Genomic DNA, 72,089 nt, shown 5'->3' with positions numbered 1-72,089 from the left:
ATGTGTATTCATATATTTTAACATGCTTTTGAAGAATCTCAGCTTAAGTACATATTTCATGGAAGGTCATGAAAACAATAAATACACCAATCTGATTGATGATCAATTGGTCAATATTCCATGTTGATTAACCCAATCAATATCAAGTCATTAAATTTTATATACAATTTACAAGTGCTTACTGTGAACATATTCAACCCATTCAAAAACACTTTGCCGTGCTTGATAAAGCTCAAAACATCTAATTACAAAAAATATACCAGTAAAACAAAATTTCCCATCAACATTAGGTATATCATCACTCTAACACCTCTAATATACTCTGCTTAACTTCAGACTTAACATTTAGGCACTTCTGTCAAACAATGAGAGGAAACATATATATATATATAGATATATATCTCTAAACGATATAAATTTAACAAATAGAAAATTGCATACATTCTTATTTTACACTGGAATGTCCAGTTGAAACATTCAGTCATTTACAGTGTGTAATATCCAAAATAACCATGTTTGAAATAATATCACAGAACAGCCCCTTATAATTACAATTTTAAATTATAATTCCAATTTTTAATTATAATTCCAATTTTTAATTATAATTATAATTCCAGTTTTTAATTATAATTATAATTCCAATTTTTAATTATAATTATAATTAGTCATTTGCTGCTTAATAAGAACAAAATACATGTACCTGCCACTTTCTGCATGCAATATTTCAATTCAGCATTTTCATTTTGGATATGTCCATCTAGTTTTTACATTGCAATAAAAGTATGAATGTCATGACAAAATAAGATACGATTTTATAGGTCATGGATGGTAGTTTGGTCATGCAATATGTAGGCTCATCTTTATTCAGTACAATAATTGAGGTCAAGCACACCTGTAAATGTAGCCCGACAGTAGCAATACAACTGTACCAATTTAATTGGTGTTTTTGATAACAAAAAAAAAAGCATTTTTTTTTTTAATGTTCAAGTTTTTTTTATCATGTAAGATATGTTTGCAAAAAGATCCCTGAACTTCAGATGATTGGTTTAATAATTTTGTATGATAATTACTCAATTTTGAAATTCTCAACTGCCTTGTGATATAATTACACTGGAACTAGCTTTACACCTCTAACTCGGTTCAATCTCTTGTCAGTTAAAAATCTCAAAATTAGATATACAATCCTCACATTTTAAAATCTATATTTAACATTAGGGTTGTATTTCTGATGTGTCATTACAGATTTGACATGCTAAAATCAGAACATTTGAAAAAAATTAAAAACAAAAACATCTCGTGTCAAACAAATGTTAGTTTGCTATCATACAGACAGCATTAAGTGCATATTACATTACATATAATTCAACCGACATTCAATTTCATTTGCTCAACCTTTCTATTCAACCATTATTTTCTACCGAAATTGAGTGAAATTCACATTATTTCTGATTTTCAAAATGCACCTTTTAATATATGAAATATAAATTTATACAAATTAGAAAAACATGTATATCTATAAAACAAATTTAAATTTTTTTTGCCAGAGTTTTTAGTTTTTATCTTTTCAAAATAAAGCCTGTCCAGTCTTGGGCTCTACTGGCTAAAATAAGGGGGATACCATTCTATTATTGCACCAATAACTTTATTTTGAAAATTTGAAAGAAAAAAAAATTCAACATTACTATGTCGTTATCCCATCAAATTTATCCTGCAATAAGCCCTGGGGGCTAGCAAATAACAACAAGCTCAAACTCAGGGAGATGGGCTTGTAATAGGACAATGAAATTATATTTGTTGGTAGATAATCTGAGCAGCGATAGATACAGATGGGCTTATTACAAGACATGGGCTAATTGCTGGATAAATACATCAGCTCTGACAATAAAAAAAACAATTATACTATTTGTCAAAACAATGATCATACCAATATGGACTTAAGCATGGAAATAATGAATATTACACAAAAGAATGACAAAGTTGAAAATTCATTCACACAATTAAACACCCCATATGAGCTGATTGTTTCATAATTGTTTTTTGAGCTGGTCATGATCACGGAGTAATCTTCTCGACTGAGATCAATGTCAACGAGGGTAACTATGCACTGTACTTTCACTCAACTTCCTTTCTTGTTGAAGTAGAAAACTGCACCTATGGCTAAGAAACAGATTCCTGCGATGGCCCCGAGGGTCTTCAAGCTAACTGATGGCATGTACTTCAAGGCTGCAGCCTGAAAAAGAATCGCGGAAATCAAGATAATCTTATTTCTCATATAACTGTATACATAACTCATTAACTGTACATACGATAAAACTTGTATACCACAACCAATATGATATTTAGACTATTGACCAATGTGAAGTATTTTGGTTTGGTTTGTTTTTGTTTAACGTCCTATTAACAGCCAGAATCATTTAAGGACGTGCCAGGTTTTGGAGGTGGAGGAAAGCCGGAGTACCCAGAGAAAAACCACCGGCCTACAGTCAGTACCTGGCAACTACCCCACGTAGGTTTCGAACTCGCAACCCAGTGGTGGAGGGCTAGTGATAAAGTGTCGGTACACCTTAACCACTCGGCCACCGCGGCCCCGATGTGAAGTATACTAGCACTGACATATGTAGTGTCAGATGGTAAAAGCCACAAGGGATGTCACGTCACTCTCATGATCCTATTGACACCAAGTTCGAAAACCATGTGACGAGATGGAAAAAATAAAATAAAATCGAAGTATACAAGATGGTATGATGTATTGTAGTTGATCGTGAAATGACTACATATTTCAGTGCTAGTACACTTCCAATTGGTCATTAGTCTGATGAAGGTGACAGTGAAGTCATCGATAAGTCACACTCTTATATATCATATTGGCCATGTTATACAGCTTCTATATATGATGACCCTGGCTGTTAATAGGACGTTAAACAAAAAACAAACAAACCAAATCTATCATATCTATATCATCAACCTGAAGAAAATGTTCCAGAATATCATTAACTGTATCACTGCTACATCAGAGTGAATCCTCATGCAGGTTACAAGGAAATCTTTATACTACTGAGCTAATCAAAATGTAATTTTTGTGACATTTGGAGCAAATTTCACATCAAATATCAAATTATATGCTTCTGCCACACAGCCCACAAGGGAGATAACTCAATTGAATTGAAGAATTTGTGATTTGAAAAACTTATAGTACAGTGAAACTTGACTTCACCGACACACTGTGGGACCAAATCAATGTTGAATATGTCACTGATATGCAATGATAGTGGAGTATGTCCTCGTTCTAATGAATATGGTCGGATATTACAGGTTGTCGTTAAAGTCAGGTTTTGGTTTGTTTTTGTTTAACATCCTATTAACAGCCAGGGTCATTTAAGGACGGGCCAGGTTTTTGAGGTGGAGGAAAGCCGGAGTACCCGGAGAAAACCTACCGGCCTACAGTCAGTACCTGGCAACTGCCCCACGTAGGTTTTGAACTCGCAACCCAGAGGTGGAGGGCTAGTGTTAAAGTGTCGGGACACTTTAACCACTCCGCCACCGCGGCCCCATCGTTAAAGTCAGGTGTCAATAAAGTCAGGTTTGACTGTATGTACAAGAAAAGACTAACATCTGCATGTAAATCTATTTACTCAGATTTGGTATGGCATTCTATATTTAGAATGTCAATTCTATATTTAGAATGTCAACCTTAGATTGATATAAATAGATCAGGGAGATTACATTCAGTATTATGATATAGTAAAACCCGGATATGTGACCATCAAAGGGAGGCGGTATATAGTGTCGCATATAACAGGTGGTCTCTTAATCCAGGTTCAGATACAGGAATGAGAGCAGCTGAACATAAAAAAGTCTGAAATCCCAAATTATAGTTTGTTTTCAATGATGAAATATTATAATTAATATACAGCCAACATGAGAAAGTAGTCTAAAATAAGACTTTTATCTGGAAATTTTCATGCCTGCAGGTAATTATAACTGGTTGGTATTGGGAGGGGGAAAAACAGTCACATAGAAGAGGGAGTCGCTTTATTCAGGTGTTCACTAAGCTGGTTTTGACTATTTCTTTCCGATATCACCTACCCAGCCACCTTCCTGTGCTATCCATGAAGCTATCATCTCTTTGATGAAGCGGACGACATGGTTAATGATGAGTTTAAGGAAGTCTGCGAAGCGTGAAGCTCGTTCCCTGATACGCAGTACTTTCATGGCTATTCTGTACGCAAAACACAAGAGCGCCGAGACCCTGCCCCAGTTTATTCCTTCAGAAAACAATCTGAAAGTAACAAATTTGAAGATATTCAAGCATTTGTACGCAGAATTATATTGGTATGGCAAAAAAATGTTAACACAACACATTTCAACCATTTATTCATTGGTCTTTTTACTTTTAATATAGAAAATTGGCCAAATAATGAATATCAAAATTTTACTTTTACATATTCTTGGTTGATACATGTAGCATGGATAAACACTAAAAATGCTTGACAACAAAAATCCATATCAGAGTTTGGTCCAACAGTGCAATTAACAATATATATACATGCATAGCCAAATAAATTTAGTAGGATAAAAAATAATTAACCTGGACATTTAGTTTGCTTTTGTGATACAAAGATAAAATAGTCATCAAGTAAACCCTGGAATGGAAATTGCTTTGAAATTCATAAACATCCCATCACAATTTATCAAACAATCTATGACCCATCATAAAATAAATGGAAAGATCTATTCAAGCATTTACCAAATCCTTCAGAATTCTTGAAGAATTTCTGCTAACATACAAGAGTGAAATTCAGAATTCTGAGAGAATTTCTGCAAATATACCACAATGCTAGGGTCACCCTTCCTGATTATAACTCAGTTTTCTGACTGAATGGTGTGTCCTTAAAAAGATACAGTAAGGGAAACAACTCCCATAATGGCATCAGAAGCCCAAAGTTGATCAGATGTACAGGTTGCTGCCGCGGAGGAAAAGAAAAGGATTAGGGAATCACAACATCATCCGCGACTTAGAGTCAACGAGAGTCTGTTAGACCAAAATTAAAGACATATTATACATGAAAAGCCACCATGAATTGGCAGTGAACTTCTTGGCGTTTAACAAGTAATCCCATAGTTTTTCCATTTTCTTTCGTCAGGGGATGTTACTCAGAGGGTGAACGGTTGGTTCTATTTTTAGATGTTTATTATATACTTTACTTATGAATTTTTGACATAATTGAGCAGATTTGATGGAAATTAAATGAAGATAAACCCATAAGGGATTATGATGTTTAAATTGATAAAGTTTTAAATCTATTTAACAAAAATATAGAGAGGATTTCATTTCAATGTGTATCATCAGTCATTTTAATAGTAACTATTTGTAAATTATGTGCTCATATGTTCATATTTGAAAATAAAAATATAAAGACAAAAATTTCAATTTTTTACGATGGACACATGTAAATCCAAAGAAAAAGTCTATAAATCAAATGATATGCACCTGTATAAGTCATATATATCCCAACAATGAACCAAAACTCTGGACAGCCAGGCATGTCACATAACAAAAAATGGTGATTACATTAAATGAATATTTGGTCAATGTTGACTCATGGTATAACTTTCTTCAAAAAAAGTTTCTTACTTTCTTGCTACACCAGCGAACACCTCGTAAGCAGTATCCTCTGTGATATTCAGCTGGTTGATCATGTCACTAAATTCGTCAGCGTATCTTCGGTTGATGTCGTCACCGATTCTTGCTAATTGGCGCCCGACCTGAGAAGCTTGACTGAAATTGCAGATCATCTAAATTATAAACCATCTCCATTATCAACTTCTGATTTTGAATTAAAAAATTGTCTAATGATTAGACATGCAGAACTAGAAGGTAAAAGGAAAACTTTTTGAAAGATTATACTGTATTTAGTTTTTTAATGAAATCAAGAATCGATAAAATATCATCTATTCGATTTGGACAGATCTACATCTCCAAGAAGACCTACCGTAAATATTCGGGTATAGTGCGCACTCGCGTATAGTGCGCAGGTACGTTTTTGAGGTTCGTTTAAAAAAAAAAAAAAAATCAATATTCAACTGAGCGGTAGATGAATTCTGAAGCATAAGATGATAAGAATTTGTAACTTATGAAAGCTTATTTACTACCTTTAATTGGAATCATCGGTCAGATTTGACACATTGGATTGACAGGTTGTTTACATTATACCGCGACAGGCCTAGTCAGCTTGCAAATTGTAGTGGTCCCATCTACGCTGTTGTTCAAACAAAATGATTAATCCTACCCTCAATTACCTTGTGATTTTCACGCAGGTATGATCTCTTGTGGTATCTGTCCACGAACAAACAAAGCTAATTAAGCTCAATTATAACACGATTGACTAGTAAGCTGACTGCTACGTAATGTAACACAGGCCAACATTTTGTATACAGTACAGTACGGAAACAAGTCTGCTGTTGTCGTGGTGGTAATAACTTTTATAGCAATGAATTAACATGTGTAATGGATAAATCTACAGTGCAGACGATAAATAAGAGTACCCCGGTAGTTTTCACAGTCGGATCGTATTTTATATGGCCAGTTGGTCAGTGACTGCTGCACGAGATCAAGGCATTAGTGTTACCCTTGCCTAATTGCGCATGCGTGCTATACAGCTTCCGTAAATAAACAAGTTGAACGTTATCAGTTTCTGGCAGTACTCTGGATTTATAAGGTGATTAATTTAGAAGTATGAAATAACTAAGTACTGCTATATCATTTCAAGTTTTGTTTGATGTTAATTGAGATGTTATACATCGTTTTGGACCTGAATACGGGAACATGCTCAAGTGAGATCGTATGTGTACGGAACGTGTGGCTCACGATCGACTTAATTAGATATCCACGATAAATACACAATTTCAAGGAATTAAACATCAAGATAACTATTCATTTCTTTGATTATTTGTTAACTATTACTTTCTAAATGCTTTATATATGTTATATTTATATATAAGTATTAAATCAATCCTGCTGTGGAAGGAAACGATCACAAATCTCCGTCAAATTACATTCATTCTGACTGGGAAAAGGCTTGTACTTGCGTATAGTGCGCAGTGGTCTTTTTCACTTGTCAATTTTTGAAAAAAAGTGTGCACTATACGCGAATATTTACGGTACTCAGAGAAGATAAAGCTCTGATGAAGAACTGTTCACTTATATGTAAGACACTAAATATTGCATATTGGAAGATACTTTGCTACATCAATACCTCATGGGATCAGTGGTGAAATGAACCAGCTCTGGTATGGCTGGAGTCTGCTCCATAGTATCTGGATCTTCTTCCATCTGCTCCTGTTGATATCGTTGGTACATGAAATTGCGGATGACATCTTCTGCTTGGTTTACGACATTTTCCTCAGTATCTGGACGCACAGAAACATCTGATCCAGGTGATACTTGTCGGGATGTTGGAGAATCAGGGGAGTTCCATCTTCCTCCTCCTCCTCCCCCATCCCACGTTGCCATGATAACACTGTAACCAATTTCCATATTCATTTCAACATCATGTACATTTTAGAGTGCAAATATAAACAAAGATTTCAATATATAAAATATATTTATACCATACGTCCATTGCGAGTAAGTTAAGAGCCACAACAGCTCAATATCAGAGTAGCTTAACTGTGCAACCTGACCAGGCGAACATCTAGGTATAAAAAGTTATTGAAGTGCAATTGTATTTTTCATTACTCAAAGATGCTTAAAAAACTAAAGATCTTTAGTTTAGGCAAAACACTAAAAGACTTTATCAAAATTCCTATCCAAAGCTTTATCCTCCTACAGGATATGTTCAGTAAGCGAGGTAGACACGTTATACTACCCAGAATACTGTCTCAAAATTGCCCTTTAACTTAGTGATAAACCAAACAAAAGCTACACAAGGCAACTACAATAATAACGTCAATTCAAGTTAAGCAGGATTCAATTCAATCAATATCTTTATACAATAATAAATGTTATGTAGATGGGGGGAATTGTACAATGTACAATTCAAGGTTGGGGCTTTATTTTCTGTCTTGCATTTTTGATAGAAGGGACAGAGGGAGCCAACGCGAAACAATAAATCGCACCCCACTGCATAACGGAAGCGGATGACTTGCGCCAAGCTTCCGATCTGAAAGTCAATAGTTCCGATCTGAAAGTCAATAGTTATGCATTGGTTTCCCTATTCAATCATGCATCACTCGGATGGCATTTCGGTATACTCAGAGACACGGAGATAAATATATAACCCAAGCGAAACCACCCAAGCATGCATAAAAATATCCAAACATCGGAGATGCTGATCTCATTCACTGCACGACACTGCAACAGGAAAGTCAAACGAATTTCTACTTTTTCTGCCTTGACGTTCAATAATTAAATCAATTTGGTCACTTATTTTTCTCATACAAATACCTTATAATGAAGAATTTCCTTGAGGCTTGCACTTTATATATCTATGTCATGAGGATTCAGTTTTTTTCTATCTTGAACTCTATTTTATGCGTCATGATTGTCAAAAACAAAAAGCTACTTTGGAACTCTCCTCTATTAAAGGTAGAGAGGTAATAAGAAATTTACATTTTCAGAAATTGTATTAATACGAAACGAAATATACTCGCATTCTGTTATGTTAGTTTAAACAATATTTTATTCAATATTTACATGTCATATATATGATACATAATAATAAAAGGATTCAGAAAAAAGTATGAAAATACTTATTTAAATCTGTCTCCTTAAATAATAGATTGGCGGGTGACAACACTGTATAGCCATTTATTAGTCAAATAGTATAACTTAAAAACAAAACTATTGACGAGAGAGAGAGAGATAGAGGGGGAGAGAGAGGGGGGGGGGGAGAGAGAGAGAGAGAGAGAGAGAGAGAGAGAGAGAGAGAGAGAGAGAGATATATATATATATGTAATGGGACCTAGTGATACTATAGGTACTACATAAGCAAAATGACATAATAAAACATAGTAATATAATGTAAATATACAGCACTATAGTGACCTCTTGGGACTCGTAAAATGGCACTATTAATTTAAAAAACGTTTGGTTTTTAAAATATAAAGTTGGATGCAATGGAAAATATTTTCATTCTCTGTAATCGATAGATTTGGATCTCCGTATATGTCACGGTGGTCAAACTTTAATAGTCTGACCAACACCTGTACATGTAAAGTGTGTATAGATACTTGCGCTGTGTATCGTGTATAATGTTTGTACAAGTCCCTGTGTCATATAATGTCCTATGTACCTGTGTATATAGTTGTTATGGTGACGTATGAGAGGTGAGCGCAAGGATTGGTTGAGTGTGTCACTTTGACCCTGCATGACCCTATACCCGTGCACGTGGAAAACTTTACCTGGGCCTTGCCCAGGTGAGTGCAGCCACAACGGCTATAGACCCTGCACCAACATACACGTCTGGTATAAGCCTGTGTGCTTTACGGCCACAGTGCTTCTAGGTAAGTTTATTTAATTTAAAATAATAATATAAATACATATTTAATGTATTTTAGCTATTTGATATATAAAATACATTAAACTAATATATTTGCATTTTAAATATCTTGCCCTTAATATGTTAAAATATTTTACATATGACGTACACGTGGTCGGGCTCCATAGGGTCAAAGCTATTGTAAAAATAATGTATTATAATTGTTTATTGTAAAAGTGTAACTATGGAATAAAATAGAATATAATATAAACATATAAAATATACCTAAATGAATATTTAATGCGTTAAGTATTAAATAATGTAATTGTCGGCATCGTTTACACGTGTCCGTATGTATTTTAGGTATTGTTCTTTTTATTTCAGGTCACTGTCTCCGTGTGTGTGTCTGTGTTTATGTTAAATAAACTGTGCTTCATTTGAACATTGTTTGTGCATAATTGAAGAAATACCCACATATTATACTACTCGTGTGACATTGGCGCCCAACGTGAATTTCTTTTACGGAGGCAGTGGCATCGTACGCCCACGTTTTACCACGTGGGTGATCACGTGATAACCGGATGACATGATCAGGGGAGATCACTCTGGAGCAACGACAACATGTGCTTCCGGTGATGGTGTTTGCTGTTCGTCAACTGTTTTCGTCTCGTTACTTCGTCATGACTGTGTGATTTATTGATTATCATAGTCCTGTCATCGTTTCTTCGTCGTCCATGGTTCGTTTCCTGCTGTCGCCGATGGATTAATTGTAACATTTTCTGTGTCGTCCAGTGCGGATCCGTTTCCAGTGACTGTTGACATTTTTCGTTCGCGTTTTATATGAACTGACTTTAAATTTAATTGCTAGATATCTTGTCATTTGAACATTTGTAACACTGTGATACTATTGATTATTCATTTATTATTCATTTGTTTCATGTATGATGTTTATTTTCAGGACGTTTATATCTTGTCAGTCTATAATTGTAGACATAAATCAAATCAGTGAATTTTAAACATTTATGGTAAAATATATTATTAAATGTAAATGTAAAAATAACGCCGATATTTCAATATATTTAAATATATCGCGTAAATCGGTTTATTTATTAAGGAATTTAAACATTTACAATATTTAAACATATATTTCTTAAGTTTAAACTTAACTGTGATACTTATTTACAAAACTATAAGATATTTATATCTTGCATGCTTGCTTCCCAGCTAACAATTCTGAACCACTAACCTTGCACACATTGCACTGCACTGTAGCGGAAGGGGAATACTAAGAAGGCTGAGAGTGGGAGGAAGATGCCAGAGATGGGTTTGTAAATGGTGTATCTGTCCTTTGTGTTTTATGTCAGCGCAGTGTATTTTATATTCTAATAACTTAGATATTGTCCCTACTCATACTATTTTTGTATGTTGTAGTTACAGTTACAGGTTTAGTATCATTTTGTATTCGTATACTCTGAAACCGCAATAGGTTATGAGTTGTAGTAAGCTCCAGAAATTTATTGATAAAGCTGTTCCTAATGTTACTATAAGGAAGAAACCTATACTTCTTACTAGTAGTAAGGGATTTTACCTGAAAAGGCATTTGGATTTGCTACAGCACTTAGACTGTAGTCTTGAGTTCCATTGCCAACCAGGTGGTCGCTTTATACATTTCCTTCGCTGGTTGGAAACTGAACTTCCAATTAGGGTTAGTTCATATCCAAATATTGTTTTATATGTGTGGTTAGGTACATGTGACCTCACAGTAAAGCAAGGGAAATTCATTAGTTTACGACATCAGACTTCTATATCTGCTAGTTCGGATTTGCAGTTTGAAATTAACAAGTTTATTTCCATAGTGTCCCAATTTCCTACTGTACAGTTATTATTTTTGGAAATCCCCTCATACTCTATACAAGAGTGGAATAAATCCAAGGGGCATCCAAACCCTGATTCATTCCAAACTCAAGATCTCATTCTAAATGAGAGAGTGTTGGAATTGAACAGCTTCCTGACAGAGGTCAATACTAGATCTCAAGTCTGTTCACCTCATCTTAGGTTAGACTTAGTTAGGTACAGGAAGTCGAGAAACCAGGATAAGTCCCGGATCTCATTGAATTTTAGTCTGTACAAGGATGGGATCCATCCTAGTCCTCTACTAGCTAGGTGTTGGATGAAAAGACTTGTTGTTTCAATTTGTACTTATTGTGTGTAAATATCATACATACAATTCTACATACTTGAGTTTACTGGTGATATACTTGTATGCAGTTGTCTTGTATTCCTCGTAGGTAGGGATTGTCCCAATCACTTGGATACTTGATATATTCACTGCTTAGTTCATTGTTTACATATATTAATTTGTAGTTTTTATATTTGTATTTAGTCTGAGATGGCAGACTCAAAGCCACCAGCAGGAACCTCCAACTTGGAGCAGGCAGACTATGACCTCATGGCTAGCCTTCTGCGCCAGAATAGTGACTATGTCCTATTTACCAAGATGGAGTATGATAGCATGCTGAGTGTAAGAGATCCTGGCTCTATCAAAACTCCTGCTGTGTCACAAGCTCCTGTTAATGTTAAATCTGCGAGCAGTGACAAAGGTATGGTAGGGGCCCAAGGTTCATTAAAATTTGATTTCGCTGGACTTGGGGATGGGGGGAATACCAGTACTCCTTTACCTCCTATATCTAATGATTCTCCATTTTCGGGTCTGGGGGGAGGATATGGGGTTCCTCTAACTCCATCGCTGAATAGGAATACACACCTTTTACCCCAGGTTCCGAAAATCTCCTCATTTTCAGGAGATGAGTCACCTCAACGTGGTGAAACCACATATGAGGGATGGCGATACGAGGTCAGGTGTCTAGCATCTGACAGCACCCTGTCCGAAGAGCTTGTTCTTCAGGCTATAAGGAAATCACTCAGGGGTATCGCTCGTCAGACTCTTATACCTTTAGGTCCTATGGCAACTTTGGATGAAGTTCTGAAAAAGTTGGACACCTTCTTTGGTAATGTAGCTTCTAATGAAGTTGTATTACAGCAGTTCTATTCTGCTACACAGAAAGAAGGTGAATCTGTCACCGCATTCGGGTGCAGACTAGAGGCACTGTTGCAGCTTGCCATAAACAGTGGACATGTAAGCCCTTCAGCCAGGGATGACATGATCCGATCCAAATTTTGGACTGGCTTGCGCTGCGACAGATTGAAAGGCCAGACGCGTCACAAGTATGACTCTATTAAGTCATACGACTTGCTGTTGAGGGAGGTTAGAGCGGTAGACCTAGAGCTCAACCCAGCACAGAAAGCGGCCAATAAGCCTACAAAGGCTAAAGCCCAACACAGCCCTATACAAGTTTCGGAGAGTGATAAAAAGCTTGACAAGCTCAGTGAGCAGGTAAGTGCCTTGATGAGCAAAATCAATTCTCTCGAAAAGAAACTTGAGGGTACTGGTAAGTCTGGGGCATACCAAAATAAAGGTAATGCTGGACGCGGCAATACTTACCAGAAACAAAAAAATGGTAATACCCAGAAGTCCTCAACAGGTAAGTCTGAGCCAAAAGAGTAACCTCCCCTGTTGTAGGGCAAATGGGGGGTGGTGAAGGTAGGAATGGCCCAAGTAACAATACCGCTACAGACAGTACCCTGTATGAACGAATGGTTGGTAGCTCAAATATTGACCAGATCATAATAGGGGGGAAGACACATTCTGCTCTCATTGATAGTGGCTCTATGATCACTTGCATTTCAGAGAATTGTTATAAATCTCTGAACCCCAGGCCTGTTCTGATGGATATCAAAGATTTTGATCTTCAGGTATTCGGAGCAGGTGGGTCCAAGTTACCATACTTGGGATATATTGAGGCAGATGTCAGTATTCCATTTCTGTCTGATTGCGTGATGTGTGTACCTATATTGGTAACACCGATGACCAACTATAACAGACAAGTTCCTGTTATTGTTGGCACAAATATTATACGTATGTGTAGGGATATACAACAGGCTAGCTCTGATTCTACTTTTCCAGATGCTTGGCAGTCTGCTGTTGACAGTTTGTGTGTCAATAATCCCATGGTGGTGAAATCTGCCAATACATACCCAGTGTCCATAGGTCCAAACCAGGTAAAGACTGTCCATGGGTTGGTACGCAAGGTGGGGAACTTTAGTACAGCTGTGACAGAACAGGACAGCTCACTGCAATCCGGGAACCTGGTGGTATGTCCAAGGGTAGTGTCGCTGGAATGCGCACCTGGTAGACTCAAACGTATACCAGTCCGGATCTGTAATCTCTCTACAGAGTCAATTACTATCTCTCCAAAATCACCTTTGTGTACTCTAACAGATGTAAAGGTAATGGACAGGTGGTCCCCAGAACCCTCTGACAAAGATGATACTGAATCCTCTAAGGATCAGGTGGAGGGGGAATGGTGGGACAAACTGGGGGTCTCAGTAAACAAGGACAACCTCTCTCCTGAACAGTTGGAGAGAGCATACCAGATACTGGGCAAGTGGCAGCATATTTTCTCCACATCCTCAAAGGATTTGGGAAAGACAGACTTGGTGCAACACGAGATAAAACTCTCAGACGATGTTCCATTTAAGGAACCATATCGTCGTATTCCACCAGGGATGTATGAGGAAGTGAGACAACATCTTAAGGAGATGATGGAGTCTGACGCTATCAGAGAGTCTCACAGTCCCTACTGTTCGAATGTGGTCCTCGTTCGAAAGAAAGATGGGTCCCTAAGATTTTGCATTGATTTGCGTAAACTCAATGGGAAAACCATTAAGGATGCCTACACCCTACCTAGGGTGGAGGAAACCTTGGACTCCTTAATTGGATCAAGATACTTCAGTAAGCTGGACCTGAGGTCTGGATACTGGCAAGTCGAGATCAAGGAGGAGGACAAGGCAAAGACAGCTTTTTCTGTCGGACCACTAGGTTTCTTTGAATGTAACCGCATGGCATTTGGTCTAACTAATGCGCCAGCAACTTTTCAAAGATTGATGCAAGCTTGTATGGGTGAAAGCCATCTTAAGGAATGTTTAATTTTCCTGGATGACATTCTCATATTTTCAGACACCTTTGAGGAACACCTCAAAAGACTGGAGGGTGTGTTTGAACGGCTTGAAAAACACGGCTTAAAGCTAAAGCCCTCCAAATGTGAATTCTTTAAGTCTCAAGTGTGCTATCTGGGGCACATTGTTTCTGAGGAAGGAATTCAAACTGACCCAGATAAACTTGCGGCGTTGAAGACATGGCCAGAACCTGTCAATGTCAAGACGCTACGCTCATTTCTAGGTTTCACAGGGTACTACAGGAGGTTCATTAAGGATTATGCAAAAATCATAAAACCTTTAAATGATCTTCTTGTTGGACACTGTACCCACAAAAATGTTAAGGGGCCAAAGAAAAAGATTCCCTGGGTATGGGGGGATAGTCAGCAGAAGGCTTTCGATACCATAGTCAGTCTTCTAGCTTCTCCACCTGTGTTAGCATATGCAGACTTCACCAAGCCTTTCATTGTTAACACAGATGCCTCTGTAGAAGGTTTAGGTGCTGTGCTGTACCAGAATCAAGGGGGCCATGAAAGGGTGATTGCGTTTGCCAGTCGAGGTTTACGTCCGAGTGAAAGAAACTACCCAGCTCATAAGTTGGAATTTCTTTGTCTCAAATGGGCACTCACTGACAAGTTCCATGATTACCTGTATGGCAACACTTTTGAGGTACGTACAGATAACAACCCTCTAACCTATGTGACGACCACAGCGAAGCTGGACGCAGCAGGTCATAGGTGGTTAGCCTCACTCTCAAACTATAACTTTAAATTAGTTTATAGAGCGGGCCGTCTCAATGGGGATGCTGACGGGTTGTCAAGACGACCGTATCAGCAAGAGGAAGTTTTCCCAGATGTAGTGAGAGCAGTTACCTGTGCTTCTTTGTCCACTAGAGAGGAGTTGCCTTTAGCAGAAACTGTTGTACTCTCAAATACATCATCCCTAGAACCGGAGAACAACACCCTAAATATAGGGAATGTAAAACTCTCTGGTGTGGATTGGGAAAAACAACAGTCCTTAGATAAACATCTTAGGAGGGTGATAGATTTTGTCAGGGAGGGGATTCGACCTGATAAAAAGATATTGAAACACGAACCTGAGGAGGTGTGTCAATATATGCGGGAGTGGCGGCTGTTGAGGCTACTTAAGGGTGTTCTGTATAGAAACACCACAGTAGATGGTGACCCTGTTCAACAGTTAGTCATTCCCAAGGCATATAGGGAGAAAGTCCTCAGGGGAGTGCATGAAGATGTCGGTCATCAGGGACGTGACCGTACAAACTGGTTGGCAAGGCGAAGGTTTTTCTGGCCAGGCCTTGATGCTGAGGTGAATAGTTGGGTTGAAAGCTGTGGTAGGTGTGTTCGTAGAAAAACCCCTACTGTCCCAAGTGCAGAGTTAGTCAATATCCAAAGTTCCCGTCCAATGGAGCTTCTCTGCATTGACTATTTGACCTTAGAAAGGTCAAAGGGGGGCTACGAAAACGTGCTTGTTATCACTGACCATTTCACCCGCTATGCCCAAGCAATTCCAACCAGGAACCAATTAGCGAGTACCACCGCCAGGGTGTTGTACGAACAATTTATGGTCCACTACAGCTTTCCTGCCCGTATTCATAGTGACCAGGGCAGGAATTTTGAAAGCAAAGTTATCAAAGAACTTTGCAAGATAGCTGGAGTGGAGAAAACCAGAACTACCCCTTACCATCCTATGGGCAATGGCATGGTCGAACGGTTCAACCAAACACTGTTGAAAATGTTAGGTACTATGGAGGAAGAACAAAAATCCAGTTGGAAATCCTATGTGGCTCCTCTTGTTCATGCATACAATGCAACAAAACATGAGACCACAGGATATTCTCCTCATTACTTAATGTTTGGTTGGCACCCGAGACTTGGTGTAGATGCATTTCTTGGCATCGATACCAGTTCTGAGACTGTAGGGAGTCGTCAGAATTATGCCCAGAAACTTAAGCGTCGGTTAGACTTTGCCTACAAAGCTGCCTCGGCTGAAAGTGAAAGGAAGGGTAAGCGGTACAAAGATAGGTATGATAGGGGGGTTAGAGAAGCTACCTTAGAAGTAGGAGACCGGGTTCTGATGAGGAACGTTGGTATATGTGGCAAGCAAAAGTTGGCAGATAAATGGGCTAAGGATCCCTACATTATCCTTAGTGTGCCAAATGTTGATATGCCTGTATACAAGATCCAGAAAGAGTCGGGAAAGGGACCTATAAAAACTGTACATAGGAACCTGCTCCTCCCTTTCATGTGGTTACCCAGAACAGCGGGTGCCCAGGAACCAAGGGAGACAACCCGAAATCATCAGAATGCCGGAATAGAGTTAGTTGAGAGTTCCTCCTCAACTACTGACTCTGATAGCTCAGATGAGGATGGGAGTCAAACACCCAGATATGTTATTCCTGCTAGGAGACCCAGACGCACTGTTGCTGAGTCGCGACAGCCAGTGCAACCACATACTGTTGGTTCAGGGGATTCTCCGAAACAGGGTAATAAGGGTGTGTGTCGAAATTCCAACACTGCAGGCAGTGAAGGTCAGACACAAGACTCGATACCAGCTGTAAGGCCCAGGCGAGTCTGTAAATCTCCTAACTTGTATGGGGAATGGCTCATGGGAACCTTGGTACCGTCCAATTCTGGAGCTGAAGTCTACGTCTAGATACTCAGAGCAGTGGGAGAATGTCGTGGTGGACAAAGTTTACTTCAAATTGTGAAATTAATATTTAATCTCTACAGCTACTTGTGTGTATTACCTTATGGTTTACCATTAAGTAAGTAGAAACTGTAGCATAATTGTAATTTACATTCAATTATAAAGTAAAAGATTAATATTCACATCAGGAAAGCTTTGTTCCACATGGCAGGGGAGAAAATCTCTAAGTAGTTATGGAATATATAATTATATTACCTTGGGACACTGGCCAAGGTGATAATTTCATTTTATACAGATGTTAATTTTAGATTTTTCATTCTATAGTGTTATATGAGCAGTTATCTTGTATTCCTCGTAGGTAGGGATTGCCCCAATCACTTGGATATTAGATAATTAGCTGCTCATTCTTTTATATTATTAGTAGATTCAACCATTGTGGTTGATATATTAGTTGAAATGCCAGGAGTCATTTTCCTTTGCAGGGGAGAATGTCACGGTGGTCAAACTTTAATAGTCTGACCAACACCTGTACATGTAAAGTGTGTATAAATACTTGCGCTGTGTATCGTGTATAATGTTTGTACAAGTCCCTGTGTCATATAATGTCCTATGTACCTGTGTATATAGTTGTTATGGTGACGTATGAGAGGTGAGCGCAAGGATTGGTTGAGTGTGTCACTTTGACCCTGCATGACCCTATACCCGTGCACGTGGAAAACTTTACCTGGGCCTTGCCCAGGTGAGTGCAGCCACAACGGCTATAGACCCTGCACCAACATACACGTCTGGTATAAGCCTGTGTGCTTTACGGCCACAGTGCTTCTAGGTAAGTTTATTTAATTTAAAATAATAATATAAATACATATTTAATGTATTTTAGCTATTTGATATATAAAATACATTAAACTAATATATTTGCATTTTAAATATCTTGCCCTTAATATGTTAAAATATTTTACATATGACGTACACGTGGTCGGGCTCCATAGGGTCAAAGCTATTGTAAAAATAATGTATTATAATTGTTTATTGTAAAAGTGTAACTATGGAATAAAATAGAATATAATATAAACATATAAAATATACCTAAATGAATATTTAATGCGTTAAGTATTGAATAATGTAATTGTCGGCATCGTTTACACGTGTCCGTATGTATTTTAGGTATTGTTCTTTTTATTTCAGGTCACTGTCTCCGTGTGTGTGTCTGTGTTTATGTTAAATAAACTGTGCTTCATTTGAACATTGTTTGTGCATAATTGAAGAAATACCCACATATTATACTACTCGTGTGACATATATGAGCATATCAAAAGTGTAGTCTATTGGTAGATCTACAAAACATTCGTTTCTTACAATGGTATAGTTTGGACAAGACAATAGACAATGTTATGTTGTCACTGAAACATGTTAAGGTCATTTATTACAATGGAATTCTATGATTTTATATATGCCTCAAAGGCTAATTAATTTCAGATGTCAAAGCTAATAATTTTTAGCAAAAAAGGCCCTTTATTCATGTGGAGTGACTTTGGTTTTTTCATGTGGACCAAAAATATTGAACATGCTATCCATTATTTCCCCCACCATGCCAGAGACCTACAATGTATTAATATGTGTCTGAGTATGTTACATATCAATTATAACAATTAATGTGTGTATTATTTAGTATTTTTAAGTGAACCTGTAATTGTTACAGCTAGATCGGCGTAGTTAGCCAATGTCGTATATTTATAATAATAACAAACTTGATTTTTACCGGGGATAAAAACCCGTTCAGCAAAGCTAATCTTTAATCTGATCTATTTTAAAAAAAACCACGATAGCCAGATACTGACCTGGTAATACATGCATATACCTAATGATGTACATGTATGTATACATGCGCAACAATCATCATGTATCGAAACGACTCTATTCTGCTACCCTTTGCCTAATAGTGGTCATATGTAATATGCCGTTGCGAGAGTCTATGTGCCCCCTCATCTCGACTTAGTACTGACCCACTGCGGTGTATCAAAATGTTGCTTTTTTAAAATCTGCCGCCTCGAAGGATTGCTCTACCTTTCCAATACTTTTGGGGTTTTCCAGTCGATCACATGTTAATTTTATTTTTTGTACGGGGTGTTATGTATATACAACAGCCTATTTATTGATCTGTGACCCCGACTGCTTTCTGATCGGTCTTCCATTGGTTGTGTAACGAAAAGTTATATAAACCATACTCTCAAACCCGAAGAAAATGTTTAGAAATTGATAGTTTCTCACCAAAACAAATGCTTCTATTCCATATAATAACTCGACGCCTGTTTTTTTTTTTTTTTTCAATGAATACAATTTGCCTTCTACTGTTTTGAAAGCATGCAATGTCATTCAGTCAAAAAATAAACTTTAATTTGTTAACCTTCTAGAGTCAAGGTATATTTCCATTTGCTCTGCATTAATTGTCACTATAATTTATTAAGTGTATTTATGACGTCACGGAAATTTTTGCTTCCGGATAATAAACTTGTCGGATCGGACAGACTTGTTGCATTTGATAGGTGAAAAAAGGGTCACATGTTAGTGACCCCATGAGACTATAGGGGGGTCAGTAATATTTCTTAGGGGAAACACTACGGCCCTTTATAACGTTGAAAATGGACCCACGTTGAAAATTGACCCGGGGTCAGTTTTCAGCGTTGAATATTGACCTGAATATGCCGTTGACAATTGAACCATCAGCGCATTCTTCACTCCGACCCGTGGAATGTTACAAATGGTTTACCATTTCGTAACTAAACCCGCCATGTCGGCTCGATTAATATGACCGCACATAATGTCAAGAGCAGTAGGTCAAAGTGCAAGGTCAAGCGATGAGTTATTCATTTATCGATTCACTTACGTGAAGCATGGTCAACATGTTTTCACTAGCCAACGAAGGAACTTTCGAATGTCGTGTAGCTCGACACATGACATTTAGATTTTGAATGTTGTGTGGCTCGGCACATGACATTCAGATTTTGAATGTTGTGTAACTCGACATATGACATTCAGATTTTGAATGTTGTGTAGCTCGACATATGACATTCAGATTTTGAATGTTGTGTAGCTCGACACATGACATTCAGATTTTGAATGTTGTGTAACTCGACATATGACATTCAGATTTTGAATGTTGTGTAGCTCGACATATGACATTCAGATTTTGAATGTTGTGTAGCTCGACACATGACATTCAGATTTTGAATGTTGTGTAGCTCGGCACATGACATTCAGATTTTGAATGTTGTGTAACTCGACATATGACATTCAGATTTTGAATGTTGTGTAGCTCGACATATGACATTCAGATTTTGAATGTTGTGTAGCTCGACACATGACATTCAGATTTTGAATGTTTTGCAGCTCGACATGACATTCAGATTTTGAATGTTGTGTCGCTAGACATATGAGATTCAGATTTTGAATGTTGTGTCGCTAGACATATGACATTCAGATTTTGAATGTTGTGTAGCTCGGCAAATGACATTCAGATTTTGAATGTCGTGTAGCTCGACACATGACATTCAGATTTTGAATGTTGTGTAGCTCGACACATGAGATTCAGATTTTGAATGTTGTGTAGCTCGACATATGACATTCAGATTTTGAATGTTAATTGTGTAGGTCGACATATGCCATTAAGATTTTGAATGTTGTGTAGCTCGACACATGACATTCAGATTTTGAATGTCGTGTAGCTCGACACATGACATTCAGATTTTGAATGTGTAGCTCGACATATGACATTCAGATTTTGAATGTTGTGTCGCTAGACATATGACATTCAGATTTTGAATGTTGTGTAGCTCGACATATGACATTCAGATTTTGAATGTTGCGTCGCTCGACATGACATTCAGATTTTGAATGTTGTGTACATCGACACATGACATTCAGATTTTGAATGTTGTGTAGCTCGACATATGACATTCAGATTTTGAATGTTGCGTCGCTCGACATGACATTCAGATTTTGAATGTTGTGTAGCTCGATATATGACATTCAGATTTTGAATGTTGTGTCGCTAGACATATGACATTCAGATTTTGAATGTTGTGTCGCTCGACACATGACATTCAGATTTTGAATGTTGTGTAGCTCGACACATGACATTCAGATTTTGAATGTTGTGTCGCTAGACATATGACATTCAGATTTTGAATGTTGTGTAGCTCGACACATGACATTCAGATTTTGAATGTTTTGCAGCTCGACATGACATTCAGATTTTGAATGTTGTGTCGCTAGACATATGAGATTCAGATTTTGAATGTTGTGTCGCTAGACATATGACATTCAGATTTTGAATGTTGTGTAGCTCGGCAAATGACATTCAGATTTTGAATGTCGTGTAGCTCGACACATGACATTCAGATTTTGAATGTTGTGTAGCTCGACACATGAGATTCAGATTTTGAATGTTGTTTCGCTCGACATATGACATTCAGATTTTGAATGTTAATTGTGTAGGTCGACATATGCCATTAAGATTTTGAATGTTGTGTCGCTAGACATATGACATTCAGATTTTGAATGTTGTGTAGCTCGACATATGACATTCAGATTTTGAATGTTGCGTCGCTCGACATGACATTCAGATTTTGAATGTTGTGTAGCTCGATATATGACATTCAGATTTTGAATGTTGTGTACATCGACACATGACATTCAGATTTTGAATGTTGTGTAGCTCGACATATGACATTCAGATTTTGAATGTTGCGTCGCTCGACATGACATTCAGATTTTGAATGTTGTGTAGTTCGATATATGACATTCAGATTTTGAATGTTGTGTCGCTAGACATATGACATTCAGATTTTGAATGTTGTGTCGCTCGACACATGACATTCAGATTTTGAATGTTGTGTAGCTCGACACATGACATTCAGATTTTGAATGTTGTGTCGCTAGACATATGACATTCAGATTTTGAATGTTGTGTAGCTCGACACATGACATTCAGATTTTGAATGTTTTGCAGCTCGACATGACATTCAGATTTTGAATGTTGTGTCGCTAGACATATGACATTCAGATTTTGAATGTTGTGTCGCTAGACATATGACATTCAGATTTTGAATGTTGTGTAGCTCGGCAAATGACATTCAGATTTTGAATGTCGTGTAGCTCGACACATGACATTCAGATTTTGAATGTTGTGTAGCTCGACACATGAGATTCAGATTTTGAATGTTGTTTCGCTCGACATATGACATTCAGATTTTGAATGTTAATTGTGTAGGTCGACATATGCCATTAAGATTTTGAATGTTGTGTAGCTCGACACATGACATTCAGATTTTGAATGTCGTGTAGCTCGACACATGACATTCAGATTTTGAATGTGTAGCTGGACATATGACATTCAGATTTTGAATGTTGTGTCGCTAGACATATGACATTCAGATTTTGAATGTTGTGTAGCTCGACATATGACATTCAGATTTTGAATGTTGCGTCGCTCGACATGACATTCAGATTTTGAATGTTGTGTAGCTCGATATATGACATTCAGATTTTGAATGTTGTGTACATCGACACATGACATTCAGATTTTGAATGTTGTGTAGCTCGACATATGACATTCAGATTTTGAATGTTGCGTCGCTCGACATGACATTCAGATTTTGAATGTTGTGTAGCTCGATATATGACATTCAGATTTTGAATGTTGTGTCGCTAGACATATGACATTCAGATTTTGAATGTTGTGTCGCTCGACACATGACATTCAGATTTTGAATGTTGTGTAGCTCGACACATGACATTAAGATTTTGAATGTTGTGTCGCTAGACATATGACATTCAGATTTTGAATGTTGTGTAGCTCGACACATGACATTCAGATTTTGAATGTTTTGCAGCTCGACATGACATTCAGATTTTGAATGTTGTGTCGCTAGACATATGAGATTCAGATTTTGAATGTTGTGTCGCTAGACATATGATATTCAGATTTTGAATGTTGTGCAGCTCGACATGACATTCAGATTTTGAATGTTGTGTCGCTAGACATATGACATTCAGATTTTGAATGTTGTGTCGCTCGACATGACATTCAGATTTTGAATGTTGTGTAGCTCGACACATGACATTCAGATTTTGAATGTTGTGTCGCTAGACATATGACATTCAGATTTTGAATGTTGTGTAGCTCGACATATGACATTCAGATTTTGAATGTTGTGTCGCTAGACATATGACATTCAGATTTTGAATGTTGTGTAGCTCGACACATGACATTCAGATTTTGAATGTTGTGTCGCTAGACATTCAACATTTCGTATTTTGTGACTTCATGTATGGGGGACATAAATGGCCACACTAAGGAGGTCCTTTCTGATCTGTCAGTGTTCTGGTATAACATTTCGTTAAATATGACTCCATGGTAACATGTCTCATAATCAATGTTGAAAACAGATCCCTACATGTATGAGCACTATATCTCCGGATCGATTCCATACTTTAATTGTGCCCGGTTTCAGAATAGACCAAAGAATATTCATTGCCGTTTTCTGATATCAAAACTATTTTCTAATATCAGATACATGTAACATGTCGTTTTTCGAGATCAGCATGTTTTGATGTAAAAACAACTTTTGAAAAGTTGTTTTTACATCAAAACATGTTGATCTCGAAAAACGACTACCTGATATGTCCAAATGGCATGTCAGGACACGACTGTGTGACGTCATTCGAATATTGCTGACGTGTACAATTGGGAGTCTGAGGATAAATCATATGGCTTCAAGGCCATAAACAACGAGAGTTTACCACAAACAATTACGAGAGCATCAAGATAGTGAAAATGACGTAATATCACGTGATTAGAATACGATTCTTCGGATTGTCCCTTCGTCCGGTGGTTGTGACGTCATATTTTGGAGGGAATGTCGTACTCAAACCACGTGATTTTACGTCTTCAAACAACCAAGCCCGAATATCCTATGGCCTGAGAGTGTGTTTAAACAATATCAAAATTATCGGTCGGAACAAAATATGTGGACGAACGGACAAGACATTATTTAATTTGATCCCAATGCCTACTCAGAAGAGGGCACTTACAGGGAGAGAGGCGATCAAAGAACCCACGCATTTTATATGTCAAATGAAGAAGATCGGCGAAGCTTGTGTTGAACAATTTTCAACATAAAATCCGTTCAGAATTGACCTTTTAAGCTGTCATTTTTCAACAACACGATCCATTTTCAACAGCATTCAGGGTTCATTTTCAACATTGAAAACAGACCCAGGGTCCATATTAAACGTTGAAAACTGACCTAGGGTATTTTTTTAACGGAGGTCCATTTTCTAACGTTAAACCGGAACTAAAAATATTTGAGCTCTGAAATTTACAATGACATTTGATGAAACCCAAATAAAAACAAGAATTACACTCGTGAAGCAATTACATGTAAATTTGATTTTAATCAATAAATCATTAATTTAATTATTACAGAGAGCTAAAGTATGGCTGCTACAATAGAATACAATAGTTTCCATCACTATGACTTTTCCACTGTATACAGACATGTACATTGGATCCAGAAAGGTAAGACACTACTTGTAGTTCAGATAAAGGAAGCTACAACGTTATCAATATGTTACAATTTGTTACTGTCCTGTGATGTTGAGACTTCCGGTTCCTTATGCGATGATTGATGGATATGGGCATTTTAGCAGCATGGTTGGGCGCCAAAATATATAAAAACGTGGGTAGGGGGTACACCTGAACGGTCACCCATCCAAGAGCTGACCACGCTCGATGTTGCTTAACTTCACAACACAGAAACGACACTCAACCGCACAGCCACAAAAGCTTAAGGCTATCGGACTATGCAGCTGAAATGCCCATATTCATGAACCATCACATTTGCTTTCGTATTTATTTACAATTTTATTTTTCATCTTGTAATATCAGGGTGAGGAAGAGCCACACAACCCTAACTCTGACTAAATGTCAAGAGTGATGTGCTCATCACAGGACAATGAAACAGATTAATTTCAAGAGTATGCTTAAATCAATGGCATAATTACTGGATAAATACCTTACTTCAATTCCTCCTTCCAAGCAAAAAAACAACAACATATAATATCATAACGTATGCTTTATATCTAGCATCTTTTTTCAAACCAAAAAACAACTGCAGACTGCAATTGTAAATATTTATGATAATTAAAAATTAACTTGCGTTTGAACCTATCACCATAAATTCTTCAATTTGGAGCAAACTTTTCAACAGGTACAAAAGTAAATTCATTCATAACAACAAATATTTGACATCAAATAACAGATAATTAATTGTAGAGATTGCAAAATGTCATCAAGTTTTGCTCGATACCTCAGTTGAATTACATATCACATCTTAATTTTGACTCTTTGATTGACTAGATCCGAAACACATATTTTTGAAAATCTGACTGAGGAAATGTATTTTATATAGTGGAAACCAGTGAATGGTTTCTTGACAATTTTCAATATCCATCAAAATTTGGTCTTAAGAATCATTGTTTTTAATCTTAGGACCTGATCATATGGACTTGGTACGAATTTCCAACCCATACTACATATAATATATATCGAATGTTCATATATATGGACCGGGTTAGAAATCCATGTCAAAACCCTGTGGTCCTGATTTGCGTTTTAACACCAAAATCTAACCAACAAAATTAGTTGCTATAGTCAGTAGTTGTACTTTCTGAGAAACTTGATCTTAAGGAAAATTTCCAAGCATAGATATCAATACCAACAACAAAGGAAAATTGTACAATCTAGCTAGTCTCACTTATGCTCCTGCGAAATACTAGTATACAACCTGACTCTATTATGAAATATATCAAAGTTGGAGTAAGACACACACTGGATATTTAAAATAGCCTAGCATACACACACTTCATTCAGAGAGTTTGTGAATGGTTTGAGCACAAATGTAAAATTGAAAATAAATTTTATACCTATAATAGTTATGAAGTAACCATGATGGAGCAAATATACTTATATCTTCCTTTCAATTAGAGCTTAATACATTGATCATACATACACACATATTGGTGAATGTTGGTGCATTAGTTTAACAAATATTCAACAATACATCTTTTGTTTAACTTTGAATATTGCGGGGAGTCGGGAGGGGGTGGTGCTTGCATGCAAAGGAGTAAAGTAACAGTGAATGTATTACGAACAGGTAAAAGTTTAATACAGAGTATTTTATTTAATTACTGACATGACTTACCGAGTATGCATCACCTTGGACACTGGTCCCTTGAGGTGTCATATGGTAAAGAGTTGGTGCATCTAGTAGGATACAACAATTACCCTTTGATGAGTTAAATTACGTCTTAATAACGAAACCGTTCAGGTATTATATTATACTTAGTGGAGGACATGGTTCCTTTCACAACACAGACAGCACGTTAGTGTCTTCTTCCAATAAATTTGTATTTTCTAATTACAAATTAACTTACAGGTACATGTACCCGTTTTGGACTAGGCGCCTACTCTGACAGTTTAGCCATATTTTTTAATACACATACAATGTGAGTGACATTGTCCAAGGACCTTTTGAAATTAAATTAAATTTAATTAGGTGGTCTCTTAATCCATAATAAATGCAGTTTTTGTGTTATTGACCACCCCTGAAGCATGAAGCAAGTTAAACTGAGCTTTTCTCTCTGTGTACTGGTTCATACCACATAATTATACATGTATTGTATGCCCAGGGTTTCTGCATTAAAAGGTCCATACAAATACATTTGTTATACAAGGTAAATGTATCATGCAATAATATAATTATGTGACATCTGTAATACAATGGCCTCTGATCAGGAAATCAGAAAATGGCTGGATATCTGATTATTTGAAACACAAGAAAAATATACTCTTTTATATCTATGTGATTGAAGGATTAAAATATTCCACCCTGTACGGTAAAAAAATGCAATAAAACCCTCGTTGGAGAACATTAGTACATTTAGATGGAGTATATCCCTTCGCAAATTTTTGCCACTCATACATAAAAGAGTCTGGTAAACTTTTGTCACTTTGGGGGTCAGAAATGAACTCTGCCCTAATGAGGATGTTCATTACTGGCAACTTAAGATGACCAAAGTCAACCCCAAATTATTTCATCTTTACCCTATTGGCCCTCTGATAAATGCTAAAGGGAAATTAATCCCTCATCGCAACAACAGGATGAGACAAATACATTTGTAGAGGTTATACAACGAATGGTTGTTTGATATGGAATTTATTTCACAAGAGTAAATTATTTTTTTAAAGTTACAAAAGATGCAAGCTTAAGCGAGTGTCTTTTGTAACTTTTGAAATTTAAGTGTGAAATAAATTCCATATCCAAAAATCACCAGTCGTGTGACCTGTTTCTACCACAATGATATTGGGTTGAATCAATGGGGAACGTCGCCAAGTCTAATTTCACATATGCAAATAAGATGCATAAGTGAGAAATAAATTCCATATCCAAAAATCATGAGTCGTGTGACCTGTTTCTACCACAATGATATTGGGTTGAATCAATGGGGAACGTCGCCAAGTCTAATTTCGCATATGCAAATAAGATGCATAAGTGAGAACGAGAACCCGGTGATGTGACATCATTCGATTATTGATGACGTTAATAACAATTGCAGTTTGGGTCAAAGTTCAAATTCTAGACCAATCAAAAGACCAGAAGTTTATAATCCACTAGTGGAATAAAACATATATATCTAATGGTCAGCATATTTATAGGATGGCATGATAGTGGAATAACACAGCGTGTTGTGGTAGAAATTTGATCTTTTACCACCTTGGGGGTGAAACAGAGAGAGGGAGCAGGAAGGTTCTTAATTTATCAAACACCAGAGCCCCACTCGATTTGCACTCTTCTTCTTCTAGAATATAACTTCCGGTCACTTGATTTGTAGCTCTTCTGCTTCTGGAAGATCTTCTTCCTCTTCCGTCTCGAAGCTGGAAGAATTATCTTCCAAGATGGCGACGACCAAGTGTGCGAGTGATGAGTTTCACTAGAGAAGGATTTATGGCACATACATACACGTTAGTGTCATAGTGCTTGAGAAAACTTAAAAAACTTGTTTGTTTTGGGTTATTTTCTTCCAGTTTACTGGATTTACATATAACAGAATGCGATCTTCTTAGAAGGCTTCTCTTCAGAGAACAGTGCAAATCGAGTGGGGCTCGGGCTTTTCGAGTGTTTGGCAGATATCCAGGCAGTATCTTACCCCAAGGATTGAGATCCCCCTGTTGCACCCCAAAGGGGTAAATTATTATTTTTCTCTTATCTTATGAACCTGATATTGAAGTTGCATCCATGCCAGAGAATGTTGACGTAAATTAATAGTCATTGTGATATCATTGTATTATTGCTGTGACATGAGGCCATACTCTTGTTGAGATTTGCAAAGAGCACCTGTTGTTTTTCTCAACACTTAGGTTAGATAAGAAACTGTCACACCAGTAAAATTGTAGACACCACTGTCTCGGCCAGCAATATGCTCAGGGGTGATTTATTTCGCTACAGACATTTTCTCCACGAACATCTCACAGCCGTCGTTTGAACTTTTCTGCAAAGTTGTGAATTATGATTGGACCACACAAGGGACCACATTATGACATGTAGGTTCTTACAGTTCCTCTGATGTCACAACGACAGATCGGACAATGTTGTACAGCGGGAGCGCATGTGACGCAGGCACAAAGGTGGCCACAGGGCAGAAATACCATTCCCACCTCCGCATCTAAACAGATCTTGCACGTCTTCTGGTCCTTCAGTGTCCGAATCTCTTCTGATAAATCTAAACATGTAAATATCAACAAATTGAGTAAATGATTGACCAGAAAATAAGAAAATAACAGTAACTTAATAATTTCATATAAATGGCTAGCCATCTGAGAAAAGATTTTTTTCTGTGTCATATATACTTTATGTAAATTTTGCATGAAAATTATCTTTATCGTGGGTTAGCCTATAAATACAAAATGTATGAATTGAAATCATGTTGATTTCGATGAGGAAAAACATGATTTGAGATTTGCAACTGTATTGATTAATTCATTGTCATCTGTAAAACTCAAATGTACATTTGTCAGAACACAGTAAGGTTGTCTACTACACTATATTAAACTGGTATGGAAACACATGTTCGAATGGAATCGAAACAAGGATGTTTTTTTCAATACATTACCTGGATCATCTGATTTTCCTGAATTTAGTCTTTCCTCATTTGAGCTGCTTGCCTCCTCACCTATAGAACAACATGTCACTTGAATTAATTGTATAGTCCGACAAGAATGACCTGTCGTGTTGAACTTTATTAGCATATTGATTAGGAGTCTATAGGTCATTTAGGGATAAATAGGTGCTTTGTATATATACATGTGTATCTGTTAGTTGTTTATAATGTAACAAACCTTATCATCAGCTGCATCATTTGTATATACTGGTCTAGATTTAGCAACAAAACTGTTAACATGTGAACAATTTATCACATTGTTAGTTGAATATGTTCAAACCATGCATCAAAAATAAATGATACAATCCCTGTGTTGTCAATATAAAATTGTAACAAAAATGAATGGTCCAAAACAGCACCCTGCTGGACACTAGTATTCTAAATAATCAATATGTTTTGTTAACACACCCATGCACAAATGGAACTTTGAATATTCCATGAAAAGGTCAATGCAACAGGTCATTCTGATTTGACTCTAATATACCTGATGTATATCAGCATGTAGTAAGGTCAAATCAAAGTTCATTCATCTTTTTGATTAAATATCACTGTAGACCTCTTGATTGTGCAACAAAATTCACTTTAAAACATTTAAACCCCTATCATGTGAACAAATCAAAATCTTTTAAAGTAGGTCAAAGGTCACGGTTAAGGTAAGCAGGTCAGCAAATGCATAGCATCAATGGAAAAGTCTTGTCAGAAGAAACACAAATGTCAATCTGACAGCCCCGTCTCGTACATTTAACATACAGTAGCCAATGTTAAGTTGTATAAAAGTAGGTCAAAGGTCGCGGTTACTGTCAGCAATTGTATACGAAAGGTCTTGTCAAAAGGAAAACATGTCAAATATGAAAGCCCATCTGGTATGATCAATAATGTCGAGGCCAAGGTTAAAGTCTTTAAAAAGTAGGTCAAAGGTCATGGTTAAGGTCAGCAGGTCTGCAAATGTATAAGAAAGATCTTGTCAGAAGGAAATCATGTCAAATATAAAAAGCCCTATCTGGTATGGTCAACAATGTCGAGGCCAAGGTTAAATTCTTTTAGAAGTCTGCAAGAAAAAAGCGATATTGAAGTGAATATTTTAATGACCTTGAAAGTAGATCATAGCATCTGACACAAGTTTTAATTAAGATCTATAAGTTTACAATCAACAACATACAAGTTGCCTCCACTGGTGTCTCCCGGGGTTCACTAGAGGGCGATTGAGAGCCTGAACGTCTGGCTTTGACGGCACTAAACTGTTCAGGATCATCAATAATTTCCAGGGCAGCGTTCATAAGGGCCTCAGCATTCGGGAAGTCATCACCTAAACGGAATCATGATAAAAATTATAATCATCTTTATATGCAATGACAAAATTTCAAATGGGACTGTTGAAAAAGAGCACAGTCAGACATCTGGCTGGAAGAAGCAGAACAACATACAAAAATGTACACTTCCCCGTCAACATGATCTAAACTGTACAAAATTCCTGGAAAAATGTTAACAGAAAAAACCGAAATGGACATTATGAATAAGATATACAATGTATGCCCAATTAAAATTCTTCTAAAGTTTCTACAAAAGTAAAACTGTCTCGGTATATTAGAAATACTTCAAATTTTATACAGATTGGCAAAACTGAGGGAGGAGATTCCAAAACAAGATAGAAATACTGAGAAAAAAAGGCAATAACTCCCATTTTTGAATCAAGTGGTACTAGACAGCGATCAATTTTACTGCAGTGAATACCCACCAATATCCTCCATTCTGTTCCTGATAGCTTGCATTACTACGTTTCTGTTCATCCCGGTGTCCAGCACAGCCCGGACCATAGGAAGCTCCATCCGCGCCTTGATCTCTCTTTCTTCTATAGGGAATCTCTGACCTGAAAGAAAATAGCCAGTGTATGTCTAATTATAAATGATAGTAAGGTCATGGAATTAATGTGAAGGTCAAAGGTCTTTAAGTTATAATTCCAATACCTAAGTAATATACATGTATAGTCATTATATACATACACACGGTGACATGTATATGTACATTTTTTATTGACAGCAAATAAAATCATTGAAACAGGCATGCTGAGTATTACCAAAGCAGTACATGTCCCTTATCGGCCCCCATTAAAAATAAAAATAGTGACCTTGACTCAAAAAACCCTGAAACTTGAAATTGTCCCAAGAATAGATATCATGGTCCTTAATCATTGCTTGAAATTTGATGAAAATCTTTCAATGTACAAGAAAATGGAAAGGAAACCTATAGTTTCCCCAATTTACTTGGCAGCGGATCCGGACTAATAAATAAAAAAAATATATAAAATTACCTGAAGGTCTCTTTCTCCCTCTGTTAACAATACTCTGTAAATAATTACAAAAACAGTAAGTTATATCATATATAAATTAATATATATAGATATATAATAAATTTACAAGAGGCCCAGAGGGCCTGTATCGCTCACCTGGTTTTATGAGATATGAAACAAGAATGATGCTTAGATATATTTGTCACTGGTATTGCTATATGTCAATATATCATAAGCATTTTATACGGGTACATGAACATTGCTTTTATTGAAATTCTAAAAATGTCAATTTAGCCAAATTGATCCCTTTTGGCCCCGCCCCTCAGCCCCCCGGGGAGTCAGCCCCAACATTTGTACTATTTTGAATCCCTACCCCAAGGGGATGCTATCAGGCAAATATGAGCGATATCCATTGCTTAGTTTCAGAGAAGAAGTTGTTTATATCAATTTAGCCAAATTGACCCCGTTTGGCCCCGCCCATCAGCCCCCTGGGGGGTCAGCCCAAACAGTTGTACTATTTTGAATCCCTACCCCAAGGGGATAATATCAGGTGAATATGAGCGATATCCATTGCTTAGTTTCAGAGAAGAAGTTGTTTATATCAATTAACCCAAATTGACACTGTTTGGCCCCGCCCCTCAGCCCCGGGGGGTCAGCCCAACCATTTGTACAATTTTGAATCCCTACCCCAAGGGGATGCTACCAGGTGAATATGAGCAATATCCATTGCTTAGTTTCAGAGAAGAAGTTGTTTATATCAATTCAGCCAAATTGACACTGTTTGGCCCCGCCCCTCAGCCCCGGGGGGTCAGCCCAACCATTTGTACAATTTTGAATCCCTACCCCAAGGGGATGCTACCTGGCGAATATGAGTGATATCCATTGCTTAGTTTCAGAGGAGAAGTCGTTTATATCAATTTAGCCAAATTGACCCCTTTTGGCCCCGCCCCTTAGACCCCTGGGGGGTCAGCTTCACCATTTGTACAATTTTGAGTCCCCACCCCATAGGGATGCTTTTGACCAATTTGGTCAAATTCTGATCTGTGGTTATGAAGAAGAAGTCAATTGCTGACGGATGGACGGACGACAGACGGACGACAGACGCCACGGTATGGCATAAGCTCACCGGTACCTTGGTCCTTCGTAACAACATCATTATCATATAGTGTGTATATGAATGGTAATGTCACAAATGCAAATCTTTACATCAACTTGCAGTTCAAGTTTTTAAAAGCCATATTTCTTTGCTTGGTATTTCGTCTTTACAGTTATGGTAATTTCATTGTAGCAGCTGGTGGCTACCTCACAAAGAAACATAAAGGGCACAATAACAAATACATTTGACGGTCTGGTTGTCTCAGCTTTCTGAGGTAGAGATCAAATCATGCATCTCAAATCAATGATGAGGCTTTTATGGTACCAGTCTTATTAGCTAGCAAACTGGAATATTTTACCACTAACCTTCTATACAAAAAAAATAATGATAAATTTAAATACCGTTGATTTCTTTTGTTAACAAGAGCACTGCAAAGACCTACACAATTAGAGCTGTGTATCGCAAGGTGGGTAGCGATACAGATTCGTATCGCGATACAGGGGTCATGATACGATATGTATCACGATACATGAGAAACTGTAGACCTATCAGATAACTGGTATTTCATCGTACAGTAGTCAAATTTTGTTTGTGGTATTTTCGGAATATTTGAGTTTTTGTCTACATTTGATACAAAACGCAAAGCGTTCTTGAATTTAGATAATTTTGATTTGAAAGAACTCCAACAGGCAGCTTTATAAGCTGCCAAAACGGCCTTGTCAACCATGTTGTTTACTACAAAACGTTGGTCAAGGGAGATAACTATAAATTTTCAAGTATCGTGATACAAATCAAGGATAGACAATGCATCGACGCACCACTCGATCTAATATATTCATGCATGGATGCATCGGCAAATCGCTACACCACACACAATGCACAGTACCTGTATCTCAAAAGTAATTTTTCATTGTGATAAATCTGAAAATCAATAGTTGTATCAAGATTTGAAGTTTATGTGCGATAATTGGCTCTTACCTGTTGTGTACCAGTATTAAACCTGTCTTGTACTGACTGGATGTAAGCCTCCCCCTTAACACTACGGACAAATGGACACTTGGGGAACCACCTGGCATGTTCTTCCCATGGGTTGTCTCCAGGTTCCCAGTTCTTCAGACCACCATCACAGTAAAAACATTTCACATTGTCACCAAAATCTGTAAAAGAAAAGTACAAGTAGCAAATATAGTTCACACTTCACCTAATATTAATGTATTCAATGCACAAATACAATATAAATTTTAACTAATGAAACATAACAGACCATTAATTTTCTTTTAAAGATTTTCAAAAACTAACACATACCAATCTCAATCTGCCAGTTTAAAAAAAAATAATGATTTCTTATTTATTTTTTTTGGGGGGGGGGGGGGGGGGGGGGGGGGGGTGCTTGCTAATAAGCCAGGGCTTTTTCTCACTGGTATGGGATGGGGCCTTTAAGTCTCATATTTTTGGAAAGATTGTTTTAGAAGTAAACTGCAAATATTCAGAAAAGGAGGGCCCCCATTACAAATCAGTAGTCCCAAAAAGCCCTCAGAATCCTATAAGTCCATCCCTACATTTGATCAATCTCTTTTCACCGTCCCTTGTAGGAGACTTACATTTAATGATGTTAGAGTATACACGTATGATAAGAACATGCGGTGACGACAAAAACAAACTTACTGGCGTAGAAGAAGCCTGCCTTTGAGAGGAGCTCAGGAGTCTGGTGTTTGTAAGTGGGCCAATTCCTGAAGGAGGCCAGTCTCGCTGATTCTATAGCATGATGAGGATGCTTTGGTCTGTCTGTGTTGATTCCCAGAGCCTCCATTTGTGATGGTGCATGCTGGGAGAATCTTGAATTCTGATTAATAGTGTTAGTTGTTACCTGAGATGACTGGTTTGGGGCGTACGGAATATTTCCAACATCCATCCCCAAAATAAATGGACATCTCGGGAACTTGTTTCTATGTTCAATATGAACTACATCGCCTGGATCCCAACCTTTAAGAATACCACGACAAAATATACACTGAACACGATCTTCTGATCCTACATAGTAAAATCCAGACTTTGCAAGGTCACGAGAGTTCACCGGAGAAGTTGATGGCCATCCTCGGTATGTCTCTAGTCTATTTCTTTCAAAGCGAAGAACACCTGGGTCCCTTTCAAGTACAGCCCTTTCCGTTTGAGATGTGCCTACTATTCCAGGATTAGAAACTCTCTCTAATCCAAATGATCTAGGATTAGAATTCCCAGCTGTACTCACAGATTCTGGACGAATATTCCTGCCAGTCCCAGACGGCCCCGGAACTGGCGCCATTCCCGATCCAGACGAACCAGGATTAGACATCCTCCGCGAATCTGTTGGGTTTCTTGGATTTCCTGATGTTGCAGAAGCTACCTCCTTCTTTGAAGTCGCAAATGAGCTTTCAACAGACTGACTTCTCTGATCTAACTTTCTACGACTCTGAAATGATGAATTCGAGGTTGGGCTATGACTAGCACCTCTCTGCTCATTGTCTGTCACATTTGTTCGTACCTCAGGAAGACTTGGTATTCTCCCCGGAAATCTCTCTGATGAACGAATGACAGATGGGCTTTTATTTTCTCTTACTGAATCGTTTGGTGGTTCTAGTGACCTTGAACGACTGAAATCTCCTGGGGGTGAGGATAACGGTGACCGGGACCCCTCGGGTAAACTTGTTGAAGATCCAGTTCTTTGTACAATATGTGTTGATTCGAACAAACTCTTTATCCTATCAAAGCTGCTAGACAAATTATTATCTGGAATCGGAACTGGAACATTAGTTCTGCAAGTTCCATCTATAAATGGACATCTTGGGTTAAATCTTTTATGTGCTTCAAAAGGTACCTCTCCTTTTTGCCATCGTTCTTTGACAAAGTCACATTGAAAGCACTTCACGATCTGTCCATTCCCTACATAGTAAAGACCGGCTGCAGCTAGCCTGAGAGTAAACACTGGATTGTCCCGTGGCCAATTTGAAAAGCTCTTCAATCGTAAGAATTCATAGTTCATAAAGCATGTATCATCTGATTCTGGGTATTCTAATTTACGATCAAAATAACCTCCTAATGTATCTAACATTGGCGAAGCATTGGCCATCTTCACACCAGTACAAACTGAATGTAAAGTGGGGAAATTCTGCATAAATTCTCAAATTTAAAGCCACATCTACTCATTTTAAATATTCACAGCAGACAAATATACAAAAAAAATTTACTAGAAAAAATTTAAATTAAAAAAAAAATCAATTTTGAATTGAGATCAACACCATAATATGAAAAATTGTATACGTTTAAAACTGCAATAGAGTATTTGAATATCAACTATAATCAAAAGGAGTAAAATCCCAAATTCACAACATCCACTGCCGCATCATTTAAAAAAATACGTAAGTAGTTTAATCAAGTGTTTGATATTCTGATTCTGCATTATCTGTTTAAAGCACAAAAATGACAAAAGCACAAGATGAATGTAATAAATACTTCAAATAAAGCATTCCTTCTTAATGGTCCTCCACAATGATGCAAATCCTCACAATCACTCAAACTATTAAGATGAAGAGGAACTAAGCTGTCATCTACAATGTTTCCAACTTCCACAGATGGATGAGCTATGACTGTTTTTGCAATCTGCTTGGCTGTATATGTGTGTCTAACTTTTAAACGATCTAACTGGTTTCTTTGTATGTAAGGTGGAGATTCGTTACAATCTCTGACCTCTGCATTGTTAGCGTAGAGAAAGACAACCGAGAACTTGTTAAAGAGGTCAGTGTCAGTGCTGGGCTCAGAGTGAGGACTGTGGTCTTGAGCTTGAGCTGTTAGGGATAACCAGGGTATCGTCATGGTCAGTATTTCTCCCCACACTGGTCATGGTACAGCTGGTATATACCTACAACATTAAAACAAAATGTGTCCTTAATCAAAATCATAAAACTAAATTTATAAATTTGCGAGATATATAACATAGGTAAATGAATGGTAAGTCACCTCAGTTAATATAAATATACATGTAATATTGGTTTGTTTTTGTTTAACGTCCTATTAACAGCCAGGGTAATTTAAGGATGATTTTATAAGTGGATGAAAGTCGGAGTAACCAGGGAAAAACCACAGACCTACAGGTCAGCTCCAGGAAACTGCCCCAAGTGGGTTTCGTGCTCGCAACCAGAGGTGGAGGGCTAGTGATAAAGGGTCAGTACACCTTGATAATATAACCACTGAACCACCCCATATACCCCATACATGTAGTTGAAACATATCACAAATTTCAAGAGAGCTATGTACTGAAATTCTTATGTCACCTCAATTGAGGTGACCCAATATCTTATATGGGTAACTATATATTCTTATTTATCCTGCAACTGCCACCGCATTGTCGGAATACACCCACCATATATATTTTTGCTGTATACGGCAGTGACGGAAAACAGCTGTATTTTGGAATCATAGCACGTGTGTCAGTTCGACTGACCTACTTCAAAGTGAAACTACGTTTAAAAGGCGAACATATTTCTGTCATTTTTGACACCGTTTCACTTCAAAATGATTATTTCTGATGATTATTTTTATGTCTGTTGCAGGATAAACAGAATACATGGTCAGTGTCTTAAAATATAAGCTGTATTTTTGGCTCGGGACAGAAAGACAAAAGTGGCTCGCCACTTTTGTCTTTCTTTACCCTCGCCAAAATACAGCTTATATTTTAAGACACTGACCATGTATTCTCTATTGATAAAACGTCAAACTCCTGTCATTAGACTTTAGACTATAAATTAAATCCTTTAAAAAAAATGGTCGAAAATTAGCTGACGAAAAGTCTAACTTTATGTGTTGTGGTCATAGGCATTAGTCAAATATCGATTATGACATCATATATAGAGAGTAGAGACATATGATATCCTAGCATAACCGATCTGACAAATCTTTGCCCACACCAAGATAATGTGGCACAGATCTACGCTTCGAAGGTTCATATACTCGGTATGTTAATATGTTTTACGTTTATTATATCGGATATTTTCATTTTTGTTATTTGTCGAACCGCAAATAACAAAAATGAAAATATCCGATAATAAACGTAAAAAATACCGATATGAACCTTCGCAGTCTTATATTATAGGACTAAGATCTAGATATGACTTTTTGTAAAGATATGTATCTGTCTTATGGTTGCTTTCCATCCCAGAATGACTCCATCAGATCAGAGACGGAGATAATATTTCATGTTATTGCGAAATCGTGTTTCAGGTTGAGACATCCACATTAAATAACCATTCGTTTAAAAACATAATATTAAAGGCGTGCACTAATAGCATTGTCTTTGGTAGTAGGTATTCATTACGAACCTTTCCTCTTTTGAACCTGGGTCTTTCAGGGGGTTTCCCCAAGTTGGCTGCAGTGACCAGAAGGGAAACACAAATTACAAAATTACGGAACAACTACTGTAATAAAGAAGCGGAAAAAACAAGGACCATTCGAGTTCGAAAAGAGACACATACGTCCATTCAATGATTAATATCGCATTTGAATTACAATAATAAATTGGCAATGTTTATACGGCCTATGCTGATTTGCTTTGTTCTATTATTTTTTTATTAATTTGCAAAGTCCTCCGAAACGGAAGCTGCAACCAGAGGTTTAATCGAACTCGCCCATAGACGAATTCCTCGGAGTTACCTCCCTTGCAGGAAGCAACTCATGACAGTGCGTCATTCCAAAACAAGACAACTGCTGAAACAGTCCTGAATAAATGCAAGGTTAGAATGGCAACAACAGATCATCAAACGCAGCCCAGTCGCAGAAATCAGGTTTGTTGTTGTTTGTACCTGACAGTGTATCAGATATGTTTTGTCCACCTTTACCAGTATGGCTGTTTACAATGCCAATGGCCTCAGGTGTAACTGTAATGCAATACTGCTGTATAAATAAGACTACTGTCCCGGCTGTTAATTTTCTCCTCCAAATTAAGGTTGAATTTATCATTGTTTGTTGATATTTATAATCTTATTTATTGTACATTGTTTTAAAAAGGCGAATTCAAATGGCAAATTTCTGAATGTCAGAAGTTATCATAATTAAAAGAGGGTAAAGACAAGTTTGGCTGTAATTATGATAGATGGTAAAATACAGGTATGGCTGTTATCATTATAGAGGTTAAAATACAGATTTGGCTATTACCATAATATATGTTTAAAAGTACAGGTTTGGCTGTTATCATATTGCATGGAGGGTAAAAGACAGATTTAGCTTAGTTTTAATCATAATAGACATTAAAAGACAAAATTGGCTGTAATAATGATAGACATTAAAAGACAAATTTGGCTGTAATAATAATAGACATTAAAAGACAAATTTGGCTGTAATAATAATAGACATTAAAAGACAGATTTGGCTGTAATAATAATAGACATTAAAAGACAGATTTGGCTGTAATCATAATGGAGAGTAAAAGACAGATTTGGCTGTAATCATAATGGAGAGTAAAAGACAGATTTGGCTGTAATCTTGTGTTACCACGACACCACGTGCACCCGGCCACCTTATTTAACAAAGCATTGCCCTGACTTTTTAAGTTGACCTGCAGGTATAAATATATATACATGTCCAATTTGATAACTCTCTAAATTGTGTTAAAAGGGATGCAATGGCTCAGTTTGCCACTTAGCCTCGTGTGAAGATCTGAGGTGTGTGGTTCGACGCTCCCTACCCGTGTCGGTTTGCGTTTCTCGGGAAGTGAGAAACGTCGGTCTTTGCCGTCTTGGTTGTGTCCTAGAGCAACACAGTATACACTTTACCCTAATTATTTGGATAGTATGCGACAGGCCTCTATATATTGTTGAGTGAGGTAGTCACCAACTACTACAAGGAGACCCTGCCTCTATATGACCCTGGCTGTTTACGGGCCCATAAACTAAGAAGGCAAACAAACAAAACCCAGTTGTGTTAATGTTGATTTGATATCATAAACACGTATTATGCATTGATGTCTCTCCTGTTGGTCTATCTGTGAAAAAGGTGATGGTTGGTGAGTTACCAGAGGATTTCCTGCGCATGCCCTCAAGTACTGTACAGCAACAGGTGATAGCCGACAACCGAGTGGCTCAGGTGTTACAGGCCCAACAAGCAAGAGGCTTCTCAACCGTTCCAGCCAATGTGACAGGGCGACTCAACATCAGCATCATTCAGGTAAAGAAGATTAGGAAGATGGCTTAAAATAAGAGAGTACTCTTGTTGCCAAATCTTTGTATTTAGTTCTTGTATATGTTGACCCATGAATTGTAAATATTTTGGTAAAAAATACTGTTTAAACCAAGCATTACTGTCACTTAAACAATATCCTCAGAAATTACAAGATCCTGTTAAGACTTTTTAATTTGCAACCATGACCTTTGGGTTTGAGAGGTCATGAATATTTTTGCATATTTTCAATTTTAGGGAAAAGGTAAATTTGAATTATGAGATTGCTAAAAGTCGAAGATCAGCTGAAAGCCATGGCACATTATGTCACATGATGTCTTCGAATTCTCTCAAATGAGAGCTGTGAATTCTCAAAAGGCCTATTTTATTTTAAAAATCATTTTGCAGATTTAGTAATCTAACTAGAAAAACAAAGAAATATTACCAGGTACTCAAACCTATTTTTAGTAACAGTTTCTTAAACACATTTTTCTGAGATCTGTGATAATTCACAGACTGGATTAAAAATCAATTTTCAGTAGAAAAATTTGGATTTTGCAACATCCATATATATAATATATAAATAAATAAATAAATAAATAAATAAATAGAATTGTCAGTACCTGTACCAATATACTTACTTGCATTTTTTGGATGTTAAAAAGTACAAATGCACATAATATCAAAAGTATAGATGCTGCCAAAAAATAAAATTGTAGGTATAAGGTAAAAAGAAGAGAACTTTAAGACCTCTTTCATGAACAATACAATTTTGTCAACGAACCAGTTTGACCAAGACCACTCAAAGGGTACTAAAAATGACATCAGAATTCTGGTTTTGCATGGTCAAATTGGTTCGTGGGCAAAATTCTATTGTTCGTGAAAGAGGTCCTTTACCTTGTAATACTTAAACCAATTGTACTTTAGTGTCACAGGAATATTTAAAATACATGCTTTTATGAACTTGATGAAAATAAATAACTCATATAGCACATTTGTGCTTTGTAGTACTGTACATCACTGCTCTGTTTCTCCTTAGGCAAAACTAGCTAAGAATTACGGTCTCACAAAAATGGATCCGTATGTGAGGGTACGACTGGGGCACGCTGTTTTCGAGACGCCGACTGCTTATAACGGAGCGAAGAACCCGCACTGGAACAAGGAAGTCTCTGCGTTAGTATAATAAACAACTGTAAAAAGAAAGAGAGGATATCTAACAGTGTCTTCAGTAATACCAAATATATTTCACGAGTGGGGCTAATATTTTGATATTTTTCACGAGTGCACTGTTAGATATTCTGTTTATTATTTTTTTTATCAACAAAAAACCTACCCCATATGCTAACTAGGCCTACAGCGAAAGTTTGCATACGTTTACCCCTGTCCAGGTGCTGACATATTTGTCGGGCTTTCTGATTGGTTTACCCCTGTCCAGGTGCTGACATATTTGTCGGGCTTTCTGATTGGTCAATTATTTTGGTATTTTCTAATCATTAATTTGATTGGTCAAATCACCAAAAGTGATATTTTTCACTAGTGAAAAATATCACTTTTATAGAATGAATAATTTTTGATATTTCACTGGTAAAATTGTAATAAATATTTTTTTTCTATTTTTCAACAATTTCAAAATGTGTTATATCACTCTTGAAGGGGTGGCAATAGCTTATTCGATCAGAGCATTGTTAAACACTACCTGTCCCAATTTTATCAGATTTATTTGAGAATAATGTAATTACATTAACAGTTTATTTTGTGTGCATCAATAATCTATTTCTATTATAGGTACCTTCCCACATGGAGTAGAAAGTATATATGTTGAAATATTTGATGAGGTAAGTAAACATTTCTTTTGTATGAAATTCTGTTTAAATACCAAGTAAAATAAATATTGGTTTTGATCAGTTGAGAGCTCCCAAGTCTACCTGGCTATATCTTGAACTGCTGAAATATGAAAAAGGCGAAAATCCTGGTGTTTAATTACTTCTTGATCAAAGATATATGAAAAATCATAGGTAATCATTTTCTTGAGAAAAAAATAACAGTTAACACAGCAAACTGCATAGAGTAATACGTGTATCTAGATACCTGTATTACATAATATTATACTATACATTTGATTATTAGATGATGCTTTGAAAATCAAGTGAATAGATTCAAAATCTTGTCGCCCAGCTGATGCAAAGAATTTAGAACAGTTACTTATTTCAATGCAAGTTGGCATGGCAACTTTTCCATTTCTGTATTTGATTTTGCAATTTTATAAGAGTTGTCTCCCTTCACAGGAAAAAAAAAGCAGAAATTTATTGTATGGTTATATGTTTACAGAGACAATTCACAGTGGATGACAGAATAGCATGGGCTTACATCACAATTCCCCAGGGAGTCCTGAGCGGAGATACAGGCGATAACTGGTTCCCTCTCAGTGGGAAACAGGGGGATGAGAAAGAGGGCATGATCAACTTCGTGATGACATTTACAGTAAGTGTACATACACATTACGAGACAGATGACCTTGAAATGACCTTGACAGTGAGTGCAAGGCATGAAATACTATTTATCCGCAAATCGGCTCCTGCCCGCAAATAAGCCTACATTGCATCATCAGTTTAAAAGTAGTAATCTAATAAATTTTAAAATGGTTCTCGTATAAGCCCTCACTCAAATTTTAATCATAAACTTTTACAGTAGGGGACGAGGAGGCTTATTTGATGTTAATCTGACGTCTGAAAATAATCACACCAATAATATATCAGCTCAGTAATTATAATGCAAATATACACTGCCCTCCAAAAAGTCCTGTTACAATTATTATGTAAAATACAGCAAAGTTATAATCTCGAAGTCTTTATAACAATTTGTTAGAATCATAACTTCTTTGGATGTTTTTGTTCATGATTTCAAATGTTCATGTTCATTTTTTCAACAGTGCATATGTTTTGTTACAATGGAAATCCTCAAAATGCAACATTCTGGAAATTTCCGTCTTTGTTTAATATAAATTTCAAAAATACATTTCTTACATTTTTTTTTACTGTTAATCAGTTAAACAATTACTTTTATTTGTGTCAGTAAAAAAACACATATTTTTATTCTTTTGTTTTGAACATTATGGAAAATAGGACCCTCCATTCCCTTCCCCTGCAACTTCAAAGAAGTGAGGTATTTTTCAAATAATTTGCAATCGTCACTTACAAATGGACTGTATCTTACGGATTTTACGACACTTTTTATCAATTTTATTTTGCTAGCCATTCAATTTAAACATTCCAAGTGTTACAGAACTGTTGGAATCAGTATATACATACTTTTTCATTGACCAACAATAAGCCCATACTCTACTTTGAATCCAAAGTTTTGTGTTGGACCTACTGCGGGGCCGCGGTGGCTAGTGGTTAAGGTGTCCCGACACTTTAACACTAGCCCTCCACCTCTGGGTTTCGAGTTCAAAACCTACATGGGGCAGTTGCCAGGTGGTTTTTCTCCGGGTACTCCGGCTTTCCTCCACCTCTAAAACCTGGCACGTCCTTAAATGACCCTGGCTGTTAATAGGACGTTAAACAAAAACAAACAAGCCAAACCCGCTGGAGTTATTAGTTCCTTACTAGTGAAACCATGCCATCTATAAGTTTCCTGCCGTTCATCTGTCTGTCTGTCTGTCAGTCTGTCCACCAAGTTTTCTGCACTTTTTTCAACCATGCTTCAAGTTATGTCATTGAAAGTTGGTATGTAACTTCTGTATAACAAGCTACAGATAAAGTTTGAGTTTCAGGGTTTTTTGGTCAAGGTCACTGTTTTCTATTTTTAGCGGGGGCTGCTAGGGAACGTGAATTGCTTTAGCAATAACCCAGCGTGCTTGTTATAGGATACATACATTGTATGTGTTGCCTCAATAAATCGTGACCTATTCTGTTTCTACAGCCTATGGAGAACCTTCCAGCCTCAGCACCTACATCATTTGCTTACCAACAGCCTGTTGTTGTGCCCAACATGTATTATACGACACCAGTTGGTAAGTATCCACGCACAAATCTAAGTTTCCTCTAAAAGGGATAAAATGAAAAATAATAGATAAGGAATCTTTTTTTAGAATAATATTCATTCTTGTGAATGATTATTTGCTGGGGACATTGTCACATGAACAGTTATTTTGAGGTTGGATCTCCTTGTAGTAGCTGGTGACTACCTCACTAAACAACAAATGCTGGTATAGTTTTACAGTGAGAACTACCAAACTCTTTAGGTATTGTGTGCATGCATCATTTGAAAGTGGTAAAATATAGAACCTATTCTTCAGAACAAACTTGGACCATATTCCATGATCTAATTATAATGTTGACACATGCAAATGGCTTTAAAATTCCCATTATTATGATTGGTTAAAATGGATCAGGAGACCTTTTCAGCGAAAAAAAAATGTTTTTGGTGCAAGTGTTGAAAGTCATTAACACATCACTTTATAATTGTACTTGGGTACTGATTTTTGACATTATGCTCCCTGCGATGTAAGACTATCCCATCACTAATTAATTCCCTGAAGTACACAATATAATTCTTAGTTATCCAATATGCAAAATCAATACCAATTGGTATATTTAATTGTTTATTGACAAACATTTGCGAGACGAGCTATGCTGTTCTGTACAACGGCTCTTGTGTTGTAGCGTACCCGGCCCCCGGACAGCCGGTACAACAGCCCCACCCCCAGGCAGCTGTAACCCAGCCGCAAACCCAGACAGGGCCCTCTTTACACTGAGGAGGATCTCAAGCAAGTCAAGGACATGTTCCCCAATATGGATGAGGAGGCCATAAAGTCTGTTCTAGAGGCCAACCGAGGAAACAAAGACTCTACGATAAATGCATTGCTTCAAATGAGCGTGGAATAATTTGTGCATTGACCGGATGTTTTTGTTATAAATACTGTTATACATATATGTATTATGTTTTTGTATTAAATTTGTAATCTCTTTCTTTGAATAGTTAATTGATGCTGTTAACCTGCTTGGAATATTCAAACAATTTTAGTTGGAAATAAGGTTACTTGTATATGTATCAGTGTGCAATATATGTTATCAAAATGCAGATTTATATTAAGCAATTTGATAAATCAAAATTTGAAGACATGGACACTTGGATAAATTCAAATTGAATATCATGGAATAAAACCCAGGGTTGATTTCTCATTCAAACTTAAGCTTGAATTCATTATCAAGACTCCTTTTTTTATGTTTTTCTAACATTAAATTTAAAAATCATTTAATGCTCTATGTTAATAACAACACTACAAAATTGCAGCAAAACAGCTTTTAAAATTTCGTATGAAGCCTGTTTCGATAAATCATTCCAAAGATATGATCAGTTTAGACATATTATGGTATGGAAAATCTTTGACTTTTCATCGTAGTAATTTGATGTACATGTAAGTCCATTTAAAAAATAATCTGAAATATTTAAGCATTGATGTCATTTTTTTTTAGTTTCATCGGGGTATGAAACAAATTTGTTTGCAAACTGTATGAATCCACGTAGCGTAACTAAAAAATAATTGACATCAACGCTTATAATTAATTTTTGAAAATGATTTTCTAATTTAAAACATGTTTTATGTACAATTTTACTGGTTTTAAATGGGATTCTTTTTCTCAAATTAATACGCAACGTTAATTGTCGTATTATGACGTCACATTTTTCGCGCCATTCTCAGAATTTCTTTCATAGAAGAATGAAAAGAATTTTTCGACCAATCACATTTGAGTATTTACCATGAAAACAAAGAAAAATTAATTATTGAAATATATTTCTGATTTAGAAATGAGATCCATTATTAAATTGAACATGGCCATCTCACTACAAGTATGATAGCATCAAGAGTTGTCTTTCTTGTTACTCTCTAAACTCATAGTTTCTGCAATAACTTAAGTAGACAGTTATTAGCATTCAGGCTCAATCAACTGCAACAATATGAAAATATTGTAAACTTGTGATAGGAATGCAATGTAAACTTTATTAATTTTACGAAATTTGCAAAACAACTTAGAACAACAGGGCATTAATTACGGTTGTTGGACCGGATGGAAGTGTATGACAGCTCTAATGTACTGTGGGAGGCCCGAGCCGGAAAGCCTGGAGAAAACCCACATTGTCAGGCAGTTGACCCCATACCTTTTCACATCGGATCGGGGAATCAAACCCCGGCCGTCTTAGTGTGACAAGAAAATAATGTTTTCTTGTTCAGATGAGAATACCAAGATCTGTGACACTGATAAAAAATTACTTAAATTGAGATAGATCTTCCATGAATCTAGAAGTGGATTTTTTTCCTGATTCTAGAAATATTCTACATACCTGAGTATCATGTGACCCAAGATTTTCATTTTAGTTTATCAAATTAATATGGTTTCAATCGAGCTATGAATAAATGAAAAAAAATAAATCTGCTTGGATTTTATTTCCAATAATGAAGCTTTAACTTGATGCAGGATCCTTAACAGTGACATATCTACGTAGATGTAGTAATTATTTATCTATGAAGCAATAGAAATTGTACATATTGTAAGTATGAATTTAAAATTGTTACTTGAAGTGATGTAGTTGAGTAATCTTAAGTGATAATTGTACAGCACTAAAATATATCACTATAAAATCTTGTCAATATGTGTACATTTGTATATACATGTAGGTAAATTAAGTATTAACACTTATACAGTGATTTCACTATTGCTTCCACTTAATATCACATGAAATCATGATATTATATGGAATATGACATTAAAAGGAAAAATGTGAAATATATACAGTGGTTAAAAAAGATTATGTAAGTTTTAAAAGACAATGATTTGGAATACTATAAAAACATTATTTTTGTCATAGAATCAAGTCATGACATTTCAACAGCTGATAACTCTCTTATTTGTAGACTTTATCCGTACCTTAGTAAATACAAAATGTATATATTAATTAACGTATATACATGTAGGTTTATATAGCACGAACAACAGCATGTTAAGTTTATATGTAACATTTGGATTACTCATAGCATTATGTTGTTTCGATTGCCTTCATTCAGACCAGTAAACCATATGACTTTATCCTGTTCACACTACAATGTAGTGTGCGAGATGTTTTAAAATCAACTCCGAGACACTAACATATAAGTCATAGTGTATATATTAACCAAAAGTTTGATGAGTAGAAGAAATGTGGTTTTTTTTACAAAAGTAAACGAATGAACAAGTTTTTTTATAATTATGATTTCAAGGTGTATATTTTTTGTGATTTCATCCCATCTTCATCCTAAAAAGGCAAAAATTAAAAAAAAAAATTAAAATATCAGTTTTAACAGTAAGTCATGATTCAGTTTGGTACATACATAATGTAATCAGGTGACTTTCTTTATTTGCCACTCAGACAGAATGATCTGTCTGTCGTCACTTAGAAGTTTTTCAGTTTATCACTTCGTTTTATGTGGGAATTTGGTCTGTTAATGTCAGTTTATTTTCCTGAAATTTTGATGATTTTTTTTTTTTTTTGTAACTGTATATGCAATGTCAATTGTTTCACACCTGCGAATGAACCCACGAGAAAATTAAAATAATGTAACCATTGTTATCATAGATATGAAGGATGATGTATTGTACAACTGGCAACATGTGAGATAACTTATATCAAGGTGATAATCAGTATGTGTACTATATCGAATAAACTAAGTATCTATATATACTATAGTGACAACAATAAGACATTGTGTGTATTAAATTGACTCAAATTAAATCTTGTATCTCGCTTTCTGCATATTTTTTAAATTACGACAAGTCATAAATTCCTTTATCGGAATATGTTGATATCATTTAGATTAAAAGCCGGTAAGTAGATCAAAAACATAAATAAATATAACAAATTTTTTTTTTTAATAAATGCAGTGTTACATCCATTCTTTCATCAGAAAAAATAAATTCATATGCAAGAGTTACCTCCCTTCTGTGTCTAAACTTGGTACATTCTTTAGTCCCGTTCGTTGTGCATTTGATGTGGAATTATTTTCAATAGGCCATAACACTGCTGATTTTCTTCTTTTTTTTTTCTTTTTTTTTTTAAATTTTTCGTTGATGGTTGATAATTGGTAAGCTACATGTATTTCTGTAGTAGATAACCAAATCTTACTTGATATTGGAATCTTTGTATAACCTTCAGCAGATAGTAGCAGTGAAAAAATATTAAAAAGAAATCTGGGGGGAAAAAAATCTCCAGTTTCTGAATTTGGCCATTTTTTGTTTGTTTTTTTGTTTTTTGTCCAATTTCCAAATTTCATAGGATGTTCATCCCATTTGGACCTATTTTGTGCAACCACGCCTTGTGAACATGTGTATTCATTTGTTTGTACATGTAAATATTTCAAGGGTATTTATTTTCACATTATGTTTCATGATCATGAATATAGCGAAATTAAATCTCCCACAAATATTACCATCTCTACAGTAATACTAATTAATAAGCAATAGTATAACATATTTAGATATGTGTGCAGTATTAGATGTGAACTTATATGTATTGTGGTTCTCTGTGGTTTGAATGTTGAAAGTTCATTAAAACAGCATAGATATGAACTTGGTTCAATGTTAACGAACATTGTGAGCTATAATTAATTAAATATATTTTGTTCCACAACACATGTGCTAATTTGTGAATCCTAACATTGGTCGAACATCATGTGCTAATTTGTGAATCCTAACATTGGTTGAGCGTCGTGTGCTTATTTGTGAATCCTAACATTGGTTGAACGTCATGTGCTAATTTGTGAATCCTAACATTGGTCGAACATCATGTGCTAATTTGTGAATCCTAACATTGGTTGAACATCATGTGCTAATTTGTGAATCCTAACATTGGTTGAGCGTCGTGTGCTAATTTGTGAATCCTAACATTGGTTGAACGTCATGTGCTAATTTGTGAATCCTAACATCTGTTGAGCGTCATGTGCTAATTTGTGAATCCTGACATTGGTTGAACGTCATGTGCTAATCTGTGAAACCTGATATCGGTAGAACGTCATGTGCTAATCTGTGAAACCTGATATCGGTTGAACGTCATGTGCTAATCTGTGAAACCTAATATCGGTTGAACGTCATGTGCTAATTTGTGAAACCTAATATTGGTTGAACGTTATGTGCTAATTTGTGAAACCTAATATTGGTTGAACGTTATGTGCTAATTTGTGAAACCTAATATTGGTTGAACCTTCGATATACATCATAAATTATATGGACATGAAAGAATAAAGTTGTTATCCTTAAAACAATCTTTTTATTTTACATATTGAGTTCTTTTCTTCATAAAATATTAGTTTATGCAAAACCTGGGATGTGGTGTGTTATGAGATTAAATGTTTTACCAGCTTTTCTTTCCTATTAATGAGAGAACAGCGGTATAATTAAGTGCCATGGATGTTATGTCATGTGTGAAAATGATTTTACAATACAAAAAGTGTATTTTCTCAGAGACTGGTCCACACTTTCAGATTAAAAAAACCCAGTATTTGACCACCATGGGGGGGGGGGGGGGGGGGGGGGAGATCTTGTGATCAGCAAGCATTGTGTTTGTCAACTTCAGAATCTTTGGGTAAAGATTCCAATTTCTGCCCTATACCTCCGAAGGGGTGAAAAATTAGATTTATCCATGAACTTTTAATCCCCTTTCAAATATTTCTTAAGAAAAGAAGATAAAATGTAATATGTAAACATTTCTGAAAACACATTTATTTTTCGAGTACATAACTGGGGAAACCCACGTGGTCGGGCAGGGCAGGTGACCCAATACCTTTTCACATTCGATCGGGGAATAGAACCCCGGCCACCAAGGTGAAAGACAGGAGTGTTACCACTGTGCCATCCGACCACCCATCAATACACCCTAGGACTACTGGTACACATATATAGCTTTCCAATATGCAATAACCAAACATCCAATGACCTTTTTTTTTTAACTTTTCCATTAATTTAGAGAGGGGGGGGGGGGGGGGGGTGGAGACAAGGGGATTGAAATGTATCTGAATTAGTTTCTTTAGTAGGATAATACATTTCTGCTATTAGGGAGACAGACGGATTAGAGCTTATAGGAGACATATTGTCATTTTTTTAAAAAAAGCCTACTTCTCAAGAATGGATAAATCAATTAATTTAAAACAAACGGAGTCTTGAATCCTTGTTCAAAAGAGAAATACTGCTGTATTAACACAGATTGTGGCTCTCATGGAGACACAGGGGTGAACACCTATATATAACGTACAATATTCTCGGAAAAGTTAAAGCCTTAAGTGTGAATACAGGGGTTTTGACTGCGTTTTGTCTCCTCTACAAATGGAAGGAGATATATTGTTTTAGAACTGGTTCTTCTCCTGATGATAATAACTTGTCCCGGCCATAGCTTCTGAACCATTGATATTGATAAAACTTGCATCACCTAAAGCCGATGTGCCATTTGGTTACTGTGACCTTGACCTTGTTTTACCTAAGGTCAAAGGTCTAGTAAGTACAAATTTTACATTAATTTCTTGCCCAGAGCCTAAAGGTCAAACGTCAGTTGAATGCAAAAAAAAAAAAAAGAGAGAGACTTTTTTTTTTAAATGTCTAGCACAGGAAAAGGGGAGATAATGTTTTTGTTCAAAAAAAACAATCTCTGGTTTACTTGAGCACATCCAAGCCTCATGGTGACTCAACATTTTAAGTAGAGCAAGTGGCCTCATTGAAGGATCAAGAGAGAATGATCTGGTCTAATATTGGAAATATAACCAGCTCGTGTTTATCCATGAAACTCAATTAAACTCCTTTAATTCAAATGCAATTTTAACAGAATCTTTAGCTAACCTGGTCCGAAGGACGAGCTTATGCAATATCATACCATGGCGTCTGTCCGTCAACAATTGACTTTTTCTTCATAATCGCTGATTGGAATTGAACAAAATTTGACTGGTAGTATCATTATGGGGTGGGGATTCAAAATTGTACTGATGTAGTGGGGCTGACCCCCAGGGAGCCTAAGGGGCGGGGCTGAAAGGGGCCAATTTGGCTACATTGATATAAACGACTTCTACTCCGAAACAAAGCAATGGATATTGCTCCTATTTGTCTTGTAGCATTTTTATGAGGTAGTGATTCAAAATTGTACAAATGGTGGGGCTGACCGTAAGGGAGCCTGAGGGCAGGGCCAAAAAGGGTCAATTTGGCTACATTGATATAAACGACTTCTTCTCTGAAACTAAGCAATGGATATTGCTCATATTTTACTGATAGCAACCCTGTGGGTTCTTCTCTGGATTTGTAAAGCTACAAATTGTTTGTATGACTCCCAGGGGGCTAAGGAGCATGCAGGGCCAAAAGGGAGCAATTTGACTAAATTTCTATTAACAACTTTTGTATTTTTGAAACTGTTGAGATTCCCACACCATAACCATATACATATGTATAGCATTGCTTGGTACCAAGAGAAAAACACTATCATGTTATACGAATAGGCCCTGGGTCTTTCCCCACCCCTGGGGACTTAGTTGATGCTCCCACTACATAACCAGATAATGACAATCATGATGTAAAAATGGGTCCTAGGGTCTTTCCCAACCCCTAGGGACTTGGTTCCTTTGTTATATCTTTGAAGCTGTTTAGTTTCCCTCCCCAGTTTCTTTTTGTTATATTTTTGAACCTGTTGAGATCCACACCCCATAACCATATATAGCATTGCTGGGCATCTAAAGACAAACATGTTCATCTTGTAAAAGTAGGCCCTGGGGTTTTTCCCCACCCCTAGGGACTCGGTTTCTTTGTTATATTTTTAATATTGTTGAGATCCCCTCCCCATAACATTAAATAACATTGTTGGGCATAAAAAGATAAACTTAATCATGTTGTAAAAATATACCCTGGGGTCTTTCCCCACCCCTAGGGAACTAGTGGTTTCTTGGATATGTTTTGGAAACTGTTGAGATTCCTGCCCTATAACCATACATAGCACTGCTGGGCATCAAGGGGTAAACACAATCCTGATGTTAAAATAGGCCCCGGGGTCTTTCCTAACCCCTAGGGACTCGGTTTCTTTATTATATATTTGAAATTGTTGAGATCACCCACCCCCAAAATCATGTATAGTATTTTTGTGCATCAAGAGATAAACACAACCACGTTGTAGAAAAAGGGGCCCTGGGGTATTTCCCCACCCCCTAGGGACTTAGAGTCTTGGTTATATCTTTGAAGCAGTTGAGATCCTCACCCCATAACCAATGTTTAGCATTGTTAGACATCAACAAATAAAGCTATTAACGAATTAAGCATGAACGTAATTTTGACATTTGGTCAAATCAGCCAGGTGAGCGATACAGGCCTTCTGAGCCTCTTGTTTTTTCGTAGCATCAGTTCAATGCGATTAAATTTAAACTGTATAGAAATATGTTGTTTCACCCAACCTCCCACTCATATATGGGTAGATATAGGTAGAGAGGTAGGTCCCAACAGGGGAAATACGGATACCGTTGTTGGTCAAAAGTAAGTTCCCAATATTTAGCTCTTGCAGTATAAACTTCTTTTTATTTTCACCAAGTTCCCTGCATTTGTTGATTGGCAAAAAAAAACAAAAAAAAACAAAAACAAAAAAAAACTTTGAACGCTGAAAGATATTGGTTTGACGCCATATTTATGATACACGTATCATTATCATTAATTTCCGTCACCATTAGCCCTAACTAGAGAAATCAAAAGTTAGTTATTCACAACACGAGATTTTCACAACGCCATTTTGACAATACGTTGATAAACGTAGGAAGGAACGGCGCCGCGGGAAATAAGGTTTTGTTGAAGTATAATGACTCGTTTTAGAATTTAGCACAATTATAAAAGTAAATATATTCATATTAGAAATGTACCCAAAAGTTATAGACTGATTATGTATAAATTGCCCGTCAGTAGGGCACGTGCACGTTGCCACAGGCCATCTTACCATAACGGTTTGTGTTTATATCAATGTTATATAATTGTATCTAACTTTCGTGACGAGCTTAGGCAGTTCTGTTCGGTCATTTACATATTATCTAGCTTTATAGCCCGAGTTTCCTCTGGCCCTGACACCATGTCTAGACATGGTGTCAGGGCCTGAGGAAACTCAGGGCTACTAGCTTTATGGCCTTTAATGTTTTTGTATAAAAGGCAGCCAAGACTGAGACTCAAATCAAAGAGAGTTTTAGTTCCTTGGTTTATCGCCCCGTGAACAGCCAGGGTCATATTGAGGCAGGGTCTCCTTGTAGTAGTTGGTGACTACCTCACTGGACATCATACGGGAGGCCTGTCGCATGCCATCTAGAGCGAAAACGGGCTAATTATCTTGCCTTGCTCGAGGACACAACCATGACAGCACAGACCGGCCTGTTCCTCACATTTCCGAGAAACACAAACCGACACAGGTACATGTCCACGTTGAAAATGAACCCCGTTGAAAATTGACCTTAGGTCAGTTTTCAGCGTTGATTTGTTTGTTTTTGTTTAACGTCCTATTAACAGCCAGTGTCATTTAAGGACGTGCCAGGTTTGGAGGTGGAGGAAAGCCGGAGTACCCGGAGAAAAACCATCGGCCTACGGTCAGTACCTGGCAACTGCCCCACGTATGTTTCGAACTCGCAACCCAGAGGAGGAAGGCTAGTGTTAAAGTGCCGGGACACCTTAACCACTCGGCCACCGCGACCTCTACACGCCCGACTTCATAGCGTACAAGATTATAACGTCGATCATAAAATTAAAATGTTCATATTAAGCTATGAACCGACAGCGGACACGGAATCAGGATGATTTCTAGCTTAAAATCGGCCAAGGGCGTGTCCCAGCCGGAAATATTATGTAATTTGACACCGACTTATCAAGTTAGAATTCCATTTCTAACAGTAATGCGTATTAAGTAACAATGCAATAATATCTAGGATTTTACGTTGGCCATTCAATGAAAAACATGGCCACATTACAATTTAAAATTTTTTTAAACTTACTTTTATAATGCTTCAGAGCACTTTTACGACATCCAGTTCTAATATTACAAACCTTCGGACAAATATATGTTTGTACATAACACATGTAATTCAGTTTGTGACTGGTACTGTATGCGGCATCCGGAAGTAAAAGAAAATGTGAGCAATATCGAATTTAGAGAGTACATTGACAAAAAAAAATACCAAAGAAATAGCGTTTCGAAACTGAGACGGGATATAAGAATGTATAATTACCATAAAACGCCAATGTTTGTACATGTATTTACGTGGGTATCATGTAACATATTAGATTAAAATCGCGGACTTGTGCAGTAGATGGCGTGTGTTTCTTGTCATTAAGATAATAACCCTGCCCCTCGTGCTTACGCGCATGCAATTATATATCTACATGTACATCATCGTGAAGGTATATTAAACTAGTCATTGAATGTGATGCCATACTGATAATCTAAATATCGCGAGATCAGGGCACATTAAATAGCCTTTAACGCGTGGAAACCTGATGTTAATTTGCAGAGACATCGAGAAATTAATTACAATGTAAACCTGGCCAGAGGTGGATTGTAGTATCTGTTGTTTAGTCTGATCGCGAATTAGCATCCTCGCAGAAGTCAGGGACATGTATAAGGACAGGTGTCTAGAGGGACACTAACAGTCGTGGACATATAAAGGCATGTGTCTAGGGAGACACCGACAGTCTGGGATATATAAAGACATGTGTCTAGGGGGACACCAACAGTCAGGGACATAAAACAGCTATCTAGGGGGACACCAACAGTCTGGAACATAAAACAGGTGTTTAGGGGGACACCAACAGTCTGGGACATAAAACCGGTGTCTAGGGGGACACCAACAGTCTGGAACATAAAACATTGGTCTAGGGGGACACCAATCGTCTGGGACATAAAACAGGGGTCTAGGGGGACACCAACAGTCTGGAACATAAAACAGGTGTCTAGGGGACACCAACAGTCAGGGATATAATACAGGTGTCTAGGGGGACACCAACAGACAATGACATAAAACAGGTGTCTAAGGGGACACCAACAGTCAATGACATAAAACAGGTGTCTAAGGGGACACCATCAGTCAGGGACATCACACAGGTGTCTAGGGGGACACCAACAGTCTGGAACATAAAACAGGTGTTTAGGGGGACACCGACAGTCTGGGACATAAAACAGGTGTCTAGGGGGACACCGACAGTCTGGGACATAAAACAGGTGTCTAAGGGGACACCAACAGTCTGGGACATAAAACAGGTGTCTATTGATACACCAACAGTCTGGAACATAAAACAGGTGTCAAGGGGGACACCAACAGTCTGGAACATAAAACAGGTGTCTAGGGGGACACCAACAGTCTGGGACATAAAACAGGTGTCTAAGGGGACACCAATAGTCTGGGACATAAAACAGGTGTCTATTGATACACCAACAGTCTGGAACATAAAACAGGTGTCTAGGGGGACACCAACAGTCAGGGACATAAAACCGGTGTCTAGAAGGACACCAACAGTCTGGAACATAAAACAGGTGTCTAGGAGACACAAACAGTCTGGGACAAAACACAGGGGTCTATTGATACACCAACAGCCTGGAACATATAAAAAAGTGAGGGGGGTGCATTTGTCTAGGGGGGGGGGGGGGGGGGGGGGGACACCAACAGCCAGGACTATGGGGGCAACAAAAGCCATGGTCATATCTGGACGGATGTCTAGGGGCAACAAAAGCCATGGTCATATCAGGACGGATGTCTAGGGGAAACAACAGCCAGGTTCATGTCTGGATGTCTGGCTAGGGGACAACAAAAGCCATGGTCATATCAGGACGGATGTCTAGGGGGACAACAACAGCCAGGGTCATGTCTGTACGTCTGACTAGGTGACAACAAAAGCCATGGTCATATCAGGACGGATGTCTAGGGGGACAACAACAGCCAGGGTCATATCTGGACGTCTGGCTAGGGGACAGCAAAAACCATTATCATATCAGGACGGATGTCTAGGGGGACAACAACAGCCAGGGTCATGTCTGGACGTCTGTCTAGGGGACAGCAAACGGCATGGTCATATCATGACGTCTGGCTCGAGGGCAACAAAAGCCATGATCATATTAGGAATGGGTGTCTAGGGATAACCAACAGCCAAGGTCATATGTGTTGTAATGTAAATGTACTTCGAACAGATGGGACGCAAGTAGGAAATATCAACCGGGCGTCATATTTGGTACAGTTTTTTGTTTCATTACAGTAAGTTGTTTGAATCATTTTTGATCAATTTACTGATAAACATTGTAAAACACAATACTATTTTGTCTTATATGAAAATACATATATATTTTTTTTTTCATATTTACTTCTTTTCAAATATTACTAGATATTTCCCTTTTTTATGCGTAACATGTTGTCAATTACTATTAAGTTAAAATATTGGATAAAATCTGGTTTAGATTTTAAGAAATTAATACCCTCCAAATCCGACACTAGTTTTTGAACAAAAAGAATGTGTTATGCATAACAAGTTACTCCCGACCCCGAATTAACCCAGAGAAAACTATCACAGCTATTGACAAGTATGTGATATTTCCTGTTGAAATTGACACCGACATGAACACCCATATAGTATGTAAACAAATTCCACCATGACAGAGCATAGACGCCATGAACAACACGATATGAAAAATTCGAGTCACGGAAAATAATACAATATCTTCTATCCATAACTGAAAATTAAGTAAATCTTAACTCAGCACGTGTCAAATGACGTGCTCAAATTTCAATATCTCAATGTACTCTTTGTAAAAAGATTATATTTTGTTCATTGGTAAGAATTTTGATATAGGATTATTGGGACAAGGGCACCTGATTCTAGTGTTAAAAGAATATTCTGACATTTTTTGTTAAAAAACTAGACGTTTATTCTCATGCCTATCAATAGCATGGGTCCAGTATCGAGTAACACAGACGGCGACGGTAGCGTTGGGCTATAAATATTGGGTTCCATGTCAACAGGAAACCTGACTACCTTCAACTTCACGGAGGGAATTAAAGAAATTTTCAACTTGAATTGTCAACAACATTGGGAAGCTATTTCTAAGCTCATTCTACCTCTGTTCTGTCTTTTAAAAGAAGACAAATCTAAAATTAGCTTTAGCCCAAACTGTTGGATTTATAACCCATCATCAAAATAAACTTTAAACGGCATACTAAAACATAGACTGGCCCCGTCTCTAAAATATAAAATTATAAATGAAATTGAGCTTTATGATTTTGATCCCTAGGATATGTGTGATTCTAAGTTTCAAACTAGGGGCAGATAATCTAGTATTAGAATTTAGCTTGGCAATTCTTAACAAAACAACTTAGGGTCTGGGGCCAGTCTAACTAAAACAATGTATTCCCATTGATTGAGTTTAAGAAATGAGGTGTGGTATTATCAACTTATTTATTGTTGATATAAATTCAACCTTTGTGAACGATGAATATCACGGCCGCTTAAAGCTTTCAGGTAATCATAATCATCAAAATGTTTGATTCGAAACTGTGTGCCGTTTCTGACGTGCAAAGCGTTTACGTGACCTAAATTTTGCATTCAAACATGCCGTAATGAACGCATCCGGAACTCCTCGTTTTTTGTTTGTTCATTAGGTAGAGCCAAACCGAGGATGATCCGAATGGTAATGAGCTTTGCGCCTTCAAAGCAAAACCTAAATAGATTATTTCATTACGAGTTACATGTAAGAAGAACTGACTGGGATATTTGATAAAAAGAGAACACATATATTAATCTAGTAGAGAAATATTTGATGTTTGCTGGTTTTCTGTGTTTATCGCCAAGGTTACTTTGATCCTTATAGTAGCTGGTGGATACCTCACTGAAACAAAACATACATCTATTGGAAGCCGGTTACTCGCGAAGTAAGATGAACTGAGTGGTATATATTTGGTAAAGAGAGAAAATAGATATTGATTTGATAGAGAAATATTTGATGTTTGCTGGTTAATTGTGTTACTTTATCGCCGAACTCATTTCGAGTCGATGTCTCCTTGTAGTAGCTGGTGGCTACCTCTCTGAAAAAACCCGTAGATATATGGAAAGCCCTGCTCCAGAGGGCAATTATGGGTAATATTTCTTGTAAGAGAACACAATCATGAAAACACAGGGCGGTCTGTAATCGCAGCTTACTGAAACCGACCAGGGATAGAGCCGAACTACACATCTTCGAAGTCTAGACGTACACTGCTAGATGCTTTACCTAATAACCGCAAGCCTCACTACAACACATGCTTATGTATCATGATGAAACCTCACAATCAATGTGTGTTATAAGAATAGATTTGAATGAACCAGATTCCATGACGCCAAAACTCGAGCCGGAAGTTAACCTGACCTAAGATGATGGACTCTTAACATGCATGGTGTTAGTAACATTTTCATACATGTATGTATGTATGTGTCTTTGTTAATATCGTTCTTTTGCAAGGCTCGGGTCAGCTCGTTTGTCAACGAAGAGGCATTGTCGTCTCTAATCGGTATCAATGAGATATATTCAAGATGGCCTCCATAGTGAAAGTTTGATCTAGTTATTCAGGTTTGAACTTAAATAATACCTTTGTCGTACGTACTTAGATACGAAATGCAGTTCTTATTACAAACCTTCGGACCAACATATTTTGTATTTTCGTATAAAATACATGTGATTCAGTTTGTGACTGGTACTTTTTATGCTGCATCGCATTTACAATCTCCGCAAGCTAACTTTCCTGATCAACAAATACATGTAAAACAATGCCATTTGACAAAGGAACCATTTCATTGCTGCAATGACCAACAACCTGGTACCCCAATCGGAAAACGACTCGGGTATTTCCGTCATTCCTCGCGGGGGGAAAACTGACGGAAATGCCCGAGTCGTTTTCCGATTGTTTGTTAAATTTTCCTTATTAAAATAGTACTACAATGCACCTGTATCTGTCACCAATATAACTTGTAAATATCAATAAAGGACTTATATACAACAATCTTTAGTATACAAATGTATGTAGTGGCGCTCTCATTTTCCTGTAGTTTTCCAACTCAGCAATTTTCATCATTCTGTTATTAGAATATGACGGTTCATAAACTTTAAACATTGACAAGACAGACGATGTGTGAAGTATTTCATTCTGAACTATCTTGACAATAGAATTGCCATAGAAACAGTGTGTCATAACTGAAATGGATATAACGATGTAAAAAAAAACTTACATCAAAAGCCAATATTTGTACATTGTACATTTATTTGCTTGGATATCATATTACAAATTGGATTAAAATCACAGACTTATGCAGTAGACGGTGCGTATTTCTTCTCGTTATTAAGATAGTAACCCTGCCCTCCGTACCTGCGCACGCGCAATTATATATCTACTTGAAGTTCTATATTAAAATTGGTCATTGAAGAAGGTAATTCCATACTGATCAGGCCAACGCATATCCGAATATCCTGAGATCAGAACACGTTAAATAGCCGTTAACGCTTGGAAACTTGATGCCAATCTATACTGATACATCGAGACTGGTAAAACCATCATCGTGGTATTTAGTACATAGAGGAACATTGTGAAATACCAGGAGGACGAGGCGCTGCCCGAACAGCGGAAATGATTTCTTGTTACATGACACAATCCAGTAGAGAAGCGTTACGGCAGAGTCAGTGACTACAATATGTTTTACTGAAGGTTTTCATGACGCGTTTGTCCAATGTCAAGATCGTTACCATAAGTACGGTGGCTGATTTGTGCCATTTCGTCCTTTCGTGTTTTCGCCCCGTAAAGACGAAAATTAACAAATCTTAATTTTCGTCTTTTCGACTTTTCGCCCGGAAAAGACCAAAATTAAGCTTTTGTTAATTTTCGTCTTTTGGGGGCGAAAAGACGAAAGAACGAGATATTTGATTTTCATCTTTTCGGGGCGAAAAGACGAAAGGACAAAATGGTTCAAATGATCATCAGAACCTATCGGTGACACTTAACACACCACGCCTATCTCGAGGACTTATACATCTCACACTAACCCGAAAATTTCTCACACTAACCCTGGGAACTTGTTCACGTCTCAATGACCCGGGCTACTTACAAGAACAACTCACGCACACAAAGGGGACTTGTACATTTCACACTTATCCTGGGGACTTGTACATTTTACACTTATCCTGGGGATTTGTACATTTTACACTTATCCTGGGGATTTGTACATTTTACACTTATCCTGGGGATTTGTACATTTTACACTTATCCTGGGGATTTGTACATTTTACACTTATCCTGGGGATTTGTACATTTCACACTTATCTTGGGGATTTGTACATTTTACACTTATCCTGGGGATTTGTACATTTTACACTTATCCTGGGGATTTGTACATTTTACACTTATCCTGGGGATTTGTACATTGTACACTTATCCTGGGGATTTGTACATTTTACACTTATCCTGGGGATTTGTACATTGTACACTTATCCTGGGGATTTGTACATTTTACACTTATCCTGGGGACTTGTACATTTCACACTTATCCTGGGGATTTGTACATTTTACACTTATCCTGGGGATTTGTACATTTCACACTTATCCTGGGGATTTGTACATTTTACACTTATCCTGGGGATTTGTACATTTTACACTTATCCTGGGGACTTGTACATTTCACACTTATCCTGGGGACTTGTACATTTCACACTTATCCAGGGGATTTGTACATTTCACACTTATCCAGGGGATTTGTACATTTCACACTTATCCTGGGGATTTGTACATTTTACACTTATCCTGGGGATTTGTACATTTCACACTTATCCTGGGGATTTGTACATTTTACACTTATCCAGGGGATTTGTACATTTTACACTTATCCTGGGGATTTGTACATTTTACACTTATCCTGGGGACTTGTACATTTTACACTTATCCTGGGGACTTGTACATTTCACACTTATCCTGGGGATTTGTACATTTTACACTTATCCTGGGGATTTGTACATTTTACACTTATCCTGGGGATTTGTACATTTTACACTCATCCTGGGGACTTGTACATTTCACACTTATCCTGGGGATTTGTACATTTTACACTTATCCTGGGGATTTGTACATTTTACACTTATCCTGGGGATTTGTACATTTTACACTTATCCTGGGGATTTGTACATTTTACACTTATCCTGGGGATTTCTACATTGTACACTTATCCTGGGGATTTGTACATTTCACACTTATCCTGGGGACTTGTACATTTTACACTTATCCTGGGGATTTGTACATTTCACACTTATCCTGGGGATTTGTACATTTCACACCAACTCCGAGAACTTATACATCTCAGATTTGTACACGTAAAACTTACCCAGGAGACTTAGAGTACATCTTACAAAGACACGAGAGACTTGTACATCTCACAGAGACCCCAGGATTTGTACATCTGACACAAACGCAGGAGACTTGTACATCTCACATAGACCCCAGGTACTTGTATATCTTACACTGACCCCGGGGATTTGTATATTCCACAGTGACCCCGGGGACTTGTAATCTCACAATGACCCCGGGGACTTGTATTTCCCAAACTGACCCAGGGGACTTGTGCACCTCACACTAACCTCAGGGATTGGCACAATCGACTCCTGGGGCTTGTACATCTCACACTAGCCCCTGGACTTGTACATCTCACACTGACCCCTGGACTTGTACATCTCACACTGACCCTGGGGACTTGTACATCTCACACTGACCCCTGGACTTGTACATCTCACACTGACCCCTGGACTTGTATATCTCATACCGACCCTGGGGACTTGTTATCTTAAAAAGACACCGGGGACTTACAAGTCTATCTCATTCTGACCCCCGGGGCTTTTATATCTTACACTGTCCACAGGGACCTGTACAACTCACATTTACGAAGGGACTTGTATATCTTACACTAACCCTGGAACTTACACGTCCATCTCACACTAACCCAGGGACTTACACGTCCATCTCACACTAACCCAGGGACTTACACGTCCATCTCACACTAACCCAGGGACTTACACGTCCATCTCACACTAACCCAGGGACTTACACGTCCATCTCACACTAACCCAGGGACTTACACGTCCATCTCACACTAACCCAGGGACTTACACGTCCATCTCAACTAACCCGGGACTTAAAAACTTCCATCTCACACTAACCCGGGTTTACACGTCCACTCACACTAACCCCGGGACTTAAACGTCCTCTCACACTAACCCTGTTTAAAACACGCCCACCCACACAACCCAGTGTTTAAAACCCCTCCATCTCTTATAACCCGGGGACTTAAACGTCCATCTCACCTAACCCCGGGACTTACACGTCCATCCCACACTAATCCGGGATTACCCTCCATCTCACACAAACCCGGGGACAAAACCCCTCTACCAAACCCAGGGACAAAAAGTCCATTCAACTAACACGGGGACTTACCGTCCCTCACACAAAACCCGGGACTTACACGCCCATCTCACACAAACCCCAGGGACTACCGTCCCCACACTCCCCCGGGTTTCCTCCACCCTCACACTAACCCAGCGACTAACACGTCCATCTCACACTAACCCAGGGACTTACACGTCCATCTCACACTAACCCAGGGACTTACACGTCCATCTCACACTAACCCGGGACTTACACGTCCATCTCACACTGGCCCAGGGACTTACACGTCCATCTCACACTAACCCAGGGACTTACACGTCCATCTCACACTAACCAAGGGACTTACACGTCCATCTCACACTAACCCAGTGACTAACACGTCCATCTCACACTAACCCAGGGACTTACACGTCCATCTCACACTAACCCAGGGACTTACACGTCCATCTCACACTAACCCAGGGACTAACACGTCCATCTCACACTAATCCAGGGACTTGTACATCTCACACTAACCCGGGGACTTACACGTCCATCTCACACTAACCCAGGGACTAACACGTCCATCTCACACTAACCCAGGGACTTACACGTCCATCTCACACTAACCCAGAGATTTACACGTCCATCTCACACTAACCCAGGGACTTACACGTCCATCTCACACTAACCCAGGGACTTACACGTCCATCTCACACTAACCCGGGGACTTACACGTCCATCTCACACTAACCCAGAGACTTACACGTCCATCTCACACTAATCCAGGGACTTACACGTCCATCTCACACTAACCCAGGGACTTACACGTCCATCTCACACTAACCCAGGGACTTGTACATCTCACACTAATCCAGGGACTAACACGTCCATCTCTTACTAACCCAGGCACTAAAACGTCCATCTCACACTAACCAAGGGACTAAAACGTCCATTTCACACTGACCCGGGGACTTGTACATCTCACACTGACCCCTGGACTTGTACATCTCACACTGACCGCGAGACTTGTACATCTCACACTGACCCCTGGACTTGTACATCTCACACTGACCCCTGGACTTGTACATCTCACACTGACCCTGGGGACTTGTACATCTCACACTGACCCTGGGGACTTGTACATCTCACACTGACCCTGGGGACTTGTACATCTCACACTGACCCTGGGGACTTGTTCGTCTCACACTGACCCCTGGACTTGTACGTCTCACACTGACCCCTGGTTGTAATCTCACACGCCCCCGGGATTTGTAATCTCACACTGACCCCGGGATTTGTACTCTCACACTGCCCCCTGGATTTTGGGGGACATCTCACACTGACCCCGGGACTTGTAATCTCACACTGCCCCCTAACTTGTACTTCACACTGCCCCCTGGATTACTCTAAACACGCCCCCGGGGTTTTACATCTCCACACCCCGATTTGTACATCTCACCTGACCCTGGGACTTGTACATCCACACGCCCCCGGGGGATTTGTAAAATCTCCCGCCCCTGGATTGTACATTCACACTGCCCCGGGGGGACTTGTAATCTCAAAGACCCTGGGACTTGTAACTCATACTGCCCTGGGTATTGTACATCTCACACTCCCCCCTGGTTGTACCTCACCACCCTGGACTTGTAATTCACACTGCCCCCTGGGGCTTGTACATTATCTGACCCGGGGCTTGAATTCACACTTACCCCTGGATTTGACATCTCCATGACCCTGGGGACTTGTACATCTCATACTGACCCTGGGGACTTGTACATCTCACACTGACCCTGGGGACTTGTACATCTCACACTGACCCTGGGGACTTGTACATCTCATACTGACCCTGGGTACTTGTACATCTCACACTGACCCCTGGACTTGTACATCTCACACTGACCCCTGGACTTGTACATCTCACACTGACCCTGGGGACTTGTACATCTCATACTGACCCTGGGGACTTGTACATCTCACACTGACCCTGGGGACTTGTACATCTCACACTGACCCTGGGGACTTGTACATCTCATACTGACCCTGGGGACTTGTACATCTCACACTGACCCCTGGACTTGTACATCTCACACTGACCCCTGGACTTGTACATCTCACACTGACCCCTGGACTTGTACATCTCACACTAACCCTGGGGACTTGTACATCTCACACTGACCCCGGGGACTTATACGTCTCACACTGATCACGAGACTTGTACATCTCACTCATACCCCGGGGACTTGTATATCTTACAGTTACTCAAGAGACTTACAAGTAAGTGAGTTTGTTGGCGTCCGTAGCTACAGAGCACCCCAAGCCTCGTTTTGAATCCAATATGTCCGCGGTATGAATAAGGACTATGCATACACTGGGGACTTGTACATCCCACAGCGACGCCGGGGACATGCATATGTTCCACACTGACCCCGGGGATTTTTACATCTCACACTAAACCCTGGGGACTTGTATATCTCACACTAAACCCTGGGGACTTGTATATCTCACACTAAACCCTGGGGACTTGTACATCTCACACTGACCCTGGGGACTTGTACATCTCACACTAAACCCTGGGGACTTGTATATCTCACACTGACCCTGGGGACTTGTACATCTCACACTTAACCCTGGGGACTTGTACATCTCACACTGACCCCGGGGACTTATACGTCTCACACTGATCACGAGACTTGTACATCTCACTCTTACCCCGGGTTCTTGTATATCTTACAGTTACTCAGGATACTTACAAGTTAGTGAGTTTGTTGGCGTCCGTAGCTACAGAGCACCCCAAGCCTCGTTTTGAATCCAATATGTCCGCGGTATGAATAAGGACTATGCATACACTGGGGACTTGTATATCTCACAGCGACTCCGGGACATGCCTATCTCCTATTTTCCCAGGAACTTGTGTATTCCACACTGACCCCGGGGATTTTTACATCTCACACCGATCTCCGGAAACTTGTACATTTCACCCTCTAACCCCGGACTTGTATATCTTACACAGAGCCTGGAGACCTGTCCATCTGACAATGACCCCGGGGACTTGTACATTTCACAATGACTCAAGCGACTTGTACATCTGACAGTTACCTTGATGACTAATGCATCTCACTTTGAATTCTGTGACTTGTATATCTTACACAGAGCCTGGAGACCTGTCCATCTGACAATGACCCCGGGGACTTGTACATTTCACAATGACTCAAGCGACTTGTACATCTGACACTTACCTTGATGACTCACACATCTCACAAAGAACCATGTGACTTGTATATCTCACAAAACTCCATGATCGGTACATCTCACATTTACCTAGATGACTTACATATACCTCTCACACTGACCCCGGGGACTTGTATATCTCACACTGACCCCGGGGACTTATACATCTCACACTGACCCTGGGGACTTGTACATCTCACACTGACCCTGGGGACTTGTACATCTCACACTGACCCTGGGGACTTGTACATCTCACACTGACCCTGGGGACTTGTACATCTCACTCTGACCCCGGGGATTTGTACATCTCACACTGACCCTGGGGACTTGTACATCTCACACTGACCCCGGGGATTTGGACATCTCACACTGACCCTGGGGACTTGTACATCTCACACTGACCCCGGGGACTTATACATCTCACACTGACCCTGGGGACTTGCATATCTCACACTGACCCTGGGGACTTGTACATCTCACAATCAATCCTGTGACTTGTACATCTCGCACTGACCGCGAGACTTGTACATCTCACCCTTACCCCGGGGACTTGTACATCTCACACTGACCCCGGGAACTTCTACATGACACATACCCCAGGGATCATATATACATGACGTTCATCTAGGGGACGGTTTGACAGATCCAATTTAATATTGATTATTTATTTTATAGATTTATTTCCTGGTCAAGTCAAGAATTCTTCCATTATTATGTGTAAAGCTTCAAAATTATTTCTAATCTTTGATAATTTCTCAATATGACATCTAGTTCTTAGAGATTGAGTGTCAATGGCTTATTTATTTCTCGATATCTAATGGGGTTATCTTATTATCTTCTATGTATACTCTCTTGATGAAACAATTTATTATTTGGGGCACAGTACATATCAAATAAATATCAATTTAATTACATGTGCAGCTCAGTTCTTTCCATGTAGATAAAAAAAATCTATAAATGCTTTGCTATTACAAGTTCTCTATTCTAGAATTCTGCAATCAATATGGAAGAGCTAAGTCATGATCGACAGCGGATAATAGGAACATTTTTTTTTCTTTTTTTTTTTCTTTTTTTTTTCTTTCTTAATGTTATATAACTTTAAATTGTATGTCTGTATGGATGATTCAGTCTTCAATAATCTGATTACCGATAAAAAGTAGAGCCTAGATAATCAATCATTTACGTAATGCTTCATACGATGCCAATTAATTCGCGCAATGAAAATTTATATTGTCATATTATCCTTCCAACGGAAACGGAAATGACGTCAAGCTATCATAAATAGAAATGAAGAATTGCCTTGAATGTTATTGGACTAAAATTCTATCAATTTGTTTGGAAGATCGGGGTAATTGTAGCAGATAAATGGGGCAAGATATGTTCATGTGACCATAGAAAGATGGTAATTTAAGAAGCTCATGCTATCAAATTGGCTCAGGACGGCGATTATTCGCTAGGTTAGCAGACGGACAAATAACCGCAATATTCGATACATGTATCAACAGAATCCGTCTTATATACAAATATTTGAAATATTGCACGAAAGCATTAAGAAGAACAATGGACGTCGTCTCTTATGTCGGCCGGGACCGAAACCTTGATCCGCCATTGTGACAAAACTCGCTATCACAGACCCGTTTGATAGACATAGAATAAGCTACATGGAAATATCTGAGCACGTCTTCATTTCCTCCGCCGATCCATAACCATCGCGAGTCAGAGGGGTGAAATAACACACCCGTGATACTAAGACAACACAGATAAACCAAAGAATATCACAACTGTTTCCTATTCATACGGGTTAAAAGCCGTTTCACGATTCGACAATTCTTGCCAGTTACGTTCAATGCCGAATGCAAGAATGCAATTGTATATCGGCGATATGATGTTGGCGCTCGGTTTAAACTCACTCATCCTCGAACCATACATCACTATAGAATTTTCTGGTTGATACACAATTCATTGCTAACTGTGCATTGTGAATTGTTTATAATAGAAACCATATTTTCATGTTGCAATTTTGTCCTTTAAGAGTGACATTTAACCAGCTTTTAAAAGCTTGTTAAATGTCTCAAGCACGTACAAGACATAATTTATAATGCTGACTTTATTTGAAAATACCATGCGCGAACATCAATCAAATTCTTAATACCGAACGAATTTTCAGTGCCTATAATAATTTAATTTACAAGAAAATAATTTTCTTACCTTTCTGAGATATACTTAATTTTAAATGTACCTGGTTTCCATGGTAACGACTTGACAACAGCCTCGTTTACCTGCCTGTCGTAAAGATGTATATGGTTTCCATGGCACCGTCTATGGAATTGTCTCGTTAACCCTTACATTTGGTACATATGTACCTGGTTCTCATTATATTAACTTTAAACAATATCTCATTCAATACTGCAAACACTCAAAACCCATACAGATATTTTATATATTTAAGCCACAGCCATTAATTTTGGAGTAGATATGTTTTGATGGTCCCAAGCCTCACTTTGACTCTCAAGCCTCACTTTGGCTCACGAGACTCATTTTGGACTCACGACTCATTTTTGGACTCACAAGACTCGAGTCATTTGAACTTATTTTGTAGTCGCAAAGTACTTTATAAGCCAGCATCGCCGCTAGTCCAAAATGTATCTTGAGTCCAAAATGAGTCTTGAGAGTCCAAGTGAGTACTGGGACCATGAGTCCAAAATGAGTCACGACTCCACAGTGAGTCGTGAGTAAAAGCGAGGCCTAGAACTATCAAAAACACTGTATACATACTTTTATATTATAATGGTGTGATGAACGAACCATATAGGGGTTTCTTTTATTCCTCAAATTTCTCGCTTTTCCGTACCTAATAAGAACTTTTTTCTTATGAATAATACAATTATTTTCAGCATCAAAATATCTTTACTATGGTCAGCTTGGACAAGCGATATTTGTGAGTATGTCCCTGCTAATACAGAACTAGACCGCTTATGCATGAATGGTCACTCTATGGAATATTCATTTTATGCGATGTGCTTTTCACTTATAATTTTTGTGGGGACTTATACGTACATCTCACACTGACCCTTATACGTACATCTCACACTGACCCTGGGGACTTATACATCTCACACTGACCCTGGGGACTTGTACATCTCACAATTTCATTGGTTCGTTAAGCTTATTTCTTATCGATTTTTAAATGAACACAAATATTTCACACTGTTCGGCTAATTAAACGCAAATATGTTGTGACGTCATCAGGGTCGCACGAACGCTCGATTATACGAGATTATATTAGATTAGATTTATTTCTGGTGTAGGATCTTTTGAAATCCTATACTAGGCCCAAGACATACATTTCTACTCCAATAGTCGGATGTTATTCAACTCCCAAGGCATGAAAGAATCATTATAACTTTTGAATTGCATTCAGTTTTTACTACAAATGGAATAAACTTTAAATACGATTTGATTGGTTGCCACGGTGACCTTTAACCGGGACTATTGTTAACATGTGGTTCATTGCATTTTGATTGGCTAACGCTTGGAAGCCGCTTCACGAGGTCCCGGAAATGATAACGCACAAGAAGTTGTTGGCAGTTTTTGGGGGGCTTTTTCTTCATTTTGTTGTTGTCATATTTGAAATATATACAGATTTATGTTTTGAAAATAATAATCTTGCTATTTATTTGTTATGATTTGTAATAAATTGTAATATTTCCACACATTTACCGAAATTGACAGTTTTGCATAATGATTAGTGACATTTCACTTTAGGTCCTATCCTTACACCCAAACTGATTTGTGGGAAAAACATGTTGACACAAAACATGTCAATCTAGATATCAGAATGGCTTTTCTATTGTGGTAGAAACAGGTCACACAAACTCGTGGTTGTTGTATATGGTATTTCTTTCACTCTCGTTAATTATTTTTCAAAAGTTATAAAAACAAGAGCTTTTGCGACATTTGAAAAATAACTAACTCGAGTGAAAGATATACCATATTTAACAACCACTCGTTGTGTAACATTTTCTTATAAAATGTAGTAATGGACACAGATAGTTGAATGTCTTACCGTTCAAGCTATACTTATCTTCTTCCCTTTTGAATGTTTTTTTTTTTTTTTTTTTTATCTATACTGTAAACATGGAAATTTACGCGAGGGGGAAATGTACGCCAATTACGCCGATCTCTGAAGCACACCAGAAAACACATGACTTTACTCTGCTATTAGTTCACATACTACGACACTTTGTGATCTATTTCTCAAGAAACTACGAATTCTTACTATGGTTTGTATAAATATTAGAAATATATATATATATAATTTTCTTGTTTGTATAGAAAATTAGGCGTACAATTTCTACAAGAATATAAAAAGATACTTTTGTACAATTTTTGTTTCAAAAAAGCATCATACAAAATCTTTACTAGCACTTTCCCCTTAGTTTCTTGCAACTGGGTGTCGAGGGAGTTACTCAGTTAAATGGTTGTGTTTTTCGGGTTCTATCCGTGATGGGCTTATATTTGTAGATATAGGACTAGCACAACTAAATGAGCTGCTTCGCCTGAATCAAGTCCCTAACGAAAATGTGTTTTTGAGGTTTGTAGTTATTTTCTTGAGTAATCAAACTATGGAATAGGTAATTCCTATATACGAGAACAAAGAGTGATGTCTTAAGATTTACAAAACAAAAATATCTGCTCCTACTGAAAATTCAATAATGTAGGACTAAAGATGCAAAAAAGGCGGGAATTCCCAGGTGGGGATTCCCCCGTCCAATGTAATTGTCAGGGTTTCTGTCTTTCGAGTACCCATGTTCTCTTACTTGCCATCAAACCTATACAATTACATCATTAAATGTATCGAAAGCTTCAAACTTTAATTTGATATACATTTCATTAGAACTTCAAAAGAGCAATTGAGGGTATTGGGTAACTAGTAATAAAACATAGTTAAATATTTAGTGGTGCGAGTTCTAAACAGAAATATATTTTCTTTTAAGAATACTGGAGTGTGTATGTTATCTATTTATTTATTTAATCATTTTTTCTATTCATAAAGCTAGATAGACGTCATCACGATGTTGATAAAATCTACTCATACCTTACGTGGAGTATACTATATATGGCAAATGTAATTTAATAGCCTGGACAAAGAGAAAAGCTATAGATGTTCATTAATCGTGCGGTTACAAGTCGACATTTTACGGGGAAGGATGTTTTTTTAATGCGGCCATGTTGGGGACGAATTAGCCTGATCAAGTTGTGTGTGGGAAAGCGAACAAATTTCACGACAGAAGGAGTCTAGATATTATGCCGGACCAATCATTAATGGTCAGAAACAAAATACAATGCACACGGAACGATACCGTACACTAGCTATATTGGTATAGATTAAGTCTAGTATAATGTATTTACAAAGAGGATTTCATCAAAACACAATAATACATAAGGGACAGTTGACAATATTTTGCAAAATTTGTCGTACGATATCACAGTATCATTCATCCATATTAGATTTCCATTAAATTTAGCGGGAAATAAAACACTTTCTCTCTGCGCAATTTTTAACCCATTCTATATGAGTCTAGTGTGTCTGGTATAAAGCTGTTTATACTGGTATTTCATACACACTGCAAAGCTACCGGTATGAGAGCTAGTCCTGAGAACACTCGATCTCCCCGAGGCCGGGAATGGCAAGCCGCCACTTGCTGCTGATGCTGGGACCGATGAAGCTGCTTCGGATGCAGCGCGGGACAAGATATACGTTCGACTGATGAAACTAAATATCCCGCTTCAATGCAACGTTACAACATCATAATCACTTGGTATTTTTTTTATTTTCCTGAATTTGATACACCGCTGATAATCCGATGACTAGCTCTGGGATGAAGTTTTCCTGAACCTAATACATACAAAGTAGTGAGCCCGTAAGAAACGGTAAACCCGCAATGATTTCTCGGCGGGGTAACAGAAACTTGATACACCTAAGGATATGCGTGCTGGAGATTGGGTTCTGACAGGCGGTATGCATCCGATACGAAATCGATAACTTTTACTTTCTAAAACCAGAAAGACTCGATATAAAATCTACGGATCGAGATATCGATTACATAATTAAAACTTTGTCTAGAACAACAGCCGTCAAGTAACAGACATAAATCTTAAGACCTTCCTGAACACGGTAGAAACTGAGAAAGATCAGTAATCCCTGAGTGGTATGTCACGTATGACAGTTAAAACATTGTTAATTAATCCTGACTTGCAGACATCCATTTAACTGTCATCCAAAATAGCGTCTTTAGAAGACATGTCACAAAATTTGACAAGCCTGACAAGGCCTCCATGGCAACGCACGTGAACAGAAATATTACGCAATATCAGTAT

At 37.8% G+C, this 72,089-nt stretch overlaps 3 protein-coding genes and 2 long non-coding RNA genes across 5 annotated transcripts in view; 3 read left to right on the top strand and 2 right to left on the bottom strand.

Moving 5' to 3' along the window:
- LOC117326923 (bcl-2 homologous antagonist/killer-like) overlaps window positions 1-8,589 on the bottom strand; it is a 12,935-nt gene extending 4,346 nt beyond the window's left edge. Inside the window, exons 1-5 of the mRNA XM_033883728.1 lie at window positions 8,447-8,589; window positions 7,257-7,520; window positions 5,636-5,779; window positions 4,087-4,279; window positions 1-2,230 (exon numbers count right to left, since the gene is read on the bottom strand). The exon at window positions 1-2,230 is cut by the window's left edge and continues 4,346 nt beyond it. Of these exons, the coding sequence (XP_033739619.1) occupies window positions 2,117-2,230; window positions 4,087-4,279; window positions 5,636-5,779; window positions 7,257-7,513 (708 nt within the window). The 5' untranslated portion in view covers window positions 7,514-7,520; window positions 8,447-8,589 and the 3' untranslated portion in view covers window positions 1-2,116. The remainder of the gene's footprint in view (window positions 2,231-4,086; window positions 4,280-5,635; window positions 5,780-7,256; window positions 7,521-8,446) is intronic.
- Window positions 8,590-9,170: 581 nt separating this feature from the next.
- On the top strand, window positions 9,171-9,918 carry LOC117326921. The gene is made up of 2 exons (XR_004532526.1): window positions 9,171-9,504; window positions 9,864-9,918. It is a non-coding gene; the product is annotated as an uncharacterized LOC117326921 (long non-coding RNA).
- A 7,838-nt stretch (window positions 9,919-17,756) lies between these two features.
- On the top strand, window positions 17,757-18,441 carry LOC117326922. The gene is made up of 2 exons (XR_004532527.1): window positions 17,757-18,027; window positions 18,387-18,441. It is a non-coding gene; the product is annotated as an uncharacterized LOC117326922 (long non-coding RNA).
- A 9,658-nt stretch (window positions 18,442-28,099) lies between these two features.
- LOC117326920 (E3 ubiquitin-protein ligase XIAP-like) lies at window positions 28,100-38,277 on the bottom strand. Its single transcript, XM_033883727.1, has 8 exons — window positions 38,215-38,277; window positions 34,529-36,758; window positions 33,842-34,020; window positions 31,789-31,822; window positions 31,216-31,347; window positions 30,640-30,786; window positions 29,433-29,492; window positions 28,100-29,042 (listed from the first exon to the last, which is right to left on the bottom strand). The coding sequence occupies exons 2-8, from the start codon at window positions 36,012-36,014 to the stop codon at window positions 28,855-28,857; spliced, it is 2,226 nt and encodes a 741-aa protein (XP_033739618.1). The 5' UTR covers window positions 36,015-36,758; window positions 38,215-38,277; the 3' UTR covers window positions 28,100-28,854.
- A 265-nt stretch (window positions 38,278-38,542) lies between these two features.
- LOC117326919 (toll-interacting protein B-like) lies at window positions 38,543-49,353 on the top strand. The gene is given in 8 exon segments (XM_033883726.1): window positions 38,543-38,676; window positions 39,884-40,054; window positions 41,085-41,227; window positions 41,835-41,880; window positions 42,374-42,526; window positions 43,967-44,057; window positions 44,710-44,773; window positions 44,775-49,353. Coding segments are annotated over 8 exon segments (870 nt in total). The 5' UTR covers window positions 38,543-38,631; the 3' UTR covers window positions 44,932-49,353.
- Window positions 49,354-72,089: the final 22,736 nt, after the last annotated feature.

Source organism: Pecten maximus, chromosome 5 (genome assembly GCF_902652985.1).
Source record: "Pecten maximus chromosome 5, xPecMax1.1, whole genome shotgun sequence".
Classification (NCBI taxonomy): Eukaryota; Metazoa; Mollusca; class Bivalvia; order Pectinida; family Pectinidae; genus Pecten; species Pecten maximus.
Note: the sequence above shows the minus strand (reverse complement) of the source record. Positions and strands in the feature narration are given on the sequence as shown.

Excerpts from the sequence above, each read along its gene's own strand:
- LOC117326920 (XM_033883727.1), bottom strand. The coding sequence starts at position 36,014 with ATGCAGAATTTCCCCACTTTACATTCAGTTTGTACTGGTGTGAAGATG. Across the intron at positions 34,021-34,528 it reads GGCAGGCTTCTTCTACGCCA|ATTTTGGTGACAATGTGAAA; the intron begins GTAAGTTTGTTT and ends TTTCTTTTACAG. Across the intron at positions 29,043-29,432 it reads AGGAAAATCAGATGATCCAG|ATTTATCAGAAGAGATTCGG; the intron begins GTAATGTATTGA and ends TTACATGTTTAG.